We start from the raw sequence: 67198 nt of genomic DNA, 5'->3' as shown, positions 1-67198 counted from the left end.
CACGGGCCCAGCCGCTCCGCGGCACGTGGGATCCTCCCAGACCGGGGCGCGAACCCGGTTTCCCTGCATCGGCAGGCGGACGCGCAACCACTGCGCCACCAGGGAAGCCCTGGAATTTCTTAACACAACACTTTAACGCAATGTTCAGTCAGAATGGCTTGTTATTTGTTCTGCCCTCTGCTGATTAGATCAGATGAATTTAGCTCTAGAGTCAGACCTCAATGGCTTCAACTATTCAATTTATGAATCTAAGCAGGCCTGTTCCTCTTCAGTGCTCATAAGCACTTCTTCCCAGGAGAGGAAGGGGAAGGGAAACCAATGAAAATTAATTAATTTTGCTATTTTTAGTAAATGTGGGAAATGGGCTGATGGGAGACAAAACTCAAAACCTATTATGGAGCTGTTTGGATATCAATTACCCCTGTTCCCCTCAGATAGATGCTGGAAAATGGGCATATTTAGATACCCTGTTGGGTGTAATTATTCTTCCACCATAATACAGGTTTTGCAGGGATGGGTTATCTGTCCTGCCCGGGAGAGTCAGCGTGAAGCAGACTGCGTCCCTTCCCCAGCCAGCCCTGCCCCTCACCTGCAGGGTCTTGAATCTATTTTTTTCCTGAGGTCACTGTTTCACTTAATATCAAAATGAAATGCAGTCATTAACAGCTGAATCTAGGATACTCTCATCTATTTCTCTAACATATCCAAGAACACATGGGTTTGCCTTCTCACCCACACGGTCACCGATTTCCCTGCTTTCCTCTGACTCCAAACCATTTCTCCCAGCCCCGCTTTAACCGTCCTTGCTTTCCTGAAATCATGGGATATGACCCTTTCCGTTCCCCCAAAGCACTGCCGGCGTTACATGGTTTGGGAGCAGCAGGGAGAATTACCACACGGTGTGCAAACACTTCAAATCCAATGTCAGACATCGCTGCGCTCTCCAAGTCCCATCACTTTCGACACAGAGAATGTTTTATATCCACATCTCTCCACAGGCCCTGGTTTTCTTCCATGTTTCTAGCTAGCCCTCCCCACGCCCATTCCTCTAGACTCTTCCATTTCCTTCTTCAGGATCCCGACCCCTTCTTGAGACACCAGTGGATTACTCCTGTTTCTGTATCATGCAGAATGATTTAACTTTTTTGTGTGTGTGTCTATACTTCTCCCAACTCAAGCATCCTAAGCAGAGAGACTCACCTTTCACAACCCAATAGGGATGATGGACGGATGAATGAATTTAAATTTAATGAGATGTCCAGCAGACAATTCAAAACAAGGTTACTGACCACAGTGAGAGGAAGCACTCAGCTTGTTAAATGAAATGAATAATGCCCAGAGGTGAAGACTGTTCAGGTCATGGTCATAGAAGTCATATTTGAGACCAGGGTGATGAATGTCTTTGCCCAAGGAGAGCAGATTGAACTCTGCTAAAGACTCAACTTTGGGAATTAAATACTTCTATTTAATGGACAGTCCAAGCTCCTAGATGCCTGTAAGCTGGGACGAGAACTCAGAGAAGACAGCTTCAGAACAGTCGTGGGAATAGAACCCGGACAGCCAGGGTATAGGAAGTGAATGGAGGTGGAATGAAGAAGGCAGTAAATGTATTTAGGCTGCTGCACTCTTACATGAATCATTTTCAAAGCTAGTAAGCATTTTAAGAAAAAAAACTCTATTCCTGTAACTGGTTTACAGAGGATTCTCACCTTGCTGGGGACGTAAGCACGGGATGGTTTCATTGCTGTCAGCAGCTGCTCTCTGCTGAATCCCCATTTCCCACCAGCGATCAGACTGGCCAGATTTAATCTGCCTAAGATTTTGGGTTATTAGACCAGTCTCATTTTTGTATTTAAGATTCAATTCTAATCATTAAACGACGACGACAAAGAAAATAGCAAGTGTTGATGAAGATGTGGAGAAATTGGAACCCGCATACAGGCGTTGCAGATGGGGTGCAGCCGCTGTGGAAAACAGTATATGGTGGGTCCTCAAAAAGGTAAACATGGAATCACCATACGATTCAGCAATTCTACTTCCGGGTATGCACCCAAAATCACTGAAGGCAGGGACTTGAATAGATTTTTGTGCACCCACATTCACTGCAGCATTATTCACAATAGCCAAAACATGGAAACAACATAAGGGTCCACCACAGAAGAATGGATTTAAAAAGCGTGGTCTATATATAAAAAGGATTATCATTGAACTATAAAAACGAAGGAAATTCTAACACATATTATGACATGGATGAACTTGAAAACATACTAAGTGAAAGACGTCATCACAAAAGGACAGACACTGTGTGATTCCATTTATATGAGGTCCATAGAGTCCTCGAAATCATAGAGACAGAAAGCAGAACGGTGGTGCCGGGGGTGTGGGCTGGGGAATGGGAGTGAGAATTTAATGCGGACAGAGGTTCAGTTTGGGATGATGGAAAAGTACTGCAGATGGATAATGCCGATGGTTGTACAACACTGTGAGTACACTTATTAGCACTGAACCGTACACTTAAAATTGGTCAAAATGGTAAATTTTATGCTATGTATATTTTACCACAATTAAAAAAAATTTTTTTTAAGTTTCAGTCCTAGGCATTCCATCTCAAATTCAGTTGCCTGGCACACTGGCCCCCCAGCAGCTGGCTGGTTCTGCCCTTGGGGTAATGTATGTTCTCACACATAGAGCCCCAAGAACTGGAGGGCCCCCTTCCACACACTTGGACGGACTTGGAGAGTGAGGTGGGTGGAGCTGCCCCATCTTCCCTCCAGGCTCACTGAGCTTGCAGCCCTTCAAGCCCGAGGGAAGGGACCGCTCTGAAATCTCCAGCCTGGCAGGTCACAAGCCTTTCAAGTCTGTCCCCAGACCTCAGTGGGAAGGACACACTGTGCCATGCTCCTTGGCTCCCAGAATGCTCACTGTGACCTTCTTACCCCGCTCAGCTCCTCGTGGCCTGGGGGTAACTACGAGGTCACCCTAGCAAGAGTCTAATTCCCTGTTTTGCTGAACCCCAATCTTTATGAGTGATTGTCTTAGGACTCTCGCCCTGACTTGGCTGTGGGGATTAAAGGAACCCCTTCCCCTCTGTGGCAGGCAGAATTCTAAGCTGGCCCCCAAGATTCCAGCCCCCTAAGCGTGAGTGGAACCTGCAGATATGATGGGATGTCACCTCTGTGATTATGTCACATTATTTGGCAAAAGGGATTCTGTGGATGTAAAGTCCCTAATCAGGGACTTCCCTGGTGGTCCAGCGGCTAAGATTCCGTGCTCCCAATGCAGGGGGCCCGGGGTTCGATCCCTGGTCAGGGAACTAGATCCCGCATGCCACAAGGAAGATCCCGCATGCCGCAACTAAGACACGCCGCAGCCAAAATAAATAAATAAATATTTTTAACAATAAAATAAAGTCCCTAATCAGTTGACTTGGAGATGGTTAGAAAGGAGATTGTCCTGGGTGGATAGAAAGGGAACACAGCCCCGCTCCAGTCTCCTGTTACAGCCTCCCACCATGAATACTAACTGCATCTCCACAAAGCTTAGGACCTGCAAGCCTCTTCTTAGTTTGGAAATGGGACTGGGGGTGTAGCTGGCAGTAGGGCCAGCTCAGAAGTGTTGACCGTCAGGAAGTCCTGAGAAGCTGGTTAGTTACTGGTGGCTTCCTGAATGGGGAATGTAAGAGGTAGGTATTTTGGTCCTCAGGGCAATTTTAGGACAAGAGGGAAAAAAATCCCACATTTTATTACTCCCAGTGAATAGTAGCATTCGGTGTGATTTTCCTTTTCTTTTCCTATTGTGATTCTCTGTAGGAAGAGGGTATTTTTTTTTTAATCCTATTTAACAATCTAGAAATTGAAATAAAACATTTTAAGCTTATCAAAGAATTGCCAGTTTGATTTTCCCCATCCTCTCCTCCACCAGTATTGCAACTTGGAAATACAGTTGAGACCCACTGTCTGAGCACCTGGTGGCATCCAGGTGGCACTGACGGGAACAGAGTTATTGAATCTGTAAGCTGGAGACAGACCTGGACTCCACGGTCCCACTAAGTGGTTAGCGACCCTGCTCAGTGATTCCTCCGTCTCTCTGACTGTAACACTAGGTACATTTTGCTCCTCAAAATCAGGGAATTAACATCCTTAAGTTCAGGGTCACATCAAAGAAGAAGTTATGTCTTGGGTCACAACGGAATTGTATAAAAAAAAAAAGTCATCCTTCAAACGTAGAAATCTGGCGTAATGAAATCTTTTAACTGAAATGGGTTTAGAAGAATTCAACTTAGCAGAAGGTAACACAAACTACAAATGTTAAGTATTCCAACGCAGTGTACTCATCTCTCCTTCCAAATGTCTGTGACACAAACAGGACTGGGTCTCATTGGGTCCCGGCTCTTACCTAAGACCCACCTGAGGCCAGTTTCAGCCCATATTCAAATCTCCTGAGAATAAGGTTCACTCCAAAAGCACTTGTGAGGAGTGGAGGCCTTAGTGAAGTTTGTGGGAAGACGGACAGGGTTAAAAGACACTTGCACAGGAAACTTCCCAAGGCTCTCCTGTTCCCCGGCTCCCCAGATACCGCAGGTTCCTGGAGCCATTTCCAAGACCCTGTCGGCGTTGCATCCTCCATCTGTAAACCGAAAGCTAGCCAGAGATCAGCGAAAGCGAAGCAAGTTATCCTCAGCCAAATTTCAACCACCCCTGAGTCCTCAGGCTTATCTCTGGGGGGATACGGTTCACCTTACCATTGTTTTATTTACAGAATCACTTCTATTTCATCTGGGGATTAATAGATGGTTGGTGACTAACCAGTTTATCATTTGAGTCTTGTCTGCACCCCGCCAAGCCCTCCTGGACCATAAATTCCCTGTAGACAGGGAACTTATCCATACTGTTCACTGTTGCATCTCCTGGACTTTACCCCTAGTAACACCTGGCACAGAAGAAACCACAAGCAATTTCTGGATGAAAAATGAATGGGCTCCATACATTCTCTCTTCCTGTTTGGACGTCAGTCACTTGGCAGGTCCTAAAGCGTGAATGAACAGCAATTCTTCACCAGGGATCTTTTTAGAACCTAGCTTCTCTTTCAGACTCTTATCATTGAGTTCAGATAAAATTATTTACCATTTTCTTCCACATTTGTTTCTTCCACATGTATTTCTCCTTCAGAATATCGACCTGGAATACAGACAAGGTAGCATGTTATCTACTTGCTTTCAGGAAGTGTGGAACCACTTTATTATCATCTTTTAAAGTTTTTCTTGAAATTTGTCACCAAAAAACCTCCAGGTTGTAATTTCCTCATTTGTAGAATAATTATTTCTTTTTTAAAATCAAGAATTTCACTAGCAAGTCATCCTTGAAGTGCATCAATCTCCTTCTCTTCCCTCCTTCTATTATCTACCAAATATTTATTGAATGTTTGATATAAGCCAGACTCTATGCTATGCACACTGGCATTTATTGTATCAAAAATTTTGTATTAGTCTGTATTGATTTATAACAGTACATATAGAACCACAACAGAAAATTTGGGACATATACAATACTATAAATAAGAATCACATAATCACAGCCAGAAGGAGTAACTGTCATCCTTTTGATATATTTCCTTCTAGTTTTTGAATATATACATGCATTTTTCCACAGCTGAAACAACAGTTTACACACAATTTTGTAATGTTCTTTTTTCCCCTTTAGCAATATATTTAGGTATTTTCTTGTGTTCATGAAAAATACCTCATTTTTAATAGCTGCATAATAGTTCACTTAAACTTCCCCCTAATTTTGGATTTTTTGGTTGTTTCTAATTTTCTGACATTATGAAAAAGGAGACAGTGCACAAATCTTTGTGCTCATTTCTGATTATTTCTGTTGAATCCCTAGATATGGAATTATAGGCCAAAGTATATAAACATTTTTAAGAGTCTTGAAATATTTCACAAAATCACTTTCCAGTAAAGTTATATCAACTTATGCTCCCACTATAATATACAAAATTGCCCATTTCTTTGCACTCATGCCAGTACTGAATGTTAGGATTTTAAAATGTTTTTCTAATTTAATAGATGAAAATATTGCTTACTATTTTAATTTTTAATTTTTTCAATTACTGGGTAATGCAAACACTTTAAAATACAATTACATATACACACTAATTGTTTTTATTTTTTCTTTGAGGAAATTTTCTCATTGAGTTATTAGAGATTTCTTATCAATGTGTGTGTACTCTTGTATTGAGGATAAAATGAACTGTCAGGGCTTCCCTGGTGGCGCCGTGGTTAAGAATCCACCTGCCAATGCAGGGGACACGGGTTCGAGCCCTGGTCTGGGAAGATCCCCCATGCCGCAGAGCAACTAAGCCCGTGAACCACAACTACTGAGCCTGCGCTCTAGAGCCCGCGAGCCACAACTACTGAGTCCATGTGCCACAACTACTGAAGCCCGCGTGCCTGGAGCCTCCGGTCTGCAACAACAGAAGCCACTGTAATGAAGCCTGCGCACCGTAACGAAGAGTAGTCTCCACTCGCCGCAACTAGAGAAAGCCGGCACACAGCAACGAAGACCCAACGCAGCCAAAAATAAATAAATAAATAAAATTTTTTTAAAAAATGAACTGTCAGATTTGTTTTGTTTTCTATTTTGTCCACAATATTTTTAGTTGTCACAATTTTTAAATTCTTATGTAATCTAGTCTACTGGTCATTTCCTTTATGATTTTTCGATTTCTTTTCTTCCCCCATCTTGAGGTTACATAAATATTTGCTTAAATTTTCTCCTAGTTTTAAAGTTCTTTAATGTAGCTGAAATTTCTTTTAGCTCATAATGAAATGTATGAGCTCAACTTGATTTTTTTTTCAAATTACTAGCTTTCTCAAGTCCATTTATTGAGAATCTGTCCCTTTTTCATATATTTTAGATGACTCCATCACATATTAAAATCTACAGTATATCAACACTGTCTTTTTCTGGGTTATCCTATTTTATTATCTGTATCATTCAATATCTACTAATATTCTATTTTGATACTTTAAATTATTATTTTATACTGTTTAACTAACAAACAGGGAAATTTCCCATCTGTTTCTTCATTTTCATAATTTTCTTAACGCTTCTCATCTGCTACTTGTTCAAGTAAACTTTAAAATAATTTTGTTTTAGCCTCCCGAGGTAGGTGTTAATAGCTTCGTTGTACAGTTGAGGAACTGAGTCTCAAAAAGAATAAATAGCTCAAGATTACATATATTCTAAGTGGAAGAGGAATAAAGCAAAATCATGTCTTTTGACATCTCCTCTTTCAGCTCTAAAATGCTGTAATTTTTAGTAAACTCAGGAAGCTTACTCGCTAACCATTCTTTCTCCTTTCCTGTCTACCTCTCTCTAGTGGTCATTATAAATATTGCAGTTTCTCAAGCCAATTTTACACAGTAATTATTTTTATACAATAAAAACTATACGTTTAGCTTAAATTTTTAAAGTTTACTTTAAATTTTTTAACTTACACAGAGTTAATAAGAATAATTGTCTAATATTTTGAGCCATGTATCACCGGCATTTTCTTAGCAAAGACCAGCCTCAGAAGAATTTAGTAAAAAGTCGAGTGAAAAGAAAGTAAAATTTTGTCAATTTCATGGATTTTTAAAGTAGTAACAACAGCAGATCCAAAGACCCTCCAGATGTTTCTTCGTTCTTTTCTCCATTGACGTTATCTAAGTACTTTTAGGAATAACAATCTTTAAATTCCCCATCTAAGCCGTTTCTTGTTTTCTTACCTCACTTTATGTCCTTTCTCACCTTCTAGTGCCTTCGGGTAGGTTCAGTTGGCACAGAGGTGCCTGGGCAGGGGTGCCGGGGGTACTGGAAGGCAGCCTGAGCTCAGGAACTCACGCCGCGCCCTGGCCAGGTCTGCACCGGCCCCGCGGAAAGGCCACCTGTTCGCAATTCCCACAAAGATCTGGTACGAGCTAGCAGGGCTGGCCTCCTCCCCCTACCGCCTTGGTTGAAACCTCAGTCTCATTTTCTTCCCTGTTCATTTCCTGTCCGCCACCCCCCCACACTATTTTTTTCTTTTTGTGCCTTTTTCTTTTCCCTTTCTTCCTTCCTAATCCTATCATCCTTCAATTTCTTCCTCCCTATTACCTCTTCACCTGGAAGAAAAGATACCGTGTAAAATTTAATTCGTACACACAAGATAATGTGTACATTAAAAATTTTAAAGCTAAAAAACTAAGCTACGCATATGTTTATACATCATAAAAGCTTAACCAAGCGAAAAGAACACTACTAAAAAGGAAAAATAATTCTGGGAAGCACTTATAATGTCTTTTTTTCTTTATCTGAATTTGTGAAAAACAGGGGCTGCCTATATTACCTCTCACCTGTGGCTATTTAATGCTATTTAACTTTTGCTAAGCCAATTCACGATACATGCATTAGTGTTTAATTACATGGAACAAAATTTAAGAGAAAAAAGAACATGAACAGAAAGCTTAGGTCCATTATTCAATGAGGATTAAGGACTGACAGAATTGATTCTCTCCTGGATTTGGTTCAGAAAGAGGGGGATAATAATACTTGCCTAATTAACTATAAGTGCGGTAGATTAAAGTGCTTTTTGTAAACATTAATTAAAGATGCAGGGCGTTAGATGAGGCCAATGTGTTATTAGTGAAAAAGTTTTCTTCCCTTTAATCAGGTATTTCCTCCTGGGGAGAGCAAAGAAATGATATAACGACTAAGGAATTGGGGCTCAGCCCCTAGTGCCACCAGTGACTCAGTCATCCTGTGCCACCAACTACTTCCTTTGTTTTCTGTAAAATGGGGATAAGCACAAACAGCACTTTGCAATACGGGTTTTATAATGTCTGCCATTTGAGTATATATCAAACACTATAATTAATAAAACCCTATAACTCTTGTCTTCTCCTTTCCTACAGAGTTGTCCCATCCCATGGAAACACCGGTAACATTAACTTCCACCAACTTACTGAAGCCTTCCACAACCAGCTATTAACCTCAGTGGATATTTCCATGGTGATAAAGAAGAAATGGCACCAAGGAATGGGGTCAAAATCTCTTGGACGAGTTTCTTCTCCTTTCTGAACCTCAGTTTTCCTCCTCTGTAAAATGGGGATAAGAAATTGGGGGTTGTTCTAAGGATTGAATGAAATAATGTGTGTGTGTTAAATGCCTTGTCCAAGGGTAATAAGAATTCGATACGTGGTAGTTATTATTGTCATTAAATGTAAAATAACCTCTCAAAACTGACCAAAGAGGGGGAAAAAAATGTCCCGTCTTATTCAGACTTTCAAATGCAAATCCCTATTTTTCCTCCGAGTGTTTAACTCAGATATGGGGCTGGAGTTTCCTCAGATCGTCCCCAATTCAAACCTCGCACCAACACCGAGAGGCGGCTGCGGGGCAGCGCCGGCGCGGGGGCCTGTCCCTTTAAATTCCCCGGGCGCGCGCCGTGTGAGTTTGGGGAGGGAGCAGCCGAGACCCGTCGGGAGCGCGCACGAGCGCGCGCGGCGGGGCGGCACGGGAAGGTTTGCGAGGCGCGCGCGGGCGGACAGGCGAACGGGCGGCGCTAGGGCTCGGCTCCCGCTGCGGTCCGGCTGGGCGCCTGCGGGACTCCTGCGAGGTGAGTGCGGACTTCTCGATCCCGGACAGGGTCGGAGGGCGGGAGGGCGTCTTGGCAGCCGATCCCCTCGTCTAGCACGTTGGTGAGCGGGGCGACGTTTGCAGCCGGTCGGGGGAGATCGGGGCTCTGGTGGGGTCCAGGGCGGGAAGGGCGATCCCCTTTCCTAGTGAGCCGGCTGCCTGCGCTTCCCGCGCGTCCCTGCGGGTGCCCTCCCGGCGGGGATCTCTTCTGCGCGCTCTCCCGCTCCTCCGCATCGCGTTCCTTGGAAGTTAGGAAGGGCTCTGGCGCCGTCCGAGGGGCCGTCGTCGACCCGGTGGCCTCCCACCCGGGAAACCCGGGGCCTCATTCGGGATCACGGGGGTCCGCGTGCGTCCGGCTCGGGGGCGGTGGGGAGGACGCGAGGCTTTCCGACTCCGAGGCTGTCCTGGCGGCGGGCGAAGGTGGTCCGTGGCACGGTTCTTGCTTTACGCGCAGAGGGGTCCGGGTTGTCCCAACACCCCTGGCCTGTCCCCACCGCCCTCCCCGGAGCCCCACTTGCCGCCGCAGCCGTCTAACTCCCAGGGCGCTGTGTCCCTTCCCCCGCGGAGAGGAGGGCGGGAGCCTCATATTGGCAGGAGGTGGCCGAAGCCACCTGTTAAACTTGGGTCCTGCGCAAAGTGACCAGTAGATTTTCGTCCCCACCCCCGCTCCCCAACCCCTGACCCCCAACAGGTAACTGAATCACGCGGGAACGTGTAGGATCAGCCGGTGAGCAGGGGCGGGAGGGATTAAAAAAAGAGAAGGCGATGTGGCCGATGTGATGCAAATAAAACAAACTCCAGAATTTCTCCAAAGCTTTGAAAGTTTCCCAGTATTGTTTCACGGAGTCTAAATTTAAGCACCTAGCCTTTTATTTTTTATTTTTTTCTTAAACCGCAGGAACTAACATCAGAAAACATTTAACTCTTTGCCAGGACCTACTTGGTGCAAAGCGAAAACTTAAGAGTAAAGGAAAATGATTTTTGTGTCTTTTCCCCCTAAACACAGTAGAACATTCAGGTCTGTTGCTGGAGACTGTAGAAAAAAGGTTCCTCTGGATCCAATTTTCATGCAGAACAATTTTTTAAAAATCTATATTTCTGAAAGATATAGAAACACCAAATCAGATATAAGTGTAAACGTGAGGAAAATGCTCACAGGAGAACCTAAGTTTATTAAAGATGCTTTTCTACTTTTTTTTTCAAGCACTACATTCTTACTGCTCTAGCATGCACTGAAAAGTCTGCCCTCAAAGCTCAGTGTCTGAATGTTACAGATTGTTTTTCTAGGTGGAGGAGGTATTTTGGTTCATGAGGCCAATGTGGAAATACAAACAAATGCCGTGTTTACTTGGGATTGGGCGGGAAGGGTGGAAGTTGTCTAAAATCTCTCTTGCCAAACTTGACAGTGTATGTATGGAATCTTGTGTATTTTCTTGCTCAGACCAGTAATAGCCATTTTTAAGGGACTGCGTATATGCCTTGGTAATAGCACTTCAGAGCTTTTTTTTACATTTTGGGGGGGAAAAATTTGGATGCTGATAATTTAAAAGTAACACATTTTCTCCATTACTAGAAATCAGAAAGCCAAAATCAGATAATTTAGAGAAGGCTGGAAAGAGGAAGGATGCTTTTAAGAAAACAGGCGGGTGTTTGACACCACGATGGCTCCCTTTGTGGCGGAGGGCGGGATTTGCTTGTTTTCCTGCAGGCCCTGCGTGTTCGTAAATTCATTCAGCAGCATTTTCAGGCCTGTTTGACCACCTTCAATGTGCTGAGTGCTGAACTAGTCATGGGACATACAGACACATCTAGATAACAGCCACACGGCCCAAACAGATTAAAACCAGATCGAGTAAGCCTTCATCAGGAGCTGAAGATACACCTGGCCCTGGTTCCAAAGTTCTCAGACACCTTAGGAGCCTGTGGTTGGCACCCTGTGTTGATTGTCAAGATCATCTCAAGTAACTACAGGAGAGAGAGCTGAGCCTTGAAGCCTGGGGGGAGACAGGGGAAAGGCTTGGGTGGAGCCGAACTGAGAACAGGGCACCCTCTGGAACAAGAGTTCAAGTGCGTCTTATCCACTTGGTTGTGGAAGGCCGCCAGTAGTGCCGTGGCATCCTAGAAGCATCCCAGAACCTGAGCCGCTGCCATCACTGGTGGAGGGTGGCTTTTCGTTTCAGTTTCCACTGCCCTCTCTGGTGGCAGTGTTGGTGGCTTCCCCACTGCCTGTGTGTTCTCAGGAGGATGGGCTGGGCAGCTCTACCCCTGGGACGCTGCAGCCTTCCCCTCTTGAATCTGAGTGGGTCCAGCTTCTGTTCACATTGACACAGTGGCGTCAGTACAGTGCAGTCACTGTAGCCACCTCTGTAGAGAACCACCCTGAAGCTGCACTTCTCAGTAACTCCGTTGTCCCCCTCCCAGACCCGCAGCATTAATCTTGAATCCTGTTTTGAGAAAGTAGGTTCTGGGTTTAAAATCCGTGCAGTCGGGATCGGTAGTAGAGGAATGTGTAGGGCAGAACATTCCGCCTTATTGGTTAGGGATGTGACTGCTCCTTACGAACTCGTATCTTCAGACTGGATATTTCCAAAGACCCTACCACTGGAAACACTTGGTTCTCTCTCTCTTTTTTTTTTGTAGTAAAATACATATAACATTGAATTTATCATTTTAGAGTGTACAAATCAGTGGCATTAAGTATATTCACATTATATGTGTTTGAGAAGAATGTGTTTTCTTTCATTTTGTTCTGTAGAGGGCTACAGATATCCGTTAAATGAACCTTATTAATTGCATCATTCCTCACTAACTTTGTGTCTGCTCAACATGTCAGTAATTGAGAGAGGTATGTGAAAGATCCCACTAGAATGGGATCTTTGTCGATATCTCCTTGTATTTGAGCTAAAAAATATTCTGAGACTATGTGTATAAACAGCTTTCTATTTTAATATCTAACAGTATGCATTTGTAAATTTATATTGTTAGACATGCAATGTCTAATAGGAATTGAATTTTTATCATAACATAGTTACTTTTATCACTAGTGAGGATTTTTGCCCTAAAGTCTCTTTTGTTTGACGTAGTATAGCCAGAAGTGATCTTTTAATTGTTGCTGTTGTTAATATTTGCTTGATGTCTTTTCCCATTTTTAAAAATTTTCTTTCAAATATCTTTACTAAGGTATAATTGACATTCAATAAACTGCACATATTTAAAGTGTAAAAAAGTACATTCACAATGTTTTGCAACTATCACCATTATCCAGTTCCAGAGCCTTTTCATCACCCCGAAAGGAAACTCCATACCCATTAAACAGTCACTCCCTATTTCCCCCCTGCTCCAGCCTTGGCAACCACTAATCTGCTTTCTGTCTCTATGGATTTGCCTTTCTGGATATTTCATGTTAATAGAATCATACAACATGTGTCTGGCTTCTTTCACTTATGATGCTCTCAGGATTTATCCATGTTGTAGCATGAATCAGTACTTCATTCCTTTTCATGGCTGAGTAGTAATAGTCCATTGCAGGAATGTATCACAGTTTGCTTATTCATTCATCAGCTCATGGACATTGGGTCATTTCCACCTTTTGGTTATTGTGAGTAGTGAAGTTGTGAGGAACCACCAAACTGTTTTCCACAGTAGCTGTACCATTTAACATTCCCACTAGCAATGTTGGAGGTTTCCAGTTTCTCCACATCCTCACCAACACTGTTATTTTCCATGTTTTTGTTTTTATTGCCACCCCAGTGGGCATGAAGTGGTGTCTCATTGTAGTGTTGATTTGCATTTCCCTAATGACTAATAATGATGAGCATCTTTTCATGGGCTTGTTGGCCACTTCCAGATTTTCTTTGGAGACAGGTCTATTCAAGGACTTGATTCTCTTTTGTGTTAGCTTTTATATCACCAGCATCTTGCATGTAAGTATCGTTATTTTTATAGGACTCAGTTTGTATAGTATACCTTCTCAAACCCTCATTCTATTGTTTTTTTTTTTTTTTTAATAAATAAAATAGTGTTTTGGTTTTTTAAGCAGATATTCATTTTTAATTATTATTTATTTCTCTTTGGCTGTGTTGGGTCTTCGTTTCTGTGCGAGGGCTTTCTCCAGTTGTGGCAAGCGGGGACCACTCTTCATCGCGGTGCGCGGGCCTCTCATTATCGTGGCCTCTCTTGTTGCGGGGCACAGGCTCCAGACACGCAGGCTCAGCAGTTGTGGCTCACGGGCCCACGGCATGTGGGATCTTCCCAGACCAGGGCTCGAACCCGTGTCCCCTGCATCAGCAGGCAGACTCTCAACCACTGCGCCACCAGGGAAGCCCTATTGTTTTGGTTTTGTTTCTTTCTCTGCTTTCTCTTTCTGGCTTCTGCTGCTCCTTCCAGGAGACCGGTTGTCTGACTAGTGCTTTTTTAATATTTAATATTCCACCTATTTTAGTTATTGGTCCGAGGGCCTGGGCTGTTCGTCTCTTCATTCAGCAGTATTTGTAGGCTGTTGGGCCACCTGCCATGTGCTGATCACTGAGTCGTCATTGCAGATATAAACCTACTACTCCTCATACGCTTCTCTTTTGGATGTTTGCAGATTGTATTTTATTTTTTTTAATTAACTGATTCATAGAGCCTGGCATAGGGAAAAAGAGCAGTACTTAACTCTCTCCACCAGAGGTTTCAATACCAAATAGCCGTGTAACCATCGGGTTCACCACTTTACCTTTGTGGACCTCGGTTTCCTGGTCTGTAAAACTGGGGGCAGGACTAAATGACTTCTCAGGCCCTCTCAGACCTTGAAACTGGAGATTATACATTCATGATTCACCACAGCTCTCCCTTACAAATGAGTGCATGTAAAATAGTTTATTTTGTAAAACTTAAAGGAATTATCTTGTGTGGGGAAAAAAAAAGATGCCTGTGCTCTTTTATACTAGACAGGTGAGTTTGGTCAGGTGCTGTTTTCCAAAATGGCACATTTGACATTTTCTGTGAAGATTCAGAGGGTCTGAAGAGCTTTCGCGAACATTTAAGTTCCTTCCGTGCTGGTAACAACTGGGAATATAGAGGTCAATGTGTGGTCCCCGCCTTCGAGAATCTTGTGATCTAGTAACAGAGATATAGGTGTCAAGTGGGAGTCTATCTCAGAGGCCCACAGGTCTTCAGGGAGCGGAGGATAGAGGTACCCTTTCTTTCAGGAGGATGTAACGGAACCAGGCCAAGAAGGGCAGGATAGTGGGATGTCAGAATGGTAGAACCGTGGCTTTGCTCATCATGCTGAAAAGTTTAGCCTTGAGTCTGGGGGCATGAACCGCTGACGGGTCACGAGTGGCCTGTGTTCTGCTGTGGACGAGACGTTTGTACACTGAGGCAGTAATTTGAGTTGAGCGGGGGGTTGAGGGTTGAGGAAGGGAGGCTAGAAAGATGAAGGAGATAAGACAGTACAGACAAGGGGATGGCGCTGAAAATGTCCAATGTTGAATAGAAGTTCTGGTGCAGAAAAAGTCCAAAAAAGCATTCTTCTGGAGTGGAAATCTAAAGCCTAAATCCAACTCTTTCTGACCTCAGTTTCCTCATATAACTTGTCCTCCACACATACTAGAGAACCAATGAATTTGTGGTCTGAGCTCCTGCTGATACAGGCAGCTTCACTTCATCAGTCAGATTGTCTGTAAAGTGTGTGTGAGGTGAACCTGTTGTGTATTTTTCCCCCCATTCGTTCCTTTGTGATTTCAGAGGTGTCATCTGAGGAAAAGCATTTTAGTATCAATATGTAATAAAGCCATACTGCGACCAAAATTGCATTTCAAGGAACACTTCGCTTTTTTACAATGTTAATTATCAATTCAGTTCCAAAACTGTTAGGTTAACCATAGAAAACTACCTATATTCAACTATTTTAGACCTACGCCAATGGCAGCTTCATACAATTCAATTTACTTACTGCGGGCCAGGGGTCTGACCCTTCCCTTCTCAACCGCTAGAAGAATGTTGCCAGGAACTTGAAAATTCACATAAAAATACAGTGTGTTAAATACTGTATTTCCTACCGAATGCTCATGTCAGTCTTGTTTTTCTTTTCCAAAGTGGTGAGGAGCCGGACAGCTTCAGTAGCCAAGGGGTCTTTGTCAAATTTTGAGTAATTTGAGTAATTATCAAATTCCACTGTTGATTCATTTAAGGTGCTGAGCTTTCTCTCAGAGAGGCTGATAGGCGGCCCTTGAAATGCTGACATCAGTATCATCTTAACTGTTGGTTAGTCATCCAATTTTTTCAACAAACATTCAGTTGTCCACATTTCTTTTCCTTTTTTTTTTCCAGTTTTTAAAATTGAAATATAGTTGATTTACAAAGTTGTGTTAGTTTCAGGTGTACAGCAAAGTGATTCAGATATATATATATATATGTATTTTTCAGATTCTTTTCCCTTATAGGTTATTATATAATACTGAGTAGAGATCCCTGTGCTATACAGCAGATGCTTGCTGATTATCTGTTTTATACTGGTTTTCCCCATTTCTTTTTTTTTTTTCTGGCTACGCCCCGCACCTTGTGGGATCTTAGTTCCCTGACCCGCACCCCCTGCATTGGAAACACAGAGTCTTAACCACTGGACCGCCAGGGAAGTCCCCCAATTCTTGAAAAAGTTCTGAAAGCCCCTTGTCTCTTCCCCTCTATTAAAACTGGGGTAGGAGTTTGCACCCAGGGGCCTGGATTTGCAGGTAGGGAGTTGAGTGCTTTGTTCCTGCGTTGCAGGAGGTGTCCAGGAAGAGGGAGGAGAGAGCCTCTGGAGACGCACGCTGGTAAAGAGATTGGGGAAGACAGGGTCGCAGTGGACTGACCCAGCAGGAGGTCTTGTGGGAGCTTTGCCCCGCTCAGGTTTGGATTTAAATCTGTTCAGCCTGAGATAAGAAATGTAAATCAGATCTTGGCTTCCAGTCTAACCAGGTGTTGTAAATACCAGCGCGGGATGAACATGCTCTTGGTCAGCTTTATTTTTGCTGTGAGGAGGAATGAAAAACTCAGCTAAGAATTTTTTTGAGCTTCTCAGAAGAAAGAAGAAGCATTATAAAACAATAAGGTATAATTATTATGACAAGCAAGATGGTCTACATTTTAGCTCCCCGGAGTAGGGCATAGTGCGTGCTCTGGTGACGTTTGCTGAATAAATAAAGAGAAAGCACACAAGCTTGTTTAACGAAACAAGAGCAACTTAAGCTGGGATTTTTCCTTTGATTTTTTTTTTTAATTTGTTAAACAATCCAGAAATGCAGTAGGCATATAGAATGTAAATTTTTTTTAATCAGCCCAAAATCAAAATTTGAAGTGTCTACTTTTGCAAACATTTCATCAAATGTAACTAGATTTTCCTCCTGTTGATGCTTTTCTGTTTGCTTCTTCCTGGGTCATTACTTTTTGTTATTAGTAACAAAACTCAAATCTGGTTAAGGTTTTTTCAGGTGAGGATTTACGTTGGGAAAATCTGATTTCCGAATCTTCTGTTCAGTGGTAGTACACTGGTGGTGGGAGACTTCTTCCCTGGGGCCTGTTAACCAGCCTGCCTGGCTGAGGCCTCTGCTGTTTTGAAAGTGTTTGCTTATAAGTAGGCAAATCGGTTACTTTCATGTGGCATACGCCCTTAAGTAAATTAATTACTGCCTCCTATTAATAGTTGAAACTATTCACAATTGAGAAGATCTGAAACCAACCTTGTTTTTTACATTGTTCAGTAAGAGTTTTTCCAAAAAAAAAACAAAAAAAAAAAACAACCTCTAAATGAAAGCATGCTAATTCTTCTGGAGAAGTAAAACTACCAGCCTTTGAAATGTTTGTCTTTAATACCCTTGAGTGCCAGTTAAGAGTTTAAGGTCCTAAGTTCTTACAGCAGACATTTTCAGAAGTAAGGGAAAAAACCATTCAGAGAAAAAAGCAAAGGAAAAGGAATGCTAAACCATTGACCATGTCAACCGTTTAAAACACCAGACAAAATTAAGCCTCCACCCCCAGCTCTCCCAGAAACAACCAGCCTCTACCTGAAAGATTTCCCTTTGATGTTCTGTCCTGGGATCCAGTTCTAGTTTGCTAGTTTGCTTAGTGAGTATTTTTTGGAAGCATTCTTTTCTTTCCAAGGCTTTTGTTTTCTGGATATGGAGAAAGAGCCCATACTAAAGAATAGTTACTACTTATTTATTTTACTTCAGCTGTTTATTTGTGTAGAGGCCCATTTTAGAAGTTAATGTTGGTCATGGTTACACCTGTGGATGTATAGTGTGTGTATTCATCCTGATACTTATCACATGTTAATATCGGGAAGCATTACTGGCTTAGTGTGTCCGATGTTATTGGTGCCAAGTTTTTAACAGATCATTATTTGTGTTTAAAGTTACTCCCCTCCTGCTCCACATTTGCCCTTGATTGGAATATAAAGGTTGACTGAGAGTAATTTCTCATAAATTTCAAGGCTTTGGTCTCTGAATATGATAGAAGGATAAAGGACAGTTACTACAACAAAGTTAACATGTCTGAAACGACTCCTACATGTTCAAACTTTTCTTCTACATCAAAGGTCTGTTTTAAGGATACTCTCACGGTTTTAGAGTTTTAAAATATAAATTTTGTGTTCATAGCAGCACTATTTACAATAGCCAAGACATGGAAGCAACCCAAGTGCCCATCAACAGATGACTGGATTAAAAACCACGGTATATATGCAATGGAATATTACCTAGCCATAAGAAAGAATGAAATACTGCCATTTGACATAGTGTGGGTGGACATAGAGAGTATTTGCTTAGTGAAATAAGACAGAGAAAAACTAATACTATATGATATCACTTACACATGGAATCTAAAAAATAATACAAATGCATGTATATACAAAACAGAAACAGACTCACAGACATAGAAAACAAACATGATTACCAAAGGGGAGAGGGGGGAAGGCAGGGACAAATTAGAGGTATGGGATAAATAGATACAAACTACTATACATAAAATAGATAAGCAACTAGGATATACTGTATAGCACAGTGAATTATAGCCATTATCTTACAATAACCTATAATGGAATATAATCTGCAAAAAATACTGAATCACTATGCTGTACACCTGAAGCTAACGCAATATTGTAAAGCGACTGTACTTCCATACAAATTTTTAAAAAAATAAATGAAACATAAATTTTGGTTAAGTAACAGATACTAAGTCAATATTTTGGGATAAATATTTTCCAAAATCCTGTGGCTATAGTTTTAAAAAAAGAGAGAGAGTTGCCTGCAAGTCTAGTCTAACTGAGGAAAAGGAATTACGAGCATAGTGAAATCTGACGTGATGAGTTGTATCAGAGGGACAAAGGTGGCATCATGTGGTTAAAAAGTGGTGGAAAGTAAGCAGTAGGTACTGGAGGAGCCAGGCGATGGCAGCACCCGAAGGAAGGCTCGATGGGGTTTGCCGTCGTTCATGAGCCAGGCTTTGAGGATGGGGAGGAGAGGGAAGGGAAAGCAGTCCAAGCGTGGCTCACGCCCGAGCAGAGCATGAAGGAGACCCGGCTGGATAAAAGGGTTCCTACTGTGGGAATAAGTGTGAAGAGACAAGGTTAGGCCAGATTCCAGACACACTTTAAAGCCCTGTGTTCTTACAGCTCCTTGGCAGGATTGGTTAGGAAAGCGAAAACGGTGCCCGCTTTGATAGGCCTGTGGTCCCAAAAGGAATCCAGGATTTCAGAAAAGTTAATTAGGTCTTTGCAGTTCACTGGTGAATGTTGCACTGCATCTTTTTTTTTAATTATTATTATTTTTTTAAATTTTAATTATTTATTTTTGGCTGCGTTGGGTCTCAGTTGCTGCGCGCGAGCTTTCTCTAGTTGCGGCAAGCGGGGGCTACTCTTCATTGCAGGGCGCGGGCTTCTCATTGCGGTGGCTTCTCTTGTTGTGGAGCACCGGCTCAAGGCGCGACGGCTTCAGTAGTTATGGCACGCGGGCTCAGTAGTTGTGGCCCACGGGCTCTAGAGTGCAGGCTCAGCAGTTGTGGTGCACGGGCTTAGTTGCTCCGCGGCATGTGGGATCTTCCCCGGACAGGGCTCAAACCCCTGCATTGGCGGCAGGCGGATTCTTAACCACTGCGCCACCAGGGAAGCCCTGTTTTAGTTTTAACAAAGTTTTTGAGGGCAGAAAACTTGGAAGAAAATGAACTACAGGACCCCAAACGACTTTTACCTGCCTACCAGGTCAGCTCTGTCCATTTGTGTCTAAATGTGCATCTTGGGTACTGAGAGGGATGGGAGGGGCCAGAGACTGTCCTTTATGTGTGAAATGGGAGGTGGGGCTGAGAGTTGTGTTGCGTTATCAGGTGTGTTGTCATAACTAGAGCACAGTCATTTCTATGGAGTTCATCTATAAATTATTTTTAGGGGGAGAAATGAAATGATTAGTCTAAGAATTTTATTCAAGCCGTAATTAAGTTGAATAGTAGAAAAGAAAGAATATCAGGACTCCGTTTCCTTTTAACGTATGGATTAGGTTAATAAAACAATATAAAGGAGTCTTGGCATCGATTACCGCTTCATCTTCTAGGTAATTTCTCATTATAAAACTCATTTTTGTTAATGCACGTCACTTCCATAAAAACAGGGATGAGCAGAGAACCAGACAGAAAACTCTAGAAGCTATAGAAAACTATAAAAGTAGGACCCCTGTCTTCTTTGTTTGTGTAAATCAGAGCAAAGTACATCAGTACATGTTCAGACAAACAAAGGTTGTCAAAAACTGCCAGCATTAAGGCCAAACAAGGGCTATTTTGTGCTTTCTGATTATTTCATCTAAGAGTGTGTACACTCCATGAAAAATGGCTCTTTCTTTACTTTCGCCCACTGCTTAACCATAGGAAAAGCCCATGAGTGGTAATGAGCTGGGATGACTCAGAAACAGTTCCCACTGGGAAGCTCCTTCATTTTTAATGTCCTTGAAGGTCAAGAAGAACATATCTTTTTGAAAGCGGCTTGGCCATTAAATCATCATACTGGGGTTTCTCAGGAGATAGTCTTCAAGGTAATTTCTGTCCTAAGATTCTTTTTCTAGGTTTGGGAACAAATCTTCCCAACATTCCTGTGAATGGAGAATGAGATGATGAAAGAGTGGGATGGAGGTTTGCACATGGGTCTGGCCCTTGTGGATGGCCCAATATGGGAAGGGGGTGTTTTTAAAAAGCTCATTTCTCCTCCTTTCCCAGCTAAGCTGTGCTTCTGCTGACTGTACCGTAGCTGTGGTGGTTCATAGTGGTGTCTAGACAGGAGTCGGGGTCTCTAAGCCTGATCATAGCCCACGGGGTTCAGAACCCTAAGACCCAACCTTTCTTTTCTTTTGTGAAGCGTTTGCCTTGGCTTTGAGTTGGAGCAGTTCTCTTTTTAGTGTAACGCAGACATGCTAAGCAAAATTAGTTCCACATCACTTGGTTAAGGAGGATCATTTTCCCCTTCGTGTTCAGAACTGCAAAGACAATAATCACCCTTGTGATTTTGTTTAGCATGTCTGCAGGGAGTCTAAGTCTCAGAAGACGTGATTCCCTTCCTCCCACCAAGTGGGACAAAGCTTAGTAGTTGAATGTAAGGGAGCTTATCTATTTGTTCCAGTTTAGATTCTTAGGTAAATTGGATTGGGTCAACCTTTCCCTGGCTAATTTTGAGCTAAATTATGATCCAAGAAAAGTTTAAATTCAGGGTTTCTCCTTCCTAGTTAAGCCAGACCACCTTCAGCGTTTCCCTCCTAAATTGCCCCAGGGTTTCTAGATTATGGGTGTCTCCTCTGCTTCTCTCATTAAATCCAAACTCATCTGTCCTGTGTCATCTCCTGAGATCTGGACTTTTCACAGTTCCCCAGGTGATAAAATGATCTAATAAATCATTATTATTCAAACCTGCAGGAAATCTTCCTTATTGTTTTTCCGGCAGTAAGAGGTGTGTAAGAAAACAGTGTCGTGGAGCAGACCAGGTGTAGACTATAGTACGGTCGATGTGTGCCCCGCCGCCCATCCACCCATCCGCACCACTGAGATGTGTCCCTGGTTATGGATGTAAAATACAGGGCTGTGTGTGCTTTAAATGTATACACATGGATTGCGCTGACTCTAATTATAACTTTTCACTCCCTACATTTCAAGATCCATCACGCCATCGTCCAATTGATTGCTTCTGACCGATGAACAGTATTCCATTGTAAAAGGTTTACCTTGTTTTTGCTTATTCTTGGAGTTCATCTTTTGTTAAATCTTTTCCCAAGTAATATAATGTATATATACATATATGCATCTTTATTTTATGCTATTTTAAATTAATTAATTATGGCTGCGTTGGGTCCTCGTTGCTGCACGTGGGCTTTCTCTAGTTACGGTGAACAGGGTCTACTCTTCGTTGCGGTGCGCGGGCTTCTCATTGCGGCGGCTTCTCTTGCTGCTGAGCACGGGCTTTAGACGTGCGGGCTTCAGTAGTTGTGGCACGTGGGCTCAGTAGTTGTGGCTCCCGGGCTGTAGAGCGCAGGCTCGGTAGTTGTGGCGCACGGGCTTAGTTGCTCTGTGGCATGTGGGATCTTCCTGGACCAGGGATCAAACCTGTGTCCCCTGCATTGGCAGGCAGATTCTTAACCACTGCGCCACCAGGGAAGTACAATTTTATGCTATTTTTTAATGGTATCTTTTTTAGTTGTTGTTTGTGGCTAGTATATAGAAATTGATGATTTTTTTTTTTGTATATTGGTTTATCCCCAGTGACTTTGTTAAACTCTTACTGATTCTAATAATTTGACAGAATTTTGGAGTTTTCTACAATGACTGTAATTATATGTGAATAATAACATCTTCCTTTTCAAGCCCTATACATTTTTTTTCTTGCCTTATATGTGGGTTATGACTTAGTATACAATACATCCTTTTTTTTTTTTTTTTTGGGGTGGGGTACGCGGGCCTTTCACTGTTGTGGCCTCTCCTGTTGTGGAGCACAGGCTCCGGACGCACAGGCTCAGTGGCCATGGCTCACGGGCCCAGCCGCTCCGCGGCATATGGGATCTTCCCGGACCGGGGCACGAACCCGTGTCCCCTGCATCGTCAGGCGGATTCTCAACCACTGCGCCACCAGGGAAGCCCCCTAGTATACAATATAGAATAGAGGATGGGATGGTGGTAATGGGAATGGTTTTAATGTTTTGCCATCAAAGATGATGTTTGCTATAATTTTTATGGATATCTTTTATTGGGTTAAAAAAGTTCTCTTCATAATTTGTGAAGTTTATTTTTAAATTATGCATAATATTAAATTCGTCCAATGCTTTTTGTCATCTATTGAAATGACTCTATGACTTTTCTCCGTTAATCAATTAATGTTGTACTGTATGTTGGAAAATCAACGTTATTCCAACCTTGCATTCTTGGGATTAAGTCATCTTGGTCATTATTTGCTTTCTAGATCCAGCTTACTAATAATTTTGTTTAGGACTTTTTGTATCTGTGTTCATGAATGACAGCAGCCTATAATTTTTTCTTCTTTATACATTCTTGGGTTTCGGCATCAAGGTTTTAATAGCCTCAAAATGAGATGAGTTTGTTTCTACTTTTTCTCTTCTCTGCAGAAGTTTGTGTAAACTTAGAGTTATTTGTTTCTTGAATGTTTCATAAAACTCTCTAGTAAAACTTTCTGGATGTGCTGTTTTCTTTGTTGTAAGATTTTTATATAATGATTCATTTTCTTTAATGATTATACTACTATTCAGATTTTTTCTTTTATTCTTGGTTTTAGTTTCAAGGAGATCTTCTCTTAGGAATTTGTCCATTTCATCTATCTTTTCAAATTTACTGGCATAAAATTGTTTATAATACCCCCTTTTCAATACCTGTGGCATCTATAGTTACATTTCCCTTTTCGTTCTGATATTGTTTGTCTATTTTTTCTTGATTAGTTCTGCCAAAAGTTTGTCAATTTTATTAGCATTTTCAAAACAATAAATTTTGAAATTTAGTTCTCTATTGTATGTTTTTCTATTTATCTAATTTCACATTCTTTTTTTCCCCTGTCTATTCTGTGTTTATTCTTTTGGTTTTTTTCTAATTTAAACGTTACTTCCTTGGTTCATTAAATTCCAGCCTTCTTTTCTAACACTGTAAGCATTTAAGTGATGTTTTAGCTACATCCCACAGGTTTTGATATGCAGTATTTTTATTATCATGTAGTTCTAAATACTTTCTACTTTCTAATAATATTTCTAAGAGTTACTTAGAAATATAAATTCCTAAAGACATGGATTCTTCTGATTATCTTTAGGTCACTGACTTCTAATTTAATTGCTTTGTAGTAAAATAATGTGTTTTCTGATGCCACCAGTCTTCTGAAATTTGCTGAGACTTGATTTCTGGCCCAGGATGCCATCAGTTTCCATAAGTATTCTATGTGAACATGAAAAAATATGTATTAAAAAGTTGCTTCTGGGCTTCCGTGGTGGCGCAGTGGCTGCGCGTCCGCCTGCCGATGCAGGGGAACCGGGTTCGCGCCCCGGTCTGGGAGGATCCCACGTGCCGCGGAGCGGCTGGGCCCGTGAGCCGTGGCCGCTGAGCCTGCGCGTCCGGAGCCTGTGCTCCGCAACGGGAGAGGCCGCAACAGAGGGAGGCCCGCATACCACCAAAAAAAAAAATAAAATAAAAATAAAAAGAATCTTTTTTTGGAGTAAGTAGGTATGGGGGGGGTGGTATTTATGTTTTTCCGCATACCACAAAAAAAAAAAAAAAAAAAAAAAAAAGTTGCTTCACTTAGTATGTTGTAAGTGTCGCTTAGATCAATCTTGTTAATTGTGTTGTGTAAATCTTCTTTATTCCCAGTCTGCTGGATTTATCTATTGTTGAGTGGTGTGCAGAAATCTCCCACTATAATGGTGGGTTTATTAACTCGTGTTATTTATATTTGAGGTACATGCAGGTACATCGAAATTTTTATCATTTTGAAGTAATCCTCTTTGTTTCTAGTAATTCACTTTTGCCTTCATTTCCTTTGTCTGATCTTACTGTAATGATTCCAGCTACTTCCTATCCATCCATTTCTCCCTCCCCACAGGCAGCCTTTGTTGGAATTTTTCTCGTGTATCCTTCCAGAAAGATTCTATGCACATCAAAGCATAAACATAGATATTTTTCATTTATTTCCCTATACACATGGAAGTATACTAGACTCTGTTCTGTCCTTTAGCTCTTTCCAGACTCCAAAATGTGTCCCGGAGAACACTGAGAGGCCTCCTCCTTCTTTTAAATCGCTTGTCCTGATTGCTTTTAGGCTGTCCCCCTGGTGCTGTCACCCTCCCAACTGTTGCCAGAGTCATCTTTCTAACCTATAAATGTGATGCTGCCTGTCTCCAGGGCTCCCCATCACCTGTGGGTGAAGTTCAAGATTCAAGTCCCTCTTCGCTCGGGTCCACTTCTCCGTGTGCCTCTATTTGCACCTTCACCCCAGCCACTCACGACTTTTCAAATAGGCCATGTGTTGCTTACTCTCCTTCTGTGTTTGGAATGCCCAGCACGGTTTGTTTAAACCTGAAATCTCAAACATCTCTTATTGCTGGCCTTTCTGAAAGTCTCTGAGCCCTCCCGGGGAGTATGGGCACCTTCCCCCCGCTCCCATGTGCCCTATCTTGGCGCTGAACACAGTGATGCATCCGTCCTCCATTAGAGTTGGCACCATGTGGCAGAATTACTTGTGGAACTTGATAAAAATGCACATGCTCAGCTGTTACCCCCACAGATGTATTCAGTAGATCTGGTTCTGACCCGTTGCTGGATTAAGTTCCTCTGGGGAGGAGATGCCTCTTACCCATCGGTCTTTCTCTAGTACCTGGAATCTGCCCCATATGAAATAGAAGAACAGTAAACATCAGAAGAACATGCTAAGACTAGAAAGGAATATAGGGTTCTAAGTGAAGCAAGGATTGATTGATTGATAGGACAAACTTTGATTCTGCAGCCTGTGGGGAGTGGGTTGAAGGTGATTGCTTTTAGGAGAGTGGTGACATCACAGCGGTGTTTCAAGATTAATCCAGCAGAAGAATACAGCAAAAGGATGGCCAAGAGTGGAAAAAGCAAGAACAGTCAGATGTGGTAAAAATGGTCCTGAACTCGGGAGGGGGACCAGAAAGGAAGTGGATCCAACTGACATTGGGCAGGAAAAATCAACAGGGCTGGGCAGCTGGTTGGTTGTGAGTGGCAGGGATAGCGAGGGGTCAAAGGTGTCCCCAGAGCTGTTTGTGTGACGAGGCTGAAAGCCACTGTGCCTGAGGACGGGTATTTGACAAGATGACTCATCTCTGGGGTTTGGTGAATAGTGGAAGGACCTAGCTCCTTGGGCTGCTCTGCAGACCTGACTGTGGCCATCTGGAACTTTGACGGAGTGGGGTGATAGTGGGAGGAGGGCTGGATGCCTTCCATCCAGGCCATTCTAGGTCTTTCTGGAATGTACAGGGGAGGATGAAGAGGAGGAGCTGCCTTCCTCTCTGGCTCCAGTGCACTCACTTTGGAGGTTCACTTGCCCCACCAGCTCCACCAGTTCCACCAGCACCATCAACTCGGATGGCTGCTGTGCCCTGACCGGCCGTGCTCGGCAGAGAGAGATTTACCAAGACTGTAGATCACTTGTGACCTTCAACCTTACCAGAAAAGGATGTTACTAGTAAATACCGAGCAACAAACACAGGAAGCCCAAGAGAATAAACAGAAACACGCACACGCGGCTCTAGTTTCCCTTCGTGGTGCTAGCTTGTGGCGCCCCCGTAGTAAGCCTGCTCTGCGCCCTCTGGGAGAAGTCGGTTTCTTCATCTATGGAGCCCTCTTAGTCCCACCCTGGCCTCCCTTTTCTAAAGTGCACTGTTAGCAAACACAAAAAGTGAGCCCTTGTTTGGGCAAGGAGATACTGTGAGGTGGTCATGACCTCACAGACTCACGGCTCTGGCCGCTCTGTCAGACGGATCTGCTCCTGCTTCTTTATCTCACGCTCTCCCCTTTCCAGTGCAGACCTTGCCCCCCCGCTCAGAAATCCACTCCCCATAGTGGCTCACCCATGGAATTCTATATTTTTGGCTCCTGGGGAACTAGGACCAGGGAGCCCCTGGTTCTCAATTCCTTAAGAGAGAAAGAAGACTGACAGCTTGAGCCTGTGAAGGATATTGAACCAAGGTTTCCACTTTCTCCCCAACAGACTCTGCCTTCTGGAGAATTCTGATTAGCTTCCTCATCTTCTTTCATGGGAATAATTAGTGGAAGTCTAAACACTACAGTTTTACAGCATCAGAATAGCTTTTAAAACGCTAGTAGCACAGGAGAAAGGCGTGCTCTTGGATGGTGTAGTCAGTTACCACCCTTCGCCCCACGGAGGGACCCAAGTGCTGTCTCATTGCACAGATCCGGAGCCAAGTTCCAGGTCCTGCCCCACCGAGCACACGGTCCCCCGGGTCCCTCACTGGAGGTGAATCAGTACCTCGCTTCCCGTCTTTCCTCTCACTGTCGTCAGGGGAAGACTCACTGCCTGCCCCCACCCCCCCCCCAGATCGCACCTATGGTGGTTTTAGTTCACGTGCCCCTCGGGATTCTTTAGGGGCTCGTAAGGCCACCTGGAGGTGCTTTCAGTCTAGGGAGGGGTGAGCATCTATTTCCTCACTTGCCGTAACATCAAGTCATATGTAATGGACAGGACGCATATTCCCTTATTCCCTACTAGCCTTCTTTGGTCTTCTGGAAGGTTTTGTTGAACTCAGTTGTTTGTTGTTCAGGGGCTGAGCTGAATTTCCTGCTGGAACAGTCAGAGACTGTATGAGACTAGGGCTCGGGGGGGACAGTTTCAGTGTCCTTGTTCCTGAAAGTGGGAACATGAACTTCCCGATGGTATTAACTGATGGGACCTTAGCATTTTATGTAGAAACTGCAGTAGCATCATGGCCTCCAAAGAGTCTGGAATTTCGGAGATGTCAACCAAACTTCCATTAGTAATTTGTTAGCTCTTGTCACTTTACCTCAACTCTGAACTGTAACGAGGCTGGAAAAGGAACCATAATTTTGTGGTGTCTGAGGCAGAAAAGAATAGAATTTATAAGCAGTACAGGGAAAGCCTGAGTCTGAGTGTGACGGAGCGTGAAAGTACAGACCCGAAGAGCAGAGGACAGCGCCAGAACATTATTTCATCAAATTTTCAGCACGAAAGAAATTTTTAGTACACCCATCTTTCCTTAAAAATAATTCTTACTACTACTCAACCATAAAAAAGAATGCTATAATGCCATTTGCAGCAACATGGATGGACCTAGAAATGATCATACAGTCAGACAAAGACAAATATCATATGATATCACCTATATGGGGAATCTAATATATGAACTTATCTACGAAACAGAAATAGACTCACAGACATAGAGAAGAGACTTGTGGTTGCCAAGGAGGAGAAGGGTGGGGGAAGGGTGGATTGGGAGCTTGGGGTTAGCAGGTGGAAACTATTATATATGGGAGGGATAAACAACAAGGTCCTACTGTACAGCACAGGGAAATATTGATATATTCAATATCCTGTGATAAACCATAATGGAAACGAATATAAAAAGAAATATATAGGTATGTATAACTGAATCACTTTGCTTGTACAGCAGAACTTAACACAACATTGTAAATCAACTATACTTCAGTAAAAAATAAAATAAAAATAATTCTACGTCTTCATAATGGAGAAGGAGATACAGGAGAAATGGAAATGAGCATATCACCAAACAAGCTGACTTCGGGGGTCCTAATTATCTTAGTCCTAACGGTCGAGGCTGTGGACCAGCCGACTGTATCTCGTGACGCCTGTTCGTCCTGGGGGAATGAGGCCTTCGCTGTCTGAGCTCACTAACCCTTGTCACCTTGTGCTTACTCCTCCAGAGGTGACCCACTACTTGGGCATGGGACACCGGCCCCTTCCCCGCTTCCTGTGATTGAGCCAGCGGCTGGGGTTACTGTGGGGATGCCTGTCCATCACCAGAAGTCAGACTCTTGGGAGATGGACCCTGACTTGTTGCCCGGCTGCAGGCTCGGCGACCTGAGCGGGGGGGGCAGTCTGGAGAGTCGGACCAGCAGCTCTCGTTCCAGAAGTCTCACTCTGGTGAGTCCCTGTTTCCCTGGTGCTCTGTGTGCTTGAATGTTGGCTGATTTCGCCCCCCTATCAGGAGTATCTTACCACATCCTTTTGGGGTAACTAGCTTGACGTCTTGGAATACTCACTCTCTGAAGCGGCATTTCAGTGTGAATCGTATCAAGTTTTGCACAAAATCCAGAGCAGTGATAACTTGGCTGCTAAGACCCAGAGCACGCCATGCCTGAAGGTGGCCACCAGCCCAGGCTAGGGCGCCTGCCTTTCAGGTCCAGTGACTGGAAGAAGGGAAACACCTCACAGAATAACATCAAATTCACTTTAAAACAGATGTTTAAGTCCTTTACAAATGTAAATGCTTTCCTATCCCTTTCTCTCGGCATCCAGACCTTTACGTAAATGTCAACAAGCTTTGGGAACTTTCACAAAAAGTCTGTAAAGTTAAGAGATGATCTTTTGGCCCTCTCCACCCCTCAGGGTATTCACCTTTCAGGATGGAGACCTTCATATTCATAGAGGGAAGGTCAGGAGAGAGTCCACCTTGGATCTCAATAAAAATGGTCCATTGTTCATCTCAGCCCATCTTCAATGGGAGCACAAATTTTCTAAAGATACACCAATCCCTAAAATTAACCCCAGCTATGCTGAACATAAGAAAGAAGTGAACAGAGGGCAGTTAATAGTAACAATAGAATTTTATAGGCTCCTACTTGCATATTTTCTTTTTTCAATCACCATGGTAAGTATGTAATAAATATTATTTGATTCGCCAAAGGAAAAATATATTACAAATTACTCTCTGAATATCTGAGAATCTGTAAATCCTTAAGAATAGAGAATTTGGGACTAATTTTTTAATTTAAAAACTGTATTTAAAGAATATGTTAAAAGAATAAGTAGAAAGACATACAGATTAATACTCCAGTCATTAGTGGAGTCTATTCTCCAAAGCACAGTTAGGAAGCAGCTCTGCTCTGATGTAGAGGGTATTTCTAAAACATGGCGTGGATAACTTAGGAACCATAGTCTAAAGGGCCACCCTGTGTGCGTGGGGAGGGAATAAAGTCGAGAATGGTCGTCAGATGACCTCAGTCTCTGAGGAAATGGGTATAGTGCATTATGAGTCAGTGCTCGAATTATTTTCTTGCCTTTCACGTTCATTTTCTTATTGAACTTGAGGCAAATCTCTTAACATCCTTTGTACCGTGGCCTCTTTTGATAGAAAGTTGAAGCAATAACTGTTCTCTGTCTCTTCCTGGGAGAGTCCATAATCCCAGGTGTGTCACGTGCGCTGAATTTGGGGCAGGAAAGTCGCTACTTTTCTATCTCCACCGTAGTCATATAGGGTCCGTTCTTCACATGCACCAACTCATACCCACCCTCACCACATCCTCTGCGGTGGGTCAAACTCTTATACTCCAAAGACAGAAAGGACTTGATTGAGCTCTGGAAACCCATCCATGGAGGACTGCCTTCCGTCCGTTCTATGTAGGTGATTTATCCCTTTGCTCAAATACTGAAGCACTGTTCTCAGAGGTGAGCACAGAGGCAGAGCTTGCATTCTAGTGGCTGTGGTCCACCCTGACAGAATAGGCTGCAGATTTGCTTCCCTGGGCAGCAGGCTCTGAGATGCACAACGTTACCGCACAGGAGGCTTATTAGGGCTGTTCCTGGGCTCAACATCTGGAAGGAAGAGGAAGCAGGATTTGGGCAGAGAGAGAAGCTGGGCTGTGAGGCAGACCCAACAGAGGCCTTAGCTCTTCCTCAGGAGGCCCTGGCCCTGCTGGGCCAAGAGTGGAGGCTGGATACCCACTCCGCCATCAGCCCTGGGATGAGGACATCCCTGGAGGGAGGCACGACCTTGACAAGACAGTTCCTTTCAGTTGGAGACAGTCCCCAAAGGGGACTGACAGCTGAGGGCCACCTGCCAGCAGCATTCCCAACAGATGGGGGACCAGGTCCTTCATCCCCAGGGTGACCTGGGGGGCGCATCACACTCCCTACCACGAAGGTGTGGGAGAAGAGGAACAGAGCCTTTTAGAGGGACCGAAGGCACCAGAGCAGCTATAAGATGTCTGAACTAGAAGAAACAAGACTGTGAAATGAATTTGGGGTGTTTACAAGAGACCACCATATAAATACAGCTCTTCACAGAGTGTCTGTCTAGGCAGGTGGGGTGTTCATTCTCCAGAAGAGAATATGATTTAACTAGCTGAAAAGAGGGGATGCTCTCAATACCCATAGGAATTAAGGAATTTCATAATGTGTGTGCCACTTTGAGGGTGGATTGGAAACAGCCCAAGTCCCCAAGCGTACTTCCTATTCATTTTTGTCTCTAACTTGGGCAAAACCAATTATCCAAATTCATTGCTAAGTTTTTGGAGATTTGATATTCAGTGAACTGTCTCGAAACCCTGCCTGGTCCCTTAGCAGACAAATCTTATAGCCCTCAAGTCACATAATAAGCCTGTGATCAGACAGCGGTCGTCAGCTCCTGATCACCCCTTCCTTCTCCAAAGCCTCGGAGGTCGTTTGGCCTCACCCATCGGTCGTGGAAGAAGAAGGTAAAGCAAACGGGGGCGAAGCCGTCTCCATGGCTGGCTCCGCCTGAAGTCTGAGCAGGACACTAGGAATCTGACCTGCTTGTCGCCAGACAGTTTCAAGGAGAAGACACAGAACAGAGGCGTGGGAAGGAGAAGCAGGCTGGTCAGTAGTAACCACATTGTCCTTTCAGCTCTGGCTCCTTCCCCAGATTGAACCCAAAACTTCCTGGACAGAGCAGCTATTTTAAAACAAAGCTAAACTGCTTTGAGGAGAGTTCAATTCGGTAAACATGCAGTAAATGCCTGCTACATACCAGATTGGATAGGTGATGGAATAAAACTCGGTTTTAACCTTTTCGGGAACTCACAGTTCAGTGACACGACAGCCACGCGGAGCTCTGGGACGTGTGACAAGCTTATGCGGGGTCTCACGCCCGACACCACGCACTTAGGGCGTTTCCCTCTCAGTCGGGACCGCTTTATGACGTTGCCAGTTCAGAGAAGTTTAAGGCGGCCAGGGAGCCCAGCGTTGTCCTTCAAAGCCACGATTCTTTCCATCTGTAATCAAAACTGCACACATATCTCATCCCCTGCGGGCTTGTCTGTGTCTCTTTCCGGCCACAAGTAGAGGTTTACGTTAACCATAGTGAAAAATTACAACAGGGACTAGTTAGAAATAACCGTAATTAAGCCCTTGTAATGAAACCGTGGGAAAGGCCACATGCACTTATGGTCTTTCTTATGAGGTTGCCAAAGTAAAGCGTGGCATTCACAGAGGGCTGGAAGCACAGAAGACGCTGATTCCTATTTCCTTCTCGCTGCCCCTACGTTGTGTTTCAGCTCCTGGGGGGCGTCTCTCATCACTTTGGGTTTTTAAGTCAATAAAGCCTTGCTCAAGTGTTAGGGAGATCATTTCGGTGTTTGTAGAAAGAGAATGTGACCATCAACTCACATTCTGCCCGAACAAATACCCAAGGCCGCCTACCTGGGAGAGTTGGGGGTTAAGACATCTTGACTCATCTCAAGAATTTTTTTAGCCATCATAATCTTTCTTAAATTTTCTTTCTGGGCTTCCCTGGTGGCACAGTGGTTGAGAATCTGCCTGCCAATGCAGGGGACATGGGTTCGAGCCCTGGTCCGGGAAGATCCCACATGTCACGGAGCAACTAAGCCCATGCGCCACAATTACTGAGCCTCTGCTCTAGAGCCGTGAGCCACAACTACTGAGCCCGCGAGCCACAACTACTGAGCCTGCGTGCTGCAACTACTGAAGCCCGTGTGCCTGGAGCCCGTGCTCCACAACAAGAAAAGCCACCACAGTGAGAAGCCCGCGCACCGCAACAAAGAGTAGCCCCTGCTTGCCACAGTTAGAGAAAGCCCGTGAGCAGCAATGAAGACGCAACACAGCCAAAAATAAATAAATAAATATTTTTTTTTTCTTTCTTTTTTTTTTTTTTTTTTTTTTGGTTGAAGATACAGATAAGTTCTGCTGGTTCTTTTTTTTTTTTTTCCTCCTTCACAAGGAGTTACCACTGTTGTCTTAATCTGCCGTTAAATCCAATTTCTTTGTTTAAAAAAAAAGCAAAACAAAAGGAAAAAAAGCCTAAGAACTGAATTAATTCAGTGGCTTTTTTAGGTGGGGGTTATTTTAGTATGAGTGTTTTAAGCCTTCTCGACTTTTTTGTTCAGCCAAACAAACAAAGGTTTTTTTCCTCTCTGCCATTTGCCTAAAAACAAATCTCCTGTCCCACATTTGTACTCCCATAGGTATGTCTAGGATCGCTGACTTTTATCACTGCTGGTCACATTTGTTGTAAGAGTTGGTCATCCAGCCAGGACCATGTTCCTCTCAGAGCTCCACCGGGACTAGAGGGACAATTTTGCTGTCATCTTTGCAGGAGAGGATAGATGGCACCAGTCTGGGACTCTGTCCTCCTCCTCATGGGAGACTTGTGCAGCGTGCGTTCCAGTTACGGCAGTAGATTTGGCGTTTTGAATGTTCTGGTTTGAATACATTAGAAATTATTTCTTCACCATCATAATACATAGATTAGGGTAGAAATGTATGTACTCCTAAGTTCTTGAAGCAAAACAGTGTTTCCCTGAGAGGCTTGTAGACATCACCTGCAGTCAGCATGGTAGGTGGGGTAGCACAGGTGAGGGATGGTTTTCTAGACCGTTCTTTTAGCATCAGGAGATTTGTAGCCTTAAAGAACTTCCCTTTATTCCACATCCCAAACTGGCGCATTAAAAACTTCATTGATAGAAAGGAAATTTAAAAATAATTTTTCTACTGTCAGCCTACTACCTTCCAAATAATAGGGACAAATGTTCGTTCTCTTCCATTCACCCCTTTCCAAGAAAGCTGCTATGTTTTCTTATCCTCATTTCCTCTCTCCTTAGTTCTTTGGGAACTGAGTTAGCAAACCTCTTGTCCAATAGCACCAGTGGTCAAGCAGGGGCCACCCCGGCCAGGGCGCCAGCTCTCTTCCCTCCTCACATGGGGCCACTGGGCCACTGCCTTGCTTTTTTTCCCTAAATGTATTGTAACAGCTTTATTGAGATGTAATTCACATATCCTGTGGCTCACCCATTACAGTATGCCATTCAGTGGTTTTTAGTAGATTCACAGAGATGTGCAACCATCATCACAACCAAATTTAGAATATCTTCATCACCCAAAAGAAACCCGTGCCCACTAGCAGTCACTCCCCGCTTCCCTCCAACTGCCCTAGGCCCCGGGCAACCTCTCATCTGCTTCCTGGCTCCACAGATGTGCCTGTGCTCGCTGCCTTGCCCTTCAGGCTCTGCCTCCTCCCCGAGGCCCACGTCTTCCTCTTTAACGTCCCTACCTGAGAGAGGCAGCGGCAGCATCTCCTGGGAATAGAGGTGTAGACAGAACTTTCTCCGCCAAGGGCCACGTGCCCCTTTTCTGGCCCTGAATTCCTGACTCACCAGCCCTTGGCACTGCAGCTTTTCTCTGTTTCTGCTTCCTTTCCTCTCCTAGGTACAGGCAGAGTCCGGGTTCATTTGGAGGGCAGCTTCTTGTTTGGGGAATTAGGCAAGAGTCCACGGCGTATTTGGCCCTGCCGCTTAGGTCAAGACTCAAGGCCAGGCTGATCAAGAACAAGTCACCCAGCCTGTTTTCCAGCCTCTAACGCTCGAGAGACACCTTGGATAGCTGACGATGCAAGAATCTGAGTCTGCCAGGACCTGGGGCTCTGATCGCTGACCAGCCTGGTTAAAACTGATTTATGGGGACTTCCCTGGTGGCGCAGTGGTTAAGAATCCGTCGGCCAATGCAGGGGACACGGGTTCAAGCCCTGGTCTGGGAAGATCCCACATGCCGCAGAGCAACTTAGCCTGTGCTCCAAAACTACTGAGCCTGCGTGCCACAACTACTGAGCCTGCGCTCTAGAGCCCGCAAGCCACAGCTACTGAGCCCGCGTGCCACAACTACTGAAGCCCGTGCGCCTAGAGCCCGTGCTCCACAACAAGAGAAGCCACCGCAGTGAGAAGCACGCGCACTGCAACGAAGAGTAGAAGCCCCCACTCGCCGCAAGTAGAGAAAGCCCACGCGCAGCAATGAAGACCCAATGCAGCCAAAAATAAATAAATAAATTTATAAAAAGAAAGGGATATAAGTAGAACAGAACAGAAAGCAAGCAGAGAACTGGTTCTGGCCTTGACCACTCTACAAAATAGTTGTGCGACCCTTGGAAAGTCATTACATTGCCTCTGCACCCGGTTTTCACACCTTCAGGTGAGGGAGCTGGACTGACTGATCTCCGTGTTGCATGTGTCAGCCCGTGAGTCCTGTAGTTTGTCACACAACATAAAATGGTTGAATAGGAGCTTCCCTTTCTAAGCTTATTTTCCAAATGAAATCTTACGTTGGGACTCCTTGCTTTGAGGTTGGATCGGACGTGCGGGGTTTATATACCCTATTCTCACTTTTGCCGCTCACTTAATTGGTAAATGGGAGTGTGTCTTAAGCTGACGGCATGTTACAGGTCAGTTGCCTATTTAATTCTACTGTCTGTCTAACCAAAGAGAAATCATTATACCCAGCCAAAGTATCAATAGATTATCTAAAATCTTGGGAATAACCCTATTGAAACACTGAGTTGGGAAGGTCAAAGTAGGAGGAAAAGGGTAGAGAGCATTAATTTATTTCCCCAAGACGTTTAATTCAACAAATAGTTGGGGCTAAGACTTTTTTGGTTCCGGTTACCATTATCACGTCACCCTAACAACATCCATGGTGGTTGTAATTATTAACTAGAGGGATCTTTGTCATGCTAAGAGCCCTACTCATTTTAGACTTGCAGGGTTTTTTGTCGTGGTGGTGGTTGAATCACCAAGCTGAACTTCTCTGCGTGGAGAGAAGAAAAATGCGAAATGTCTTAGTGTGGCTCTGGGAGGAGCAGGGTTGGTGTGGTGTGTGCTGAATGATGGGCGTGGGGTAACCTAGCAAGACTCAGGCTAGATTAAGAGGAAAGAGGAGGAAAGAGGAGGCAGGATGCTCTGCGCCCCCTGCCAACCCGCAATAAGTCTGGAAAAATCACAAAACAAGTAGCATCGCTGGATTTTTTATGAAAGTTTCGTGTTCTGGTGGCCAGAGGGCCAAGACAGACCTACATGGTGAGGAGGCAGCTGACACTGCGGTTACAGTGACTGCATCCTGGACACGAGACAAACTCTCAGTTCTGTGCAGAGTTCACAGATGCCTCAGACATGGCTCTTTCCTCTACATATAAAGTCCAGCAAAGGTGAAATGCATGGGTGATGAACAACTACAGTAAAAAATAGAATTTTAGGGCTTCCCTGGTGGCGCAGTGGTTGAGAGTCCGCCTGCCGTTGCGGGGGACACGGGTTCGCACCCCGGTCCGGGAAGATCCCACGTGCCGTGGAGCGGCTGGGCCCGTGAGCCATGGCCGCTGAGCCTGCGCGTCCGGAGCCTGTGCTCCGCAACGGGAGAGACCACAACAGTGAGAGGCCCGCGTCCGGAGCCTGTGCTCCGCAACGGGAGAGACCACAACAGTGAGAGGCCCGCGTAACACAAAAAAAAAAAAAAAAAAAAAAAATTTATACGAAGAGTCGATTCTTCCTGTTAAATAACCCTCAACTTCATCTGTTTCTCTCTGTTCCCATCACCATGGCTCTACTTTAGGTGACTTTTAACGTTTGTCTAAATTGTTTCCATATTCAGCTATCCATACTGTTTCCTATTTTCCACACTATAGCCAATGTGATCTCTACAAAATACGTAACTAACTACCCCTGGTCCCTTTCTGTTTAACTCTCGCCCACTTCTTTCAGATTATTGACAATCATTTCATCTCCAGAGTTTTTCCATATCAGAACCCCTGCCCCAAAAGTGTGAATTGACACCCATACTATGTTTCCCTAACTCGCCATAGTCACCTTGTCATAGCCATTTTGTCTACTTTCTTGTCTGAAGCCCTCATTAGACGGGCTAAACCAGACAGCAAGAACATTATTTACACCCTCGTATATACATTGCCTGATGCTTACTAGATGCTCAAATATTTGAATGCATGATTCAGTGGGTGCTATGGGGGTAGGCTGGAGGTGTGTTGACATTTAAATTGGACCAGGAAGGACAGGTGAGATGTGGCTGTGCAGTCATGGGCATTGCTGACAGAGAAACAGGTCTAGGAAATAGCAAGTTATTTGATTTGATTATAGGGCAAGAATTAGCAAACCTCACTCTGTGGACTAAATGTGGCCCCCTGCCTGTTTTTGTAAATAAAGTTTTATTGTAACAAAGCTAATAAGCTCATTCATTTACATATCACCTGTAACTTTAACACTGCGTTGACAGAGTTGAATAGTTGCCACCATTAAGACTGCAAAGCCCCAAATATTTACTATCTGGCCCTTTACAGAAAAAGTTTACTACTGCTATAGAGTATAAAGGGGAGAGGAGTAGGAGTGACATTTAAAAGGTAAGTAGGGTGGCCCCTGCTTGCTGCAACTAGAGAAAGCCTGTGCGCAGCAACGAGGATCCAACACAGCCAAAAGTAAGTAAGTAAATAAATAAATTTAAAATGTAGGTAGGGCCAGATCCTGGAGTTCTCAGAATAAAGTGTAAACCCATTAGTCACATATTCTGTAGACATGAAGGACTTATAAGATTTTAACCCTTGTTCTTTTGTTAAAACCTATTCCTCTCTTCTTTGGTTCAGTGCTCAATAAAAAGTATTAAATAAGGAACGCCTGTGCCCATTTTCCCCTGTAGTATCCTGCTACTCTTCTAATGTGCCTTCACACGGATCCTCTTATTAGAGGGAAAAATTGAAGTTCTTAAGGGCTACACAACTGCTAGATATGTAAACTGATAAACTTACAGAGATCTAGTTAATACGAAACTGTTACAATTTGAACTGGAGAAAAATTTTCCTTAAAATCACTCTGTTCCCCCGCAGCCCCACCCAATCTCAAAAGAAGTGGAACAGAAAGATATGCCATGAACTAAAATCTAAGGGCACACTGTTTCCTAAGTTCAAACTTAAAAACGGAAATCCATACAAAATCTGATTATAAGGAAAGGAAAATCATAATCTGTCTTGTGGAGATATATGCAAAAATTCTAAACAAAATGTTAGCAAATCAGATTCAGTGTTGTATAAAAAGGCTAATAACATCACAACCAAGTTGGACTTATTCCAAGAATGCAAGGTTGGTTTAATAGTTGAAAATCAATCACCATACTTCAGTACATTAACAGAATAAATGAGAAAATTGTGACAACTAAAATTGTCTCCAGACATTGCCAAATGCCCCAGGGAGGGTAAAATCATCCCCAGCTGAGAACCACTGCAATAAATGAAGAAAAAACCTTTGACGGAGTTCAAAACCCATTCATTATTTTAAAGACAAACACACTTAGGAGACTAGGAATAGAAGAGAGCTTTCTTAATCTGATGAAGATCATCTTTTAAAAACCTACAGCAAACACTGAATGGTGGAATATTGAAAGCTTTCTCCCCAACACTGGGAACAAGACGAAGATGCCACTTCTGTTCAGCTAACTGGAGGACCCTGGTGGTATGATAGGGCAGAATGAAGAAAATGAAAGGCATGTTGAATGGAAAGGAGGAAATAAAAACCTCTCATTTATAGACACCACTGTTTATGTAGAAGACTGAAAAGCACCTACAGATAAACTGTTAGTACTATGCAGCAAATTTGTTAAATTTGCTTATTTCAAGGTCAGTATATCCTGTATTTCTATAGACCAGAAACATTTAGAAAATGTTCAAAGTGATGCCATTTCTAATAGCATCACAAAACATCAAATACCTAAGAGGAGAGATAACAAAGTCTGTAAAATCTCTACACTGGAAATTACAAGATATTATTGAGAGAAAAATAAAGAACCGGATCAAGGCATATCAAAAGTTAGTTCATCAGTATTACCCAGAGGGTCTGTTGAAAGAGATTGAAGGCCCAACCCCTTAAAGTTTCTGATTCAGTAGATCTGAGATGGGGCCCAAGAATTTGTATTTCTAACAAGTTCGTGGGTGCTGCTGCCACTGCTGGGTGAAGGACCACACTGTAAGAGCCACTAATCTAAATAAGTATACCATACGGATAGAAAAAATATTGTAAGACATCAGTTCTACTCAATTTGAAGAACTTCCATGAAGTCCAATAAAAATCCCAGCATGGGTGTGTGTGTATATTTATGTGTATATGGAAACTGACCAGCTGATACTGGAAATAAAAAGGGCCAGCACAGACTTAAAGAAGAACAGCAAAACAGGAGGGCTTCAAACTCGGGACATACTATAATGTTATAATTAAAACAGTGTTTTATCATTGTACAAACAGACAAGTAGACAAATGAACAGAAAAGAGAATCTAGAAACAGATGGACTCATGACCTGTCACCTGATTTACAACCAAGGGGACCTGCAGTGGGGAAACGATAGTCTTGTTTTTTTTGGCTGCATTGGGTCTTCGTTGCTGCGCACAGGCTTTCCTCTAGTGGCGAGCAGGAGCTACTCTTCATTGCGGTGTGCGGGCTTCTCATTGCGGTGGCTTCTCTTGTTGCAGAGCATGGGCTCTAGGTGCATGGGCTTCAGTAGTTGTGGCACTCAGGCTCAGCAGTTGTGGTTCGTGGGCTCTAGAGCACAGGCTCAGTAGTTGTGGCGCACAGGCTTAGTTGCTCCGAGGCATGTGGGATCTTCCTGGACCAGGGCTCGAACCTTTCTCCCCTGCATTGACAGGCAGATTCTTAACCACTGAGCCACCAGGGAAGTCCCAAAACGATAGTCTTTTCAAGCAGTTTTGCTGGAACAGTTGGGTATCAGTGTAGGAAACAGCGAATTGTGACCTCACACCATACACAAAAGTTCATTCCGATGAATTGTAGCACTAAGTATGGAAGTTTATAAACAACCATGCTTTTATTTTATTTTATTTTATTTTTTTTTGAGTTACGCGGGCCTTTCACTGTTGTGGCCTCTCCCGTTGCGGAGCACAGGCTCCGGACGCGCAGGCTCAGCGGCCATGGCTCACGAGCCCAGCCGCTCCGCGGCATGTGGGATCTTCCCGGACTGGGGCACGAACCTGTGTCCCCTGCATCGGCAGGCAGACTCCCAACCACTGCGCCACCAGGGAAGCCCCAACCATGCTTTTAGAATAAATAAAAGCAGGTGAACGTCTTCATGACCATAGAGTAGGTAGTGGTGTCTTAAATAGGACACAAAAATCTCTAAAGAAAAGACTGATACATTGTACTACACTAAAATTAAGGACTAGTCACCAGAAGACCCCCATTAACAGAGAGAAAAAGCAAGCCACTGGGTAGGAAAAAATATTTGCAATAAATACACCCACAAAGGATTTGTATCACGTATGCATAAAAGAACTCCTACAAATTATTTCTTTAAAGACAACTTGATAGAAAAATAGGCAAAAGACTTAACAGGCATTTCATAAGAGGCTCTCCAAACAGCCAGTTAAGTATTATGAGGAAAAAAATCTCAACACTGCTGTCTGCTTGGGAATGTACTGAAAATCAGGGGATGCTACCACATGCAGCGCCATGCACCAACCAGTGTGTGTTGGTCCAGCCGCCTGGGAGAACTGTTAGGCTATGTCTACCAAAGCAGACACGTATCTTATGACCCAGCAGTTGTATGTAGGTATATATTGCTTCTCTTCCCAGCAGTGTTCTGTTCTGCTACCTAAGCCATGCTGTAGGTATCTCTCCCCAGCAATATTCTGTTATTCCTGTTTACTGAACCCATGCCATGGACAGTCCCCTTTTCCTGAGTGGACTTCCTTCAGGATTCAGCTAACATGGCCAAGCTAGTTTGAGAAATCTGCATGTGTTCTTGTGCTAATCATCCCCCAAACAAGTATATATGGTGCCTGAAACTAAAGAAAAGTCTCTAAACCTCTGGACACTGCAGGCTCTGTGATGGGCCTGGATAGGTGGGCATTTGAAGACCTCTCAGATCACGGTATGAAGTGCATTATTCTATACCACATGGACCAACTCTTAGTCACCTTTGCTTCCACTATATTTTTTCCTGTTGTTTTATCAAAATTTATTTTCATCATAGACACTCAAATACTTTTATAAGGTTTATAAAAAGCATTAGTCTTACTTGTACCCCTGCCTCCATTTCCGACTCACTGGAGGCAACGACTTGTAACTCATTCCTATTTGTTATTTACCTTCATTTTCCCCCACTATCGACATTTTATCCTTTCATTACTTTTTGTATTTGTGGATATATGAAGTATGCATATATTGATAATTAAATCGAGGCAACTCTTGCTTATCTGCATTTTTTTTTCACTTAACATTATATTCTTTTGAAAACACCATTTAAAATGGCTGTATAATATTCCATCTGTGAATGTGCCCTGATTTGTTCAACCATACCTTTATTGTTGGACATTTTAGGTGATTTCTCATTTTCTTGCTCCCATAAATACTGATATAATTAGTATACCTCTGTGTGTGTGTGTGTGTGTGTGTGTGTGTGTGTGTGTGTGTGTTGCTATAGAGGAATTGACTCACAGATACATGCTTTGTCTCATAACTTTTAGTTTTTTCTGTGGTTGATAATTGCTTTGGTTTTATTTGCTTGCTTTGTTCACGTTCTGTGTGGCCCCATGGCTAGCTCTGAACTAGGCTGGTTGTTCACTGCACAGCTGACATCCTGGGGACAGCACTGTTATCCTGGAGTTCCCTCCGCTTTCTCTCATTCTCTCCTATATTCTGGCTCCCAGGTTTTTCTTCTTGGTTCCTCCCTTGTCTAGGGGAATAGCCCTACCTCCACACCCCGCAGTAGCTCCCTGAGAAAGGCACGCATGGGAGATCTGCTGGTTAGACCTTGTGTGTCTTAAAAACACCATTATTGGGACTTCCCTGGTGGTGCAGTGGTTAACAATCCACCTGCCAATGCAGGGGACACAAGTTCGAGACTTGGTCCAGGAAGATCCCAATGCCGCAGAGCAACTGAGCCCCTGCGCCACAACTACTGAAGCCCGCACGCCTAGAGCCCGTGCTCCGCAACAAGAGAAACCACCGTAATGAGAAGACCGCACGCTGCGAGGAAGAGTAGGCCCCGCTCGCCACAACTGGAGAAAGCAGCAACGAGTACCCAATGCAGACAAAAATAAATAAATTAAATAAATAAATTTACAAAAACACACACACCATTATTCTACTCTAACTTTAACTTGATTATGTACGAATTCTAGTTCTGAATTCATCTGGAATTTTAAAGGAATCATAACATTGTCTTCTGGCTTCCAAAGCTGCTGCTGAGAAGTCTGTTGCTGTTCTGACTCCTGATGTTTTGTTATGTGACCCGTTTTCCACTCTGGGAAGCTTTTAGTATCTCGCCTCATCTCCCATGGCTGAAATTTCAAGGGATGGGGCTTGGCATAGGTCTGTTTTATTCCTGTTCATCAGGTTATTCTAAGGACCCTTTGATCTGGAAACTCACATCCTTCTGTTTCAGGACATTTCCTTGAATAATTTTACTTGTTTACTTTGATCATTTCTTCCCCTCTATTTTTCCTCATTCCTCTTTCTGGAACACATTATTCAGATGTTGGCCCTCCCACTCGTATTCTCTAGTTTTCTGCTTAAAAATTTTTTTTGGACTTTTTGTTGTACTTTTCCGGTTTCTCTACTTTATCTCTAGGCTTCTATTTCATTTTTTTTCTGTCATGGTTTTAATTTCTAAGAGCTCTTTTCTGTCTTCTAGTTTTTAAAAATAGCATCAGATTCTTGTTTATGGTTTCAGTCTCTCCTCTGATCCCTCTGAGGATGTTCATGATCATCTTTTTGGAATTTTCACCATTCTGCATAGTTTGTTTCTTGTAAGTTGCCTTTTTTTCCTTCTTATCTTGTTTTGATGTGTCTTTCATGTTAAAGGTTTTTCTCAGCTGCTTGGTGATCATTAGCTATATGAACACACTTAAGAGTAGAATGTTAAGAAACTGATTAAGAATTCTGTGCTGGGGTTTGTTGGCCGCGATTTCACTGGTAGAGTGATCTTGCTGAGGTGTTTCCTTGGGGAGCCCAAGGTGTCCACCTCTTGGCTCTTGGACCATTCACTTCCCCAGAGAAGACCCTTCCAATCCTCTGTCCAGAGGGTCAGTTTGATTCCCTGACTCCCAGTTTTCAGATTGGTTCTTTACCACGAACTTGGCTTGATGCCCCCCGGCTTTACCTTCTTTAAGAATAAACATCTAGTTTTCTGCCTGGGTGACCGGATTGCTTCTGAAAGAGACTCTCGTCCGGTTCTGCTCTTTTCAATGTCATCTTAGCCAGACTCCCAGAACTGCCCAGCACCTCCCCGACGCTGTGCTGAGCCTTGTGAGGGCTCTCCATGCCACAGCAGGTTGATTCCGGCCCCACCCCCAGCTGCTGACTAAAATTCACCTTTCTTGGGTCCTCTGAGTCAGTCACCACCTGTCCTTCTGCTGTCTACCTTCCCAAATGTTGTTGCTATCACCTCATTTCCTATTATATTTGTTTTTGTGACTTGTATCTTTAAAAAAAGATAAAGCCCATTTTTGTTTTAGTGAGGTTTCTGGAGGGAGAGGAGGTAAATATGTGAGTTCACTCCACTGTCTTTAACTAAAGATCCCCCCATTGCTATTACGGGGAAACCAAGCATATCTGTTAGCAGTAAGTTGAAAAGACCTCTTCCAAGGAGATACTGAAGAATTGCTTTCTTGTCGTTGACTCACGAGGAACAAAAGTGTCTAAGATCCGTAATCTGCTACACCTTTTGGACAAACTTCTTTCTCATGCAAGTCGAATGGTGAGGGACACACAGGCAGAGGTGTGCCAGCAGGGTTGCCTGCATGGTGCACTTTCCCCAGGCGGGAAATTGGAGGGTGCCTTGAATTCCACCCCAGGCTCTGTATTGACCCCTACATTGTTGTGGGGTTTTTTCCCTTCAGTGAAACCACTGTTGCTTTTATTCCTCATGTCCAAACCTTTTGTACAGGATGATGAGAGCCTGAAGTACCTCACACATGAGGAAAAGGACGTCCTCCTGTTTTTTGAAGAGACGATTGATTCCCTGGAAGACAACTTTGAGGAACAGGTGCTGTGTGATGGTGATGCTCGGTGCCACTCTCCGCGGTCTCTGGAAGAGAGCGCTTCTGGTCCCTCCGAGCCAGAGGATGTCGTGGACTTAGTGCAGCTGGGCCCTGGAGCCGGGGAACCCGAGAGCCTTCGGGATGTGACGGAGGCAGCAGGTGAGGACCAGAGAACAGGTCCCCCACCTCTGACGTGGCTTGTCGTGTAGTACAAGACACAGAGGCCCTCCTTTCTGTCGTGTTCTCTGTGTTTCCAGCCAGTATAGTAGCTCGTGGGGCTGATCAGGGTAGAAGCATCCTCCTGGTAGTCTGATTGTCCAACCAAGTAGGTGCTTTCATGGCATATTAGGATGAAAACACATGGAAGGGAAATTTCAAAAGGGCGAGAATAAAGAATGAGACTAATTGGGCAAACAAACATTGCATACATGGATGAAAGAAAAAAGAAAACTGGAAATGGCTTCAGGAAACAATCCCATTCTACAAAGAAAATACACAAAGGACTTGTACGTTAGCCTTTGAGGTTGAATCTCAATTCTTGTGCAAGATTATACCCCTATTCCAAGGTGGGAGTGTTTGAACTGAAAAGTCAGCTGGTTCAGGAAAACAAAAATGATAAGAACAAAAATTCAGCTCAGCATTTGCTTTGTAGAGTTTGCTTGATTCAGGGTGGCATCAGAGGAGAGGTGTGCTTTTTGCCCCTTGAGTTCTGTGATAGAACCAGAGGGACATGGACAAGGAGAAAACGTTCTTCCAATTTTTTTTTTTTTTCCTGGTTGGAAAAGATATTGGAAATGTGGACAAGGGGATAAGGATTGGAAAAGATGAGGGAAAAATAGGAGGGAAAATATCTTTGCTCTGTTGACTACAAAATACTTCCATTTGTCACAAGCCTCTAGAAATATATCCCTACCCCTTTATTTTTTGTAAGCAAGGCTGTGTATTACACAGAATTTCATGTACTGTTGGTTATATGTTCCACATATGGGGCTGAGTTTGCAGCCATCTCTTCAAAGAAGAGACTTAATATGAACTTCCCCGTTTTATCACTTCTTCTTTGAAGTTTAGTTCCTAAAATTAATTTGAACCACTGATCCCTTAAAAATGTCAGATCATATAATTGTGCCAAGGAAAACATTTTTTTGAAAGTAAACCACTTGCCCATCAATTCTCTAACATGATGTTGTCATAACAACTTTAAGTGCCCACTGTGTGTCAGGCATTGTGTGAGATTCTGAGGATACAAAGATAAATATAATACATAGCTCCCAATTTTGCAGCAGACACAGGTGTATAAATACTAGCGCAGAAGAGTGTTAGGTGATCTGTGATCACGTATGTTAGGATATAGTAAAGAATCATAGGCTGGTGTATTAAACTGTACTGGAGGCTGTCAGGAAACATTTCTGTTTCTAGAGGAAAGTGACACATCCAATTATCCTTCATCTAGAAAGACCTGAGGGAGGGGTTGGTGGGTACCACAAACTTCCCAGCCTCCATTTCCCCTTTGTAAAATCCCCCGTAAGGTGAGCTGTTGTTTCCTCCTGTTACATGTCTCAGGATGATGGCTCCTTAGAAACTTGCTTTTACCATATGCTTCCCAGGTACTGACTGTTTCTGGCTTGCACATCTTTCACCACTGCTAATTCATTCTTTCTCATCAGGTGATTATGAGAATTATATACTATGTTCTGTTTCGCTAGTCCAGGGAATAGGGTAGAGGGAGTTTAGCTTACAAGAGGTACTGTTGAAATTGGTATTGAATCCCTTTGAGACCTTTGTAACTTCAGTGAAAAGGAAACGTGATGCATTTATTTCTGCATACGGTGGTAGCTTCTGAGGATCCTTGCTACTTTTCAGGGGCTGGCGCTGTTGGAAAGGAAGACACCCCTGTCCTCGGGAAAGAGGATGCTGAGACGTCTCCCCCGCCAGACCCCCCAGGCCCCGAGGCCCTGCCCCTGCCGCCTCCCGGCCCTGTCCCCGCGGCAGCCCCGGCCCAGCCGGGGAGAGAGCCCCCTCCTCCTCCGGCAGAGCACCCCAAACTGGCCCGCTCGGTTCCCACTCCGCTCGTCATCGCCCAGAAGATGTCTGAGAAGCTGGCAGGGAGCGAAGGGCTCTCGCCCACATCCCCGTCCAAAGAGGGCAGGCCTGCAGGATGGAGGACGCTGACTTCCGTGGCCCCTCGACACGGAGACCACTCGCTGTGGCACAGACACGCCGCACAGCCGGCGCCCAAGAGCCACCGCTTCCCGAGCAACATCAGCGTGACCAACAGCGCGGGGAAGGACTTCAATAAGACCATCTCCAAGGCCGCGGTCAACGTGCAGGAGCGCAAAGCCCAGGTCCTGGCCAACATCAATGGGGTCTCCTTCCTCTCCGTGGGGGAGATGGAGGAGCGGGCCCGGAGGAGCGAGCCCGCCGAGCAGAGGAGAAGCGTCTCCCCGGAGCAGAGCCAGCCGGGCCCGGCCCGGGAGGCTGTTCCCGCGCGGGCAGGGGCGCACGGCGGCCAGCAGTCCAGAGGCGTGCAGACGGAACAGCCCCTGCCGATGGCCAACGGCTTCCAGAGCCTCCACGACATCCTCAAGAGCCATCCCGGGCCCTTTGTCTCTACAGGGAAGACGGTCACCTTCCGTCCGGACCCGGCCCTCCCCAGCAAACTTGCGCCCCGGCAGCCGGACTATGGCCAGGACGCCAGGAAGCGGTCGGGCTCGCTCCCCCGGGCTGTGGGGTTCAGACCCCAGGGCATCACTGTCCAGTTCTCGGGCCGGGGCTCCACGGAGGAGGCCCGTCGGGAGGCCCTGCGGAAGCTCGGCCTCCTGAAGGAGAACTTGTGACGGAGAGTGGGCGGCGCTGGGGGAATTAGGGTGACCAGGTACGTGTGGCCGAACACGGGTGTGCGCATGCGCACAGCGCAGTAGCAAAGCCCAGACTGCGGAACCCCGTGGAGGACCCGCGATGGGGGCCCAAGAGTCAGCCGACTGTCTGCCCCGCTCTGGCCCGCATCCGAGCTGGGACATCCTTCCGAACGAGAGCATCACGCAACCACATCTTCCCGTTTCCAAGAGCTCGGAGAATAACCTTGAACACCTACAGGTTTCAATGATTTGTACATGCCATATGTTTTTTGGATCTAGGAGGAGGGTGATTGGGTCTGAATTTTTTGTTATTGAGTCTCTAATCTAACCTTTTATCCGAAGTGCACGACACGAAAGCCAGTTTAGATCTCTCATACTGGTTTCTCTAAGAAAGGGACCGTCCCCTCCTTTCCAAGAAAATAAAGAAGTGCTTGTTCAATTTTCATAGTGTCTTAAAATACTGTTTTGGTTTTTTGTTTGTTTTTGAAAGGTGAAAGACAGTATGTTAGTCTAAATACGCCTTTGTTTCTTGGTCTAATTTGGTTTGCCCAGGTTTGTTTTTTTTTTTGAAAATTGAAGCCTTTAGAGTATAATTTACTGTAACGTTGAGTTATGGGAGTGGAATGGAAAGGTTGAGTTTGGAAAAGGTGGTAGTTTTAAGAAAGTTAAGTCTCATCACACTACAGAGTCTGTGTTACTGGGAGATACATATATGAGCGCGTACTGTGTATATACATGTACATAATACGTGTTTATAGGTACATATATGTTATATACAGATATAGATGGTGTGCACACACACATTCATTATTACATATATATAAACTTCTTAAAACCCTATTACATAACTACAGGATGCAAGCACTTCCTATTCTTTTGATACACAAGCCATCTCAGTATTGAGATAATGACATAGAAATTGTTACTTCCTAATAAGGAAGTCTTTTAAGGACACATCTCCATAACTTTTCGGTGAACCAAAGTGCTTTTTCCTCAATGTGTTCTGTTCCCAATTAAAGTAATAGTCCAAATAAGCTTCCAGCTAAGCAAGAGAGTTCCTTTGTTAGTGAAGTATGCTTTTAAAGATGTCATTTATCACCTAATTTTAATTTATCACCTAATTTTAGTTTTGCATGTTCCAAGGTGGCTGGTAAACAGAAGGAAACAAAAGATTCTTAACATCCCCCATGTTCTGTGAGCAAGATCTCAGGATTAATTTAAAAGGGAAAAAACAGCAAACTAAGTTACACAGCATGAAAAGAACTGGTTTTGTCCCAGACAATGACTTACGTGCTGAGTTGTAGCCACAAGCATTATTATCAAAACTATTTCAGGCTGGAGTCTAAAACCTCTTAAAATAGACCCGGAAGGACCACACTTGAAAGTCACACCCTTTTGTTGTATGTCTCAGCCACTGTCACAGAATCTGTTTCTTTCCTGTTGAGTATTATTTAAACTCAAACTTCTAAATGTGCTGTGAAGGACGTTTTTCATAGTATTAATTTGCCTTGTAAGTTACATAAAATGATTGTAATGTTCTCCTTAGAACAACAGTATTTAGTGTCTCGCCCAGGCCTTGTCCTCCTGAAATAATCTCATAGATCCTTGATGGTCTTAATTTAAATAGGTGCTTTGATTTTACAGGTTCTTAAAAATAGTCTTTATTTTACTCCTGTTTATGTTGGATTTGTTTAAAGGATTCTTGGGCCCTGTTATTTCCTTTTTATATAGCGAGATGCCATGTTACACAGTGTTTAAAAATAGAGGGTCTTGATATGGCTAACATTTTAAATATCCCTTATATTTGAGGATTCTTTCTTTTTTTCTTATCCTATGACTTCGTTGTGATTAAGGTGAACTTGACTATATGTTAGTATATTTGTTCTCATAATGGCATTTTTGAAAAATAAATTTAGAGATCTATCTTAAGTATAAGCAACTTTGTTTTTTGCATTTTATACTTATTCTCAGGTATTTTCTTTTAAATGGTTATATCCTTTCCTTCTGTTTATTCATAATCTTTTCTACCTACTTATTCATAATTATACTGACTGTTACTCTGGCCATTTCTTGTGCCCAAAACCCTAGTAATTAAAGCCATATATTTTGTACAAGGTTCAAATTATAGCTGCTTATGAACTAACCTATATTCGTATGTATCACCTTAACAAAAACATTTGTTTTCTAAGGGGCATTTGTTTCCTTGCAATAACTCTGTGATAGGACGTTCTTAAAGGGTCATCTTCAAGGGAATCTTAAGGACCATATTTCAAAGCAAACTTGTAACGAAAAGGAAAGATGAATCTTAAGTGCTCAGTTTGTTTGTTTTTTTCAAGTGATGCTTGTAAATCAGTCCATTTTAGTCTCCATTAAGATAAAGATGAAACTCTTTACCTTAATACTTAAAATCAGGAAAAAAAATTCTCCTCTGCTTTTAGGCAGGTATGTTCAAATGGCCAAACCACAGTCTCATCTGCAAAGGGTAATGCCCTGCAGTTACCTGGGTAACAGAGTCTGGTCCAGTGCCCTCCTCCTCCTACTACTCTATTTGGCTAGCGTGCGTGCTTATCTTCGCAAAATTGGTAGAAATGTTGATCTTCGCTTTTCTCTCCCCAGGGTCATTCTCCTCTTATAAGGCTTGTGGGGGAGAAACGGCAGAGGTGCGGGTGTCCCTCCAGCGTCTCTGAGTCTCTCAAGAGTCTCTCAAGACGCAGAGGGCTCCCCCAGAGCTGCATTCTTGCTCTCTTCCCCCCACCCCCTGACTTCAACAATACAGGATTCTTTACTCAGAGTTCCTGATGGGTAGCTCCCAATGTAGGCTCCCCATTTGAAACAAGTTTTCGTGAAGAGCTTCATGGAGTTAATAAGTCAGGCCTTACGGAACCCTGAGGATTGATTGACCTTTTTATTTGTTAAAAAAAAAAAAAAAAAAAAAAAAAAAATCAGAACTGTATTCTCTGAAATAATGCCATTTGCAGCAACATGGATGGACCTAGAGATTATGATGCTAAGTGAAGTAAGTCAGACAAAGACATATACCATATGATATCACTTACATGTGGAATCTAAAATATGAAACAAATGAATTCATCTGTGAAATAGAAACAGACTCACAGACACAGAGAACAGATTTGTGGTTGCCCAGCGGGAGGTGGGGTAGGGGAGGGATGGATTGGGAGTTTGCAATTAGCAGATGGCAAACTAGTATATACGGAATGGATTCAGAACTGTATTCTCTGAAATAATGCCATTTGCAGCAACATGGATGGACCTAGAGATTATGATGCTAAGTGAAGTAAGTCAGACAAAGACATATACCATATGATATCACTTACATGTGGAATCTAAAATATGAAACAAATGAATTCATCTGTGAAATAGAAACAGACTCACAGACACAGAGAACAGATTTGTGGTTGCCCAGCGGGAGGTGGGGTAGGGGAGGGATGGATTGGGAGTTTGCAATTAGCAGATGGCAAACTAGTATATACGGAATGGATAAACACCAAGATCCTACTGTACAGCACAGGGAACTATATTCAACATCCTGTAATAAACCATAATGGAAAAGAAAAATACAAAGAATGGTATTCTTTTTTTTACTGAATTCCCACAGCTCTGGCTGTGAGGAATTTGACCTTTCAGAGGATTTGATGGTTATGTTTTTTTATGCAGATGACCTAAGAAATCAGTTCTTTCTGTTTATTCAAGAGGAATGAAGAGAGAAAAACAAGATAAATATGAAAACAATTTACTCTTATCAAGAAACTTTTTCTGAAACGTTTGTCACCAAGTTACCATGTCCTCTGAAGGAGCAGAGGTAGTTTTTCAGTGTTTTCTTCCCCCCACCTGTGATCCAGGAGGAAGGGGAGGCGGCGCGTGGGGAACGCTCACCTGTGAGAGGTTTGTGTTTTCACTGAAATGACAAGTCACCAAACAGGTTTTGTTTCTTCTCTTCACAACAAGGCTCTTTTTCCCTGCTTCAAAGTATGGGGAACAAGTTCCCATATCCTTTCCTAATCTACTCGTTGGACAGGCCCCGCTTTCAATATCTGAGAAAAGAGAAGGCAGGGCTGTCAGCTGCCGAGGCCTGGGAAAGTCGGAGCCCTGCTTGGACCCTGCCAGGGAGCGCCCCGTGCCTCCTGCTCACTGACCACGTCCTCTCCTGCGCCTGCTGGCCCTCCCCGGCCAGAAGCACCCTCTTCTCTAGAAGAAAAAAATGCTGTTGGGGAACAAATCCACCTGTTTGCATGAGAAAAGGCTGGGCGACAGGATGATGGCCAAAGGGCACCTCCCATCCTGCTCTTTTCAGCATAAAAACCTTCGTGAGTGCTGGCTGCAGTCCTTCTAAAATGTCTCTCGACTCAAAAAAATATAATAAAACTCTTTCCTACACATTCCAAAGTTGTAAGACTTCAGAAATGCCAGTCACTGCCGTCACCAGCAGGCTCCCTCTCCCTCCTGCTTATTGTCCTTCTAGCGGGGACACGGATGACCCCCGGAGCCCAGTGAGGCTGCCCCACCAGGTGCAAACCTGGCTCTTAATGATGTACTTCAGCCTCGCGTCTTATCCTCTGAGCTGCGTGAACGTCCTATTCAACAACAAGGTAAGAGAGGGGTAACGCGGTGGTTTCCAGAAATAACCCGAAGAGACTGAACGCCAGACAAACCCAGTATTCTCTGACCTAGGTGGGGAGAACCATAAATCGCCCTAAGGAGCAGGGGGTGCCCAGGGAATCCTGCGATCCCGGGATGCCCTCTGCATCCTGATCCCTTGGCCACCCCCTGGATCTGTCTGCCATAGGCCCCCACCAGCCCTCCTGCTTTGGGGGCACACTAGGTTCTAGGAAGCCGCCCTGTCTCCTGGTTGAGTTCAGGGTAGGCGCTGCTGATTCTGACTGCTTCTTCAGGGTCCTCGAGGCCACAGCTCTTTCCCCAGCTGAGTAGGACTTCTGAAGTTCAGGGAACGTTTTGTAAACCCATCCTCGTTTTGAGGAGCCCCCGGGTTTACTTTCTGGGTGTGGGGGCCCCTAGCTTGGTGGCTTAGGCTCAGGATTCTGTGATGCCCCCCCCCGCAGCGTCTGCCCCACTGCCCGCCCCCAGTAAAGGCGGCCACTGCGATGGCCCCACCAGGGCCAGAGGTAAGAATTCACATTTGGAGGCTGAGGTTAATGGAACTTAGTCATTGATAAACAGGTCACATTTCGTAAACTTCAACCTCCGAGTATTTGCGCGTGAAGCGGAGCTGCCAAGGGCAGTAGTAACCTAAGTTCTGGAAATGCTTTTAAGGGGTGGGGCTGAGTCAGCAGGGGCTCCGTGTGTCCGGGGAGCTGGCAGCTCTGAGCACGTGTGTGCCCGAGGGCTTCTCAGCGGCTGGCTGGCTTCTGCCCTTGGCATACTCTGACGCTTTTGTGCGGCTAGACTCCCTTTGAGCATTGGGACGTGCCAAAGAGGCTTGCCCTTGTTACTAAAGATGCTTTCGGGCCTCTGTGGCCTTTAAAGATATTACATAATTCCTCATGGAACCACATCCCTGACAAGTCGCCGTGATGGCTGTGCTACAAGGGTCTCTTCGGCTTCTAACTAGTTCTATTGTGCAACCGTTTCCTGGACCATTTATTCAGTGTCTAAGCATTTTGAATTTGGGGGAGATAACCTCTGTCTTGTGAAGACAAATTCAAACAGCAGGAAGGTGCAGGGAGGACTGTCCACGCAGGTAACGCTGTAGCAGCCGAGGTGCCTCACCTTCCCCGGGCTTGGTTTCCAAACCCAGAGCTCGGGCCACACGTGACCGTGCTCTTCCCAGTTCACTGTTCGTGTGTTTGTGAAACTCTGTAAAGCTCTTTGTTTTGTCAGTCCCATCTTAACGGCCAAATGAACTGAATGAAAGTGTTTATAAATGTGAAACAAGTTACCTGAAACTCGTTTTCTTCTTTTGTGAAGCTTAGGAGGTGTCCCAAGTGGTACTGAATGTGACAGACACTGCGGGAGGTGCTGAATATCATCACTTAGTCCTCGTGACCACGGGCCCCTCTCCTCTTCACCAGCGCCTCGTGGGGGCCACAGGGGCTGCCCTAGTTGTGCGGGCTGCAAAGCCCCTGCGTCCCGCACCTTCTGTGAAGCCACCCAAGCTGTGCCGACCAATGCCGTCCACACGCCCAGCCCCCACCTTCCCTTCTCCCGAACACCGTCCTCTTTCGCTCCTTCAGCCCTTCTCCCCTCACTCCCTGGCCTGCCCTCGTGTGCCCGGCTCTCACGAAGCTCATCCTGATTTGTACCCTCCTTACGTTTCAGCCCATAGGGCCGGGGCTTGTCTCTGGGGATGAGAGGAGAGGTAGGTAACGCCTGTGTTGTTTGGAAGTCAGGCTTGGTGGAAAGAGCATGCCAGTGGGCTGCGCGGGACTGGAAAGAGGAAAGTAAGGCAGGTGGTGTCCCTGGGCCTCCCTGCCAGCCGGGCAGGGGTGCCTTGAATCACCACGTGTGACCTCTGCCTTGGGGGATCAAGTTCAAAGCAGGTCCTTCGGCTGCATCCCTCCTCCTTCTCCCTCCCTCGGGACTTGGTTCTGGAGCCCAGAATTGCCAGGGGTGGTTTCCAACACCCCCGGGCTCAAGACTCGCACGCATGCGGCTGAGTGAGTTCACTGGCGAAACTGACCATCTGCTCCCTGGCAGTCCTTTGAAGTCATGCTTGTTACTGGAAAGGCAACCAGGCTTCAGGGAAAGTCCAGGACCTGGCTCCACGGGGCTCTGGGCAGGGCGGCTGCCCACACCGGCCTTGGCCTCGCCCCCGCAAGAGGCCACCAGCTCGGAGTGGGGAAGGCTCGGTGCCGCTGGGGTTGGACTATTTCACCGCCATAAATTCCCAGCCACAGTGCAGTTGGGACACAGCTGCAGCACGAACTGGTGGTCTCTCTCCAATCGTGTCGTAACTTATGACACTTCTGCCAATACTTGTAAATGGCATTCTTGAAGTTTTTGTCTACATTTTACTGGGATATGCCTGCTCTCAGAGAATTGAGCGTCTCCTTGCCTTGGGAGGGTCTACACTTCATCTGATAATGTTGCTATTGTTTCTTTTTTTGTAAATTTCTTCTAGGAATAAATCCTTTCAGTGACAGTTTGGGCCAGATTTTATGATTGCTCAACTCGATCTTTTAAACCAAAAGTTTTTCTCATCTCAATCATCCACCTCATAGAGTCTTGATTCCTAAAGACCATTGGCTGTTTCTAGAAATCAGATCCACCTTCAAAGGTATATTTTGCTCTAAGTGTACCATTCAGATTCCACACTGACTCCGGCCACGCTTTACAAGGGGCAGAGACAGCTGACAGGGCTGAGCGTGTCAAACCCGCAAACAGAAGCGACTAGAGAGCCCGTGAGAGTGACCCCAGAAGCTAAGAGCTGTCACAGTAGATAGTTCTGTGTGGCCACAGAGACCACACCACGAGAGATTTCCACTCAGCACGGGGAATTCATAGCATTAAGAGCCGACTGAAAACGGAAAGAGTGGTTGGCTCACAGGAGCAAGAGTGCCCACCTCCGCGGAGGTGTGCAGACACGGGGCAAGTGCCCTGCAGAGGAAAGCGACCCGAACTGCACTCAGCGGCACTCCTTCCAATTCTGAGATTTCATGACAGGTTCACACAGAGCAGGCTTGGTCATTATCCTGACCTGACCTAGCCCTGCAATTGCTGTGAGACTTAACCTCCCTCCCTGAGCCTCACTTTCTTCATTGGAGAAAATGGGGTGAACCGTAATCACCTCATAGGGTTGTTGTAAGGAGTGAATGAGACCACATATGTTAAGTACCACACACCACCACCATCATCATCACCATCACCATCATCACCATCACCATCACCATCATCATCACCATCACCATCACCATCACTATCATCATCAATATCATCACCATCACTATCACTATCAGCATCACTATCATCATCACCATCACCATCACCATCATCATCAACATCATCACCATCACTATCACTATCAGCATCACTATCATCATCACCATCACCATCACTATCATCATCAATATCATCACCATCACTATCACTATCAGCATCACTATCATCATCACCATCAACATCACCATCATCATCAACATCATCACCATCACTATCACTATCAGCATCACTATCATCATCACCATCACCATCACCATCACCATCATCATCATCATCATAACCATCATCATCATCATCACCATCACCATCACTATCACCATCATCACTATCACCATCACTATCATCATCACCATCAAAACCACCACCACAGGGCTTCCCTGGTGGCGCAGTGGTTGCGCGTCTGCCTGCTGATGCGGGGGACGCGGGTTCGCGCCCCAGTCCGGGAAGATCCCACGTGCCGCGGAGCGGCTGGGCCCGTGAGCCATGGCCGCTGAGCCTGCGCGTCCGGAGCCTGTGCTCCGCAACGGGAGAGGCCAAAACAGTGAGAGGCCCGCGTACCGCAAAACAAAACAAAACAAAACAACAACAACAACAAAAAAAAAACCCCACAAAGGCGGAACAGGAATTCCTATAGAGCTTCCAGAATGGCTCTGATCAAGCCCAGCAGCATGGAGGGGTGAGCAGGTCCTGGCCTCACAGCCTGGTTCAGAATCTACTATTCACTATGGTCCCATTCCTACATGCAGTCCAGTGGTGACCTCAGTAAAGGAGCGAGTTGTAGATTTAAATTCCACTGCCTATTGAGAAACAGGGCTTTGCCACTTTCTAAAAATAGGTCTCCAGTTTATTTTCCTTCTCCAGGGCTGGGCAGGTCTGACTTCCTGCTTAGATACACATGGGAGGACTCCCCATCCAAGCTCACACTTTTCCACGTCTTCTCTCCTCTCCCCGCAGAGCTCCTCTCAGAGCTGGACTCCCCGACTGCCCCCCGGGGCCTCCTCCCAGAGGAGGAAGTGCCCGGCCCAGCCCAGCGCGCGAAAGGCTCCAGGGAATACTGGGGGATTGTGCGGCCAGGGCCCCTTGGCTGCCACAAGGCTGCCGAGGAGGAAGTGCTTTTTCTGCGCTGCCGGGCTGGCTGGGCCCTCAGACTTTCCATCCTGCCCAGCACACTCCCAGCCAGTCCCCAAGGAGGGCAGTGGCCTCGCCAGCCAGAGCTTCCAGAGCAGCCTCCACAAGGCAGGTGGAACGATCCAGGCCCCAATTAAAGCTGCCTCAGGTCAGGAGGCTCCCAGGGCGGCCCCCCCTTCCTCTGCAGTATCACCTCCACCCCCCTCCATGTTCTAGGTGGATGGGCCCAGTAGCTCTTCCTCAAGCAGCTCTCAGCCCATATTGCTCCCAGTCAGTCTCCTTCCAGAATGGAATGGTAGACCCGCTCTCCCTCCCAGAAATGTCCTCCTGGGGCCTTCCCCTGCAAACTCAACCCCTGCTTCCTCCAGCCAGACCCATCACCACCTTCTCAGGACTCCTAAGGCGGTGGGGATCTTCGGATGCCACCTGGTACCTCTAAGTGAGGGCAGCGTTCCATAGGAAGACCTGGGCTTACGATTCGACTTCAGCTCTCACCAGCTGTATGCACTTACGGTACTCAGGTGAGAGATTCTGAAAGACTAAATGAGATAATGGGTGTGCAAAACTTCCAAAAACTGTAAGAGCAGTACAGTCTAGGGCAGTGGTTCTCAAAGTGTGGTCCCCTGACTGGCAGAATCAACATCACCAGGAAATATGTTAGAAAGGCACAGTAGCAGAGTCACCTCAGGTCTACTGAACGAGGAACTCTGGAGGTGGGACCCAGGGGTCCGGTTTGAACAAGCCTTCCATGTGATTCAGAGGCTTGGTCTAGTACACAGAAAACAGGCTCCGTCTTCTAAGTGCACAGATGCGGGAGTGAGCGGAGATGCAGAAGAGGTGCCGGACTGTGATATCCTGGAGGGTAGGGACCATCCCCAGTGCCTAGTGTGGCATCTGGCACATGGTGGGTGTTCAGTTAACAGCTCTCACACTGAACAGGTGTTTGACCATTAAAAGACCGGAGGAGCTCTGAAGTCTTCCAATGAGTATATGTTACTTTTAAATTTTAGAAAGCAGGTAAATCCTGTTTGAGGGAGAGAGACAAAGAGAGACAGAAAGAATAGTAGACTTGGGCCACTCTCTTGGTCCTGCCCAGGGCGGCCACGGGGGAGATGATCCACAGGAACCCTCACCTAGACGAGGGGCCAGGCCACACTTCCTGCATCCTTGCCACGCGGCTTTGGGGTCTCCCTTGAGTGTGTCAAGTAGTCACATGTTGATCGTGATCACCATCCATTGCTTCATCCTACGAGTATTTGAGCACTTGCTACATGCTGTCCCAGGGGCTGAGGAGACAGCCATGAGCAGGGCACACCTCGTGCCATCTTCCCCAGCTGGCAGTCCAGGGAGGGGACAGACAAGTAAGCAAGGTAACTGCAAGAGGGCAATATTGTAAAGTGGAAATCCGGGGGCCAGGGACAGAGGAGAGGGCAGCGGTCAGGGAAGGTGGCCAATCTGAGACTTGAAGGGCACGCAGGGCTCATGGGACTACAAGGGGAGCAGTGTTCTAGGCCAAGGGCGCTGCCGGTGCAAAGACCCAGAGGCAAGTTGGGACTAAAGCAGTTAGGCGGGGAGGGCACCGTGAGGGGCCGTGGGTCTCCACAGTAACTGGGATGAAACCTCGTGTGAGGCGGGGCCTCAGAGCAGGGGAGGCACTCCCTGCCCATATGGCCTTGTGGTCTAGCAGTCATTCAACAAACACAGGGCACCTTTCCAGGCACTGGGGACACAACTGCACAGAAGCAAAGCACAACACACACCCTGCTCCTGAGGAGACAGAAACCACACAAAGCCAAGGACGGTGCTTGGGAGAGAGGTAAGCACAAGGCATGGGCGGAATGCCTAACAAGGAGGATGGGTAGGGCTGAGGAATGTGAAGGCGCTGTCATCACCAGGCAGGAACGCGCTCAGCCCTCACATCATCCCAGCCACTCAGGGCTCTCTCTTCAACCAGACGGTCCCAGAATCCCGCTTTGCAGTCAAAGAACGAGGAAATTGCCAAGCCCTCACAGGAGGAACAAGACAGAAAGAGTACTATGCTCTGCTATGCTAATACTCTCCTCTAGGGCACCTATTCTACTACACTATCTATACTATACTATACATAGGATGCTATGCTGTAATAATACCATACTAATACTAAACATATTCTATCATACTATACATGTTATATTATACACACTCACTCTACTATCTAAATAGCCTAATGCCTGACACGCAATCCACTCTTAATAAATGTTTGTGGAAGCTAACGCCTCTCCAGCTAACAACGGGGAGCCCTGTTTCTTCTGCTTGGCCTTCAGGAACTGTGAGATAAGAAGAAATATATATATTGGTTTCTGCCCCCAATTCCTGGCATAGAGTTCCTAAAACGCTTGGGATTTCCTGGGTGATGGCAGTGTCCTTTGTTCCAATGAGGGGACTCTGGGTGGGCGTCTGGATGGGGCCAGTCACCAGAAGGACCCAGCCATGATTAGAAGCTTGGAATTTCCAGCCCCGCCCTGCAACCCGCCACAACCGATTCTCCAGGGAGCGGAGAGGGGCTGGAAATGGAGTTAATAATCGATCATGCCTATGTGAGAGGCCTCCACAAAATCCCACTGGGCGGCTGGTGAGTTTCCAAGCAGATGAGCACAACCACATACTGGGAGGGTGACACACCCCAACTCCACGGGGACAGAAGCTCCTGCACTCGGGACCCTCCCAGACCTCGCCCTCCGTGTCTCCTTATCAGACTGTTCATCTGTATCCTTTATCATAAAATAAACTGGTAGAGTAAGTGTTCCCCTGAGTTCTGTGAGCTGTTCTAGCCAATAATCTAATCCAAGGGGGAAGAGGTCATGGGAACCTCCAGTTTGTGGCCAAATCAGACAGAAGTCGTGGGTAAGCTGGGGGCCTACTACTTCTGATTGGCCTCTGTAGAGGCGAGGGGGGTCTCATGGGACTGAGCCCTTACCCTGTGGGATCTGACACCCTCTCCAGGTAGACAGTGTCCGAATTGAGTTAAATTGCAGGACACCCAGCTGGCGTCACAGAGAATTGCCTGGTGGGGGATCCCCCCTGCCACATCTGGTTTCAGAAGCGCTGAGTGTGGTAGCAGTGTGCAGGTAAAGGGGGGAACATAGGACGAAAGAAATGAGGTTTTTCCCAATACAGGGCCCAAGTTCTATGCCCTGAGAAAGCCACTTTTAAAGCTGGTTCTCTCTCCATCCAAGTACCAGATCTGTCTAGATAATTCAGAGGGAAGTGGTAAATCACAGGCCGGGGACAGATGCTTCGGGTGAAACGTCAGCCAGGCTAATGACAGTTAATGGAGACTGAAGCCCAGACACCAGCCATACAGGCTGATCCTCTAATGAACAAGCAGGCCTGGTGGGCGTGCCTGTTGGGCTGGCGGCTGCCTCTGGGGGCCTCACTGTGAGTGTGTCCCAACCAGTCATCCTCTGAAACAGGACTTTGAACAAAACCCACCTCGGATTCACACTATTTCTGAAAAAGCGTTTGGGAGGGGAGAAATGCCTTGCAGGGGGTGGGAACAGTATGTATAGTGAAAATGAAAATGGCCCTTAGCCCAGCCCTGCCACTAACAAGCTATTCAACCCGGCCCGAGTCACCTCCCGCGTCTCCATTTCCTCATTGTATTAGTCAGGATAGATTAGGCTGTGCTGTGGTAACAAATAAACCCCATGATCTCAGTCGCTTAACGAAAGTTTCTTTACTCAAAGTCACTTTGTGGGCCAGGCATCCCTCCTTGTCACATGGCTACAAAGTCAGGAACACTTGGTCTCCAGGGGCCCCGAGCAGGGAAGGAAGAGGCATCTGGAGGGTCTTGTCTGAAAGTGGCTGACACCACTCCGCCACATCACCGACTGGACTCATCACGGGCCACACCCCACTGCGGAGGCCAGGAATGCAGCCCCTCCCGAGGAGGGGGAAACGCACAGAGGGTGCCTTCACTGCTCAACCGTTAAATCCACGGATTCAGTCATCACATTTCGGGAGGGGCCCCTAATATGTGCCAGGCATTGCATCAAGTGTGGAGCTACAGAGATTTCCCTGTCCTTGTGAAGTTCAGAAGGCAAGACGCACAAAAGGATGCAGTGCTACAGTCCCACACAGTCCCACCCAGCCTGGGCAAGGGGTGGGCAGCCGGTGCAGGCGAGGGTTCCAGGCCAACTCTGAAAAACTGTGTTTGCCGACATATACATATATGTGTCTGTTACAAATTTAAGTGATGTAAAGGATGTATTAGCACATGATTTACAAATAATGCTTAAAATACACTATACAGGCTCATCTCGGAGATATCATGGGTTCGGTTCCGGACCCCCAAAATAAAGCGCATGTGGCAATAAAGTGAGTCACACGATATTTTCGGTTTCCAAAAAATATAGCACATATAAAACTTATGTTTACACTATACTGTAATCTATTAAGTGTGCAATAGTGTTATGTCTTTAAAAAAATGCACATACCTTAATTTAAAAATACTGTATTGCTAGAAAGTGCTAACCACTATCTGAGCCTTCAGTGAGTCGTAATCCTTCTGCAATAGTGACATCAAAGATCACTGATCGCAGGCCACCAGAACAGATATAATAATAATGAAAAAGCTTGAAATACCGCAAGAATTACCAAAATGTGACACAGAGACAGGAAGTGAGCAAATGCTGTTGGAAAAATGGCACCAATAGACTTGCTCAATGCAGGGTTGCCCCAAACCTTTATTCTGTAAAAAATGCAATATCTGCAAAGCACAATAAAATGAGGTCTGCCTGTACCCCACACTGTAAAGTCCACACAGCCAGACGGTTCTCACAGGACGCACCCACTGATTTTTGCCAAGCCCTTGCATTCAAACCGTGATTTGACAAAAGGAATTGCATCCCCATCAGCTCTTTCCCCAATAAATTTATGGTCCTCAAATCTGATATGTGATCTGGTAAACAACTTCTCACTTTCATATGAATTATATTTATTAAACTGAAACCTTTTTTGATCTGAGTAACTTCTTGGCTGAATCAGATAACTGTTCTCAAATGCTGGGAAACAGTCTCTCCATTTTCTGTTATTCAAAAATGTCATGGATGGGCTTCCCTGGTGGCGCAGTGGTTGCGTGTCCGCCTGCCGATGCAGGGGAACCGGGTTCGCGCCCCGGTCTGGGAGGATCCCACATACCGCGGAGCGGCTGGGCCCGTGAGCCATGGCCACTGAGCCTGCGCGTCCGGAGCCTGTGCTCCGCAACGGGAGAGGCCGCAACAGAGGGAGGCCCGCATACCACACACACACAAAAAAATGTCATGGCTTACAGACACAGTAAGCTTTTCTTTTTTAATTAAATGATTGATTCATTATTTATTTATTTTTGGCTGCACAGGGTCTTAGTTGCGGCATGCAGAATCTTCGTTCTGGCATGTGGGATTTTAGTTGCAGCATGTGGACTCTTAGTTGCAGCATGCGGACTCTTAGTTGCAGCATGCGGACTTCTTAGTTGTGGCATGCAAACTCTTAGTTGCAGCATGCATGCGGGATCTAGTTCCCTGACCAGAAATCTAACCCAGGCCCCCTGCATTGAGAGCGTGGAGTCTTACCCACTGGACGACCAGGGAAGTCCCTGGACACAATAAGCTTTTAAGTTTAATCTGCATTGTTAACATTTTCCTTCTTACGTCACCTTCTGAAGTATCGACAACCAACAAAACAATAACTCCAGCCCTGGCGTATAGCGCTGGCCAGTGTGAATGGTGTAATTACTCCCACCATGGACAATCTCCAGCTACCACCCTGATGTCATTGAAGACACAGTCAGGAAGAAATGCAGGAATCACTGAGCCTGTGGTATTCCCACCAAACAGACAAAGTGGACATAAATATCATCCAAAGCATAGAAAACAGTAATGTAATTAGGGACTGATGAATTTAGAGTATTTATTACCTTGTTTAATTGTAAATTCATATCATTTCACTTTAAGGTGATGACAGGTGAGGACTTCCCTGGTGGCGCAGTGGTTAAGAATCCACCTGCATTGGCAGGGGACACGGGTTTGATCCCTGGTCCGGGAAGATCCCACATGCCGTGGAGCAATTAAGCCCGTGCGCCACAACTACTGAGCCTGTGCTCTAGAGCCCACGAGCCACAACTACCGAGCCCACGTGCCACAACTATTGAAGCCCGCACGCCTAGAGCTCATGCTCCGCAACAAGAGAAGCCACTACAGTGAGAAGCCCGTGCACCACAATGAAGAGTAGCCCCCACTTGCTGCAACTAGAGAAAGCCTGTGCACAGCAACAAAGACCCAACGCAGCCATAAATAAATAAATTAATTAATTAAAAAAAAAAAAGATGATGACAGGTGACCTGAAAAAATTCCTGAAAATCTAACAGTCAGTCCAGTCAACCAGGAGAAGCTGGCTGTGCCCCACGACCAGGAGCAGGTCAGGGAAGACAGGAGGTCTGCCTGAGCTGAGTGAAAGCAAGTGTTGCTGGTATTCCAGGAGGAAAAGGAAGGAAGACCATGCAGGCCTGAGGAGGGCATCAGTTGGATCAGGGTGGTATGAGGTGACAGCACTGGGGCAGGGTGACCCCATAGCCTTGCCCACTGAAACCATCCCCTTTTATTTTCAAAAGCGTCTTGTGTGGGATGAAAATGATAACAGGTGAAGACCTGTAGCCCTTTCGGTCCCCATGTAACTGAGCAGGACCTTCTGGGGCCTCCTGGGACAGACACCCACCCCCCCGCCACCATGCCTCTTGTTTGTAGAAAAACTTTAGCCTCCTAGGCCTTCCCCAAGTTCCAAAGAATAAATTTAATCAGAGAAGTGAGAAAATGCAGAAAGAGAGGAAGAGTCAAGCAAGACAAAATAGTAATCATTTAGCACATGTCAAGGACCTTTAGTTCTTCCTCAAGGGCTATAGATAATATTCTGAGCCATATCCTTTGAGTAATTTTACAGATACTGAAACCACCACCAGGTGGAAGAAGTTAAATGTATGCTGCTCACAAGCACATAGACCTCAGACCAGATAGAACCAGAAAGTTGATGATGGTGACTCCTGATAACCTCACCACCAACCACTCAGAAGAACGTCCACGAGCTGATCACACACCCACAACCCTCTCCCTCACCCTGTCTTCAAAAACTGCTCCCTGAAAGCCATCAGGGAGTTCGGGCCTTTTGAGCATTAGCTGCCTGAACTCCCTGCTTGGTGCCTGCAATAAACGCTGCACTCTCCTTCCCCACAACCCAGTGTCAGTAGGTTGGCTTTGCTGCACGCGGGTGATCAGACGCAAGTTTGGCTCAGTAGCACCCAGAACCTCGGTTTGGAGCAGGAGTCGGCAAGGAAGGACTGGTGGGCAGAGAAGCCAGGCTGGAGGAGGAAGCAGGAGGGAAGGAGATGGTGGTGGGGAGAGTGGAGGGCACATGCTGGGGGGCTAGGATGACAAGGGAAGGTGCGGGGCTGGCACCCAGAGACAGTTTCTGTTCAGGAGGGGCTGAGCCCTGAGGCCCCGATGGCTGGGCAGGCCAGCCTCCCACAGGGGAACCGGAGCCCACGTGCCTATTACTCACTCTTGGTCTCACCAAGCTGGCTGAGAAAGAAGAAGTGTAAATGCAGGTGAAATTCAAGCGTTTGACCCCCAGCTTTCTGACAACAAGGGAGAGGTGGGCAGGACCAGGGGCAAAAGGGGTGAAAATGCCCCACATGGTTGATCTCCCGTAGGCGGCTTGGAATTCCCAGGGCAGTGACTCTGAGGCTACGTTTGTGGTTTTTTCCACAAGCCAGTTCATGTCCACCTCACTTTCTTCCCAGCCAGCAACCCTCCCAAGTGCCGAAAACGCTAACCCCTCCCAGGCCCTGCCGTGCTCTCATTTTCTCCTCCATGGAACAGGGGATGGCTGGCCCTTCCCTCAGGACAGAGCCAGGAGGCAGCACAGAGCCCAGGCTGCAGCCTCCTGCTCCCCACTCCCTACTACACGCCAACAGTGAGCCCTGCGTGTGGCAGGATGAGGCCAAACTACTCTCTGGGTGAGCAGTGCAGGACAGATGGTTCCAAATTGAAATGCTCTGAAACCTTAAGAGTCTTTCAAGCCTTCTCTAAATAAGGCAAAGAAGTTAGGGAACAATATTTGGCCTTGAAGCAACAGGGGAGGATCAAGGGCTCTTCAGGCTTTGGGACATGTGACTTGTGACTTTCATGGCAGCGTTTTATAAAGAGAGCTTAATGGATGGATAATACATTGGAGTGCTGTTTGGGGACTCTCTCTGTGCCCCTCTCTGTGTAGATAGATGATAGAGTAGATAGATAGATAGATAGATAGATAGATAGATAGATAGATAGATAGATAGATAGATAGTTGTGATGGATGATGGATGGATGGGATGGATAGATAGACAGAGTTCATAGATAGATAGATAGGCAGGCAGACAGTTCATAGATAGATAGATAGATAGATAGATAAATAGATAGATAGATAGGCAGACAGAGTTCATAGACAGATAGTTGTGATTGATGATGGATGGATGGGATGGATAGATAGATAGAGTTCATAGACAGATAGATAGATAGTTGTGATGGATGATGGATGGATGGGATGGATAGATAGACAGACAGAGTTCATAGATAGATAGTTGTAATGGATGATGGATGGATGGGATGGATAGATAGAGTTCATAGACAGATGATAGATAGATAGATAGATAGTTGTGATGGATGATGGATGGATGGGATGGATAGACAGAGTTGATAGATAGATAGATAGATAGATAGATAGGCAGGCAGACAGAGTTCATAGACAGATAGATAGATAGACAGTTGTGATGGATGATGGATGGATGCGATGGATAGATAGATAGACAGAGTTCATAGATAGATAGATAGTGATGGATGATGGATGGATGGGATGGATAGACAGAGTTGATAGATAGATAGATAGATAGATAGATAGATAGGCAGGCAGACAGAGTTCATAGACAGATAGATAGATAGACAGTTGTGATGGATGATGGATGGATGCGATGGATAGATAGATAGACAGAGTTCATAGATAGATAGATAGATAGGTAGGTAGATAGATAGGCAGACAGAGTTCATATATATGGACGAACTTGTTTAATCCTCATGTCAGCCCCGTGGGGTGAGGCAGGTACCACTGGAGCACGCTAGGCAACTTCCGGAACCCCTCAGCCGCTCACTGTCAGAGCTGAGATTCGAGCCCAGGCAGGGTTGTTCTTCATGACACTGACTGCTTTCCTGCCCAGCGTCCTGTGCTGGTCTTGTCTCACCCCCGGGACTCACAGGAGCTGGAAGTCGTGGTGCACGTGGCCTTGGACCCAGGGCGGGCCAGGTGGTGGGGCCCACAGCTTAGACAATCTGGGGGCCCCTCTTGAAGGCAAAGACTAGGAAATGGTGAGGACTAACCGCACAGGCTTTGGAAGCGGCCACGCCCGGGAGGGGCCCTGGGTTTTCAGCTCTGTTGGCCTCGTGTAAACGGGCCTCTGCCCCGGTGACCTCTGGGGCTGTCAGTCTCCAATTATCTGTGCGAGGGATTCCGGTATTCTTTCTGTCACTGGCACATTGTGTGTCTCTCTTCTGGGAAAGAGAAATGATAGTCCAGGAGGGGAAACCACACGGGGGTCTGAGGGAAACCCCCCAATCACCCGGCACCCCCTCAGCCCACTGCTGAGAGGAGCGCCGGAATCCGGGACCCTGGGTGGGGCCCCGTGTGTGGGCCGCTATGAGCCATGCAGGCCCGAAGCTGCTGGCACCGGCCCGCTTTCAAAAAGCACGAATAGCCAAGGGGAAGATGTGGAAAATTTCCTGCCAGACCTGAAGGTGGTGGGATCATTAAAATGTAACCTTCTCAAGGTCACACTTGTGGCTTGAAGCCCAGAAGGAGGAGAGGACCAGGTTCTCTCCTAAAGGCTGTAAACGACTCTTCCTGTGAAGAGGAACAGAAGGGGTCACAGGTGATCCAAGCCAGAAAGCCTCAGTCCCCAGGGAGTCCATGTGAGCGGTCACCTTTGGTTTCTAAGTCTCAGAAATCATCACCCTGGCTAGAATGTTCTGTGCTACCAAAGGCTCTCCCTTCCCTCACAATGTCATCCAAGAGCCACAGGGTGGGGCTGAGCAAGGCTAGGCGTCTGTGAGGGTAGGGGGCACAAGGCTGGCGAGGAGGAGGGCCGCTGTGGGGTAGGTGGTCCAGCGCAGGGCCTCAGAGCCTGGGGGAGGTCGGGGAGGGGGTGGCAGCCTCAGCGGGGAGCAGTGTTATGATGAGAGGCTGGTCAAATAACGAGAGTGACCGTGGAGGTCGCTATGTTAAGGACAGTGGGAGCCAGCTCTCTCCCCATCTGAGAAGGTGCTGAGAAAACTGGAAGGAACCCTTTGGTGTCAGGTCGGAATCGGAGATACTGGTGTGCCCTTGAGGTATGCAAGTGACGTCGACAGAAGCAGGAATAAACATAGCTGTAACTGCGTGCACATGCACGTGTGTTTACACACACATATGTTCCTGAGCTCAGTCCACGGACACTGCAGTATCCGCGAGTCCACATGGCGCCCGGGCACCACTGGGAAAGAAAGAATGACTCATGACACTTGTTAGAGATGGGAGGTGAGCCACTCGCTCCCACAGTGGGGGATGATCAGACTCAACTCCACCTCCAACGAGGACCAGTGGGAGCTTATATCCCAGGAGCAGGGTGGGGGTCAGAGGACGGAACATCACTAAGGGGAAACGTCAGGGGTGTTCAGGCTACATCAGCTCAACACAACTCTTGCTGAAGCCATGCTGGGTGATAGGAAACCAGGTTAGGGATGAGGAATTTGATCATATAGTGAGGGTGGCCAGATACCAAGGGGGGCTATTTAGGTAAACTGGCCTAGCATGGTTCTTGCTCAAACTGGATTCTCCAAGGACAAAGAGGGAAGCCCAAAGTCGAGCCCAGAGCAGAGGGCTCAGAGGAGCACGATGAAAGTTAGACCAAGGAGAGTCTTTGTCACCATTCATTCTTCACTAAAAAGCGTCAGGGCTCCTGGGAGGAATGGCCGGTTCCAGAGCTTGGGACTGGAAACCACAAGATGCGCCTAGAACATATGCTTGTGCCAGAAGGTGAGGAAGTGGGTGCTCAAAGAACGATGGGGACGTGTCAAAAAGACATAGAGGTCAGCTTGAACGGGCTCCCATGGACCAGATCTGGGATGATTTGAGCATCAGGATAAATAATGATAATAATGAGTCATAACCCACTGGATGAAGTAGGAAACCACAAGTCCACGTGTATGTTAATTGATTAATTACATTAATGAGTTACATTTACCTGTATATATATATATATATATATATATATATATATATATATATTTT

General features: G+C 45.5%; 1 protein-coding gene across 2 annotated transcripts; it reads left to right on the top strand.

Annotated features, from left to right (window-relative positions):
• The first annotated feature begins 9518 nt into the window (after nucleotides 1–9518).
• On the top strand, nucleotides 9519–48684 carry PROSER2 (proline and serine rich 2). 2 transcript variants are annotated; one of them, XM_007129287.4, is made up of 4 exons: nucleotides 9519–9639; nucleotides 28575–28794; nucleotides 43844–44096; nucleotides 45798–48684. In XM_007129287.4, exons 2-4 carry the CDS (start codon nucleotides 28657–28659, stop codon nucleotides 46769–46771), a joined length of 1365 nt encoding a protein of 454 aa, XP_007129349.2. In that variant the 5' UTR covers nucleotides 9519–9639; nucleotides 28575–28656; the 3' UTR covers nucleotides 46772–48684. The 2 variants fall into 2 exon arrangements, with proteins under 2 accessions (XP_007129349.2, XP_023985512.1); XM_024129744.3 differs by lacking the exons at nucleotides 9519–9639; nucleotides 28575–28794 and having other exon boundaries at nucleotides 43533–44096.
• The last annotated feature ends 18514 nt before the right edge of the window (nucleotides 48685–67198 follow it).

The sequence above is a fragment of the Physeter macrocephalus genome, chromosome 11 (genome assembly GCF_002837175.3).
Source record: "Physeter macrocephalus isolate SW-GA chromosome 11, ASM283717v5, whole genome shotgun sequence".
Lineage (NCBI taxonomy): Eukaryota > Metazoa > Chordata > Mammalia > Artiodactyla > Physeteridae > Physeter > Physeter macrocephalus.
Note: the sequence above shows the minus strand (reverse complement) of the source record. Positions and strands in the feature narration are given on the sequence as shown.

Bases quoted from the DNA above. Each gene is read 5' to 3' on its own strand.
- PROSER2 (XM_024129744.3), top strand. From the start codon at position 43,652: ATGGTGAGGGACACACAGGCAGAGGTGTGCCAGCAGGGTTGCCTGCAT. The intron at 44,097-45,797 runs GTGAGGACCAGA...GCTACTTTTCAG, and splicing joins GGATGTGACGGAGGCAGCAG to GGGCTGGCGCTGTTGGAAAG.